A 60,948-nucleotide genomic window follows, 5' to 3' on the forward strand; every position below is an offset into this window, starting at 1 on the left:
GAAATTTCTTTCCTCCTAGATATTCCACCATCACCTGTGAATGGTAATATTGTAAAATGGAAGAGTTTAGGATCCACAGCAACTCAGCCATGAAGTTGAGACTATGAAAAACAGTGCGGGTTCACTGAGTGCTGAGGAGCATAGTGCATAAAAGTCACCAACGCTCTAATGACTCCACATCTGCAGAGTCCAAACCTCTTCTAGTATTAACATTAGCACAAAAATTGTGCACCAGGAGCTTCATGACATGGGTTTCCATGGCTGAGCAGCTGCATGCAAGCCTTAAATCACCAAGCACAACATCAGATGGAGTGGTGTAAAGCATGTTGCCTGATGGTATAATACTTTTGTCCATATTTTGAATCTCTTCCAGCTTCCTAAAATTTCACACATATCACAATAAACTCCTCCGCATTTACTAAAGTCTTACATATCCAATGTCTCAGGATAACCTGTGATCCCGCATGATTCAAACCACATGTTCAAGCCCTTATTACCTCCTACCACCTCCACCTTAAAAGCAATTCTCAAATCTTAAATTCTTCAACCTGAAGTCAACAAATATGCTTGTACAGTATGCACCCTCATAATAGACTGCCGAGACTACTGCAACATCTCCCACTGTTGCCTCTCCTCCACCAATCTGTCCTCAACTCCGCTGCTGGTTTAAAGGGGTTGTGCAAATATGAGGGGGTTTCGGCAAACCCTCCCACTTGGCCAGACCTGTAAAGAGAAGCTTACTTACCTGCTTCCTGGCGCTAACTTCCTGCTAATTATTTTCCAGGCCTCCAATTCTCCATTGCGCTCCCTAGCTGAAAACATCCAGTTTGACATTGCCGCAGCCAATCACTGGCTGCGGCAAAGACCAGAAGCCCTTATGTCATGTGACAATTTGTCATGACGTAAGGGGATCCGGTCACCGCTGTGGCCAGTGATTGGCTACAGGCGATGTCAAATTGGATGTTTTCAGTGAGGGAGCTCAGAGGAGCATCACAGGCCTGGAGAAGGAGCGGGCATCCAGCACTTCTCCATCATTCCTCTTAACACCTCTACCCTCTGCCACTCCTTTCACTTGCTCCCCATTGCCCAGAGAATACATTTGAAAATACTGACAAACATAACGTCGACATACAAGACCATCCACAACCTCTCTCCCCCATACATCTCTACACCTTTAAGAACAACTTCAGTTAAATGAGTGCTTATGAGCTGTTAGAAAAGTAGCGATAAGGGTCACAGACTGAGCTGTCAGAGAAGCTCTGTGACAGATCCACTGAGAAGGAGATGCAACAGTCTGCAAAGGCAGCGAGACCAAAGGCTGTAAGGAAAAACTGTTGAAAATGTTTAATAAAGAACTGTTGAAAAAAAAATATTTAGCCCAAAATAAGGAGAACAGAATAATAAAAATTTTTAAAAAGTTAACTGCATTTTAAAATAAATAATAATCATATATAATAATTTACCTTTCTAGGGTTTTAAACGATTGGATGACATCTTTGGAATGGAACCATAAAAAGTAGACCTAGAATAAAATATATCATGAGTTTTTATTAGTAAGGACAGATAGATATACAGACAGACAGACAGATCAACAGATATAAGATAGATAAAGTGATAAGCATGAGATGGATGGATGGATGAATGGATAGATAGATAGATAATAGATAGATAGATAGATAGATAGATACATAGATAGATATATAGATGCTGTAGATCACGGGTGTCAAACACAAGGCCCGCGGGCCGAATCCGGCCCGCCAGACCTCGTCATGTGGCCCGCGCAGCCACCGCCGATATGCGGTAGGCGAGCGAGCTGGCGGCGGCGGCTGGGCACAGGGAGATGAGCGCTTCCATTGTGGAGGCGCTCATCTCCAGTCATCTGTATCGCCGTCCTCAGGACAGCGATACAGATGCCTGCCTGTGCTGCGGTAGGGGAGGGAGAGGCGTGTCCCTTTCCCTTCCTCTGATAGGCTGCAGGCACTAGGCCGGCAGCCTATCAGAGGCCGGTGCAGGCGACGCGATGACGTCATCGCGCTGCCTGAGCCATACAGCGTGGGACACAGGCCAGAAGAGGCCTGCATCGCATCACTGACATGGAGGTAAGTATGTGTTTTTTTTTTATTATGTACAATACTTTTACTGGCGGGGGCTGTTATTACTGGCAAAGGGGGGGCTGTTTGTTATTACTGGCAAAGGGGGGGCTGTTTGTTATTACTGGCAAAGGGGGGGCTGTTATTACTGGCGGGGGCTGTTATTACTGGCAAAGGGGGGGCTGTTATTACTGGCAAAGGGGGGGCTGTTTGTTATTACTGGCAAAGGGGGGGCTGTTTGTTATTACTGGCAAAGGGGGGGCTGTTATTACTGGCAAAGGGGGGGCTGTTATTACTGGCAAAGGGGGGGCTGTTATTACTGGCAAAGGGGGGCTGTTTGTTATTACTGGCGGGGGCTGTTATTACTGGCAAAGGGGGGGCTGTTATTACTGGCAAAGGGGGCTGTTATTACTGGCAAAGTGGGGGCTGTTATTACTGGCAAAGGGGGCTGTTATTACTGGCGGGGCTGTTATTACTGGCACAGGGGGGCTCTTATTCTTGGGGTCTGTTATTACTGGCACAGAGGGGCTGTTATTACTGGGGGCTGTTATTACTGGCACAGGGGGGCTGCTATTACTGGCAAAGGGGGGGCTGTTATTACTGGCAAAGGGGGCTGTTATTACTGGCGGGGGCTGTTATTACTGGCACAGAGGGGCTGTTATTACTGACACAGAGGGGCTCTTATTACTGGGGGCTGTTATTACTGGCACAGAGGGGCTCCTATTACTGGGGGCTCTTATTACTGGCACAGAGGGGCTGTTATTACTGGGGGCTGTTATTACTGACACAGAGGGGCTGTTATTACTGACACAGAGGGGCTCTTATTACTGGGGGCTGTTATTACTGACACAGAGGGGCTCTTATTACTGGGGGCTGTTATTACTGGCACAGAGGGGCTGTTATTACTGGGGGCTGTTATTACTGACACAGAGGGGCTCTTATTACTGGGGGCTGTTATTACTGACACAGAGGGGCTCTTATTACTGGGGGCTGTTATTACTGGCACAGAGGGGCTGTTATTACTGGGGGCTGTTATTACTGGCACAGAGGGGCTGTTATTACTGGGGGCTGTTATTACTGGGGGCTGCTATTACTGGCACAGGGGGGCTGCTATTACTGGCAAAGGGGGGGCTGTTATTACTGGCAAAGGGGGCTATTACTGGCAAAGGGGGCTGTTATTACTGGCACAGAGGGGCTGTTATTACTGGGGGCTGCTATTATCTCCAAATACTTATTATGAAATCTTTCTCATTAGGATAAAACACCTCATCAGCTCCACCGAGCCCCCGGCCAAAGTGTGGAAGTGGCGTCCGAGATCCCCAAGGGCCAAGCCAAGTAACTGTAAGTTTTCCGGCCCTTTGAGGGTGACCAAACTGCTGATGCGGCCCCCGATGAATTTGAGTTTGACACCCCTGCTGTAGATAGATAGATAGATAGATAGATAGATAGATAGATAGATAGTAGATAGAGACAGACAGACAGACAGAAAAGAAAGAGATTTCTGAAAAAGGGCTAATAAAGAAAGTGACCCAGCATTCTGCTAAGGAGATCTGTCACTAGTTTATGCCGACTTTAGGACACCATAAAACTGGTGAGAGATTCCCTTTAAGCCTAGTCATCAAATTTATCCTCACACAGTTTCTGCTATTTAGTCCACAGGATTGCAAAACAATGACTATATAGTAAATAAGTCAACATTTCAGATAGCTTTTCAGAATAGGCAGTTATGTGTGTATACCTGAGTGATAGCACTATATCTGGCCAATATACGACTTGTATCTGGCATTTTTTAGCAGTTCTTCCCTCTGGACGCTGCATTTCTAAATTTCATCTCTCTCTGAGCTGGTGGGTAGAGACTGGCTGTAATAATGTCTGCCCATTGACTGCACATGGAGACAGCAGATTCTCTCTCTCATTCTGAATCTCTCAGAGACACCATAAAGAACATGTACTGAGCAGTATAGCTGTGAATAAAGCACTTGGGGTGAGATATAACACTTACTAGTCAGTTGCTCCAGCCCTGTCTGTGAGTCTGTTCTTTCTGTCCCACTCTGCTGCTCACTGCTTCCCCGGTTATAAACACGCCACAGTGTTTGGGGTTTTTGAGCATTTCATAGAAACATAGAATGTGTCGGCAGATAAGAACCATTTGGCCCATCTAGTCTGCCCAATATACTGAATACTATGAATAGCCCCTGGCCCTATCTTATATGAAGGATGGCCTTATGCCTATCCCATGCATGCTTAAACTCCTTCACTGTATTTGCAGCTACCACTTCTGCAGGAAGGCTATTCCATGCATCCACTACTCTCTCAGTAAAGTAAAACTTCCTGATATTACTTTTAAACCTTTGCCCCTCTAATTTAAAACTATGCCCACTTGTAGCAGTTTTTCTTCTTTTAAATATTCTCTCCTCTTTTACCTTGTTGATTCCCTTTATGTATTTAAAAGTTTCTATCCTATCCCCTCTGTCTCGTCTTTCTTCCAAGCTATACATGTTAAGGTCCTTTAATCTTTCCTGGTAAGTTTTATCCTGCAATCCATGTACTAGTTTAGTAGCTCTTCTCTGAACTCTCTCCAAAGTATCAATATCCTTCTGGAGATATGGTCTCCAGTACTGAGCACAATACTGCAAATGAGGTCTCACTAGTGCTCTGTAGAGCGACATGAGCACCTCCCTCTTTCTACTGGTAATGCCTCTCCCTATACACCCAAGCATTCTGCTAGCATTTCCTGCTGCTTTATGACATTGTCTGCCTACCTTTAAGTCTTCTGAAATAATGACCCCTAAATCCCTTTCCTCAGATACTGAGGTTAGGACTGTATCACTGATTTTATATTCTGCTCTTGGGTATTTACGCCCCATGTACATTATCTTGCACTTATCAACATTAAATTTTAGTTGCCAGATTTTTGACCATTCCTCTAGTTTTCCTAAATCCTTTTCCATTTGGTGTATCCCTCCAGGAACATCAACCCTGTTACAAATCTTTGTGTCATCAGCAAAAAGACACACCTTACCATCGAGGCCTTCTGCAATTTCGCTGATAAAGATATTAAACAATATGGGTCCCAGAACAGATCCCTGAGGTACCCCACTGGTAACAAGACCTTGGTCTGAATATACTCCATTGACTACCACCCTCTGTTGTCTGTCCCTCAGCCACTGCCTAATCCATTCAACAATATGGGAGTCCAAGTTCAAAGACTGCAATTTATTGATACGCCTTCTATGTGGGACAGTATCAAAAGCCTTACTAAAGTCTAGATAAGCGATGTCTACTGCACCTCCGCCATCTATTATTTTAGTCACCCAATCAAAAAAATTTATAAGATTAGTTTGACATGATCTCCCTGAAGTAAACCCATGCTGTTTTTCATCTTTCAATCCATGGGATTTTAGATGTTCCACAATCCTCTCCTTAAGTATGGTTTCCATTAGTTTCCCCACTATTGATGTCAGGCTTACTGGCCTATAGTTGCCCGATTCCTCCTTACTACCTTTTTTGTGGATGGGCACAACATTTGCTAATTTCCAATCTTCTGGGACGACTCCTGTTACCAGTGATTGGTTAAAGGGATTCTGTCACCTGCTTTAACCATTTTAAGCTGGCACCATCGCTATGTGGACTAAAGTACCTTATTTCCAGCAGTCTTCTTTTTACTTTATTTTGTTTTGTAGTTTTGATATAAAAGCGCTTTTTCTGTTATGCTACTTAGGGTCCAAGGTGCCCAGAGGGGCGTTTTTTTCACACTCCGGAGCCCAGTGACGCCCCCCTGCAGTGCCCAGCCTTAATTTGAATTCCACGAACGCCTCCTGATCATCAAATAACCTCCCACAGCCCCGGCAAACGGTTCCGCCCCCTCCCCACGTCATAGTCTACCTTATAGAAATGCCTCGTCCTTCTTCCTGTCTGCGGCCAGAAAACTCGCGCAGGCACAGTACTGCCAGCGGCCTGCGCCTGCGCGATCATCAACGTCCTGAGGGCAACAGCCTCAAAAGTCTCACTGGGCATGCGCCGAGCCCAGTGATAAGACCTGAGCGCTGTTGCCCTCAGGACGTTGATGATCGCGCAAACGCAGGCCGTTGGCAGTACTGCGCCTGCGTGAGTTTTCTGGCCGCAGACAGGAAGAAGGATGGGGCATTTCTATAAGGTAGACTATGACGTGGGGAGGGAGTGGAACCGTTTGCCGGGGCTGTGGGAGGTTATTTGATGATCAGGAGGCGTTCGTGGAATTCAAATTAAGGCGGGCTGGGCACTGCAGGGGGGCGTCACTGGGCTCCGGAGAGTGAAAAAAACGCCCCTCTGGGCACCTTGGACCCTAATTAGCATAACAGAAAAAGCGCTTTTATATCAAAACTACAAAACGAAATAAAGTAAAAAGAAGACTGCTGGAAATAAGGTACTTTAGTCCACATAGCGATGGTGCCAGCTTAAAATGGTAAAAGCAGGTGACAGAATCCCTTTAAATAAATCTGTTAATGGTTTTGCTAGTACACAGCTAAGCTCTTTTAATAGCTTTGGGTGTATCCCATCAGGCCCCTGTGATTTATTTGTATTAATTTTAGACAGCTGACTTAGAACCTCTTCCTCTGTAAAGACACCTGCATCAAAAGATTCATTAGTCTTCTTTCCTAATTGAGGTCCTTTTCCTTCATTTTCCTTTGTAAAAACTGAACAGAAGTATTCATTGAGGCAGTCAGCTAGTTCTTTATCTTCTTCCATATACCTTCCTTCTTTTGTTTTTAATTTGGTAATTCCTTGTTTTAGTTTCCTTTTTTCATTTATGTATCTGAAGAATGTCTTATCGTCTTTTTTCACTGACTGAGCTAATTTCTCTTCTGCCTGTGCTTTAGAAGCTCTTATAACTTGCCTGGCCTCTCTCTGCCTAATCTTATAAATTTCCCTGTCATCCTCGCTTATATTTTTTTTATAATTACTAAATGCTATCTTTTTGTTTTTAATGATTTTGGCCACTTCTGCTGAGTACCACAGTGGTCTCTTCCTTTTTTGCTTTTACTGACAAGCCTAATGCAATTATCTGTTGCCTCCAATTGTGCCACTTTTAAGTAGTCCCATTTCTCCTGGACTCCATTGAAACTGTTCCAATCTGATAGGGACTCGTATACCACTAATCTAATTTTAGAAAAGTCAGTTTTTCTAAAATCTAAAACTTTCGTTTTTGTGTGGTGTGACTCAGTCACTGTACTTATAGTAAACCACACTGACTGGGGATCACTAGATCCCAAGCTTTCCCCTACAGTAATATCAGATACCAAATTCCCATTTGTGGATACTAAATCTAAAATGGCCTCCTTCCGGGTTGGCTCCTGCACTACTTGCTGTAGAGATAATCCCAGTAGAGAATTTAGAATATCTGTACTCCTGGCAGAACTAGCTATTTTGGTTTTCCAGTTTACATCAGGTAGATTAAAGTCTCCCATAATGATAACTTCCCCTTTCAATGTCATTTTAGCTAATGAGTTATGTATTTTTATATTTGCATCCACACATTATCCCATCTTGTGTAGGATGTTTTTGTGGTGCATGTGGTCCGCTGCCGACATCCAACATTGTATGCATTTTTGCTGGGGATTGCCGTTAGCAATGGATCACATGCGGAGGGTTTGCTCCCCCGGTTATAAACACGCCACAGTGTTTGGGGTTTTTGAGCAGTTCCTCCCATTTAGGCCACTTTATTTCAGTCATTTTTCACTCCTCCCCCACCCCATAAACCACTATGGAATGAGTGAATGTTAGTTTAGGAAAGGGGGAGCTGATAACTGGAGAACAAGGCATTTTTCTCTGGCAAGATATACCTTATATGGACAAAAGTAATGGGACACCTACACAATACGCCTATGACGTTCCACTCTAAATCCATAGGCATTAATATGGAGTTGTTGTTTTTTTTTTTTTTTAACTAAAACAGCTTCAACTCTTCTGGGAAGGCTTTCTACAAGTTCTTGGGGTGTGTCTGTGTGAATTTTATTCATTCCAAAGAGCATTTGTGAGGTCGGACACTGATGTTAGACCAGACAGCCTGGCTCCAATCTCTGTCCGCGTTCATCCCAAAGGTGTTCGATGGGGTTGAGGGCTCTGTGAAGGCCAGTCAAGTTCTTCCACACCAAACTCACCCAACCATACTTTTACGTATGTTGCTTTGTGAACTGGGGCACAGTCATGCTGGAACAGAAAAGAGCCTTCCCCAAACTGTTTCCACAAAGTTGGAAGCAGACAATTGTCCAAAATTGTCTTGTTAAGAAGGTAAGAATTAAGATTTTCCTTCACTGGAGCGAAGGGTCCTAGGCCGATCCCTGACAAACATCCCCATAGCATTATTCCTCCTCCACCAACTTTACAGCTGGCAAAATGCAATCAGGCAGGTAACGTTCTCCTGGCATTCCCCAATCAGACTACCAGATAGGAAGGCGTGAATCGTCACTGTCACAACCCACACTGATTACCCTGCTCTGCTGGGTCTTCCATTACTGCAAGGAGGACATACCTTATTCCTGAGATTTGCACATGTCTGTTGCAAGACTGTCTTACTTTGACCTTCTTATCTGAACCTCACCTCATTCTGGCAATATTACAAGAGTGAAAACATTCTTTGGTTCTTTGTTCTGCGGCAAGGCTGTTTCTATTGTGATAATCAGTGTCAGTTATATATACCATGCTGTTTGCCATATTTTCTTCGAAGTGTCGATTTTCTTTTCTCTGTTCCTGATGGCAGCCTGACTGGTCTTCTGCCACTCTGCCAAGCCAGGTTGGTTCCTGATCAAGTCTGTTTCTGATGCCAGCCAGCCTGTCTGCTACGTCTGTTCCTGGTCAAGTTTGCTCAACTACTTTCAGCTCTCCTTCTTCGCCGTACATCTACAGCTCAGCATTGTATAGCTCCAAGCCACAGTTCAACTGCTCCAGGTGTGTTTCAGCTCTAGTTAATCACTGGATGGCCAAATCTCAACATTGTACAGCACCACTACATATCAGCTACCCCTGGGGTGTTTGAACTCTGCTTCATCGATGTACAGCCACGGCTCTTCATTATATAGCAATACCCCTTTTTAGCTATTTTAAGCCAAATCAAGTCTTGTTTAGTTTGGTGCAGTTTTTGATGCCAGCCTGCCACTACAAGTCAATCCAGTTGTGTTGCAAGTATGCCTCTGTATTCCATGTGTCAATTCTGTTTTTCTATTGCAAAGTCATCTCAACTATAGACACTGGTCACCTGGGCCTGCTTGTTTTCTCTGGACCCTGTCCCTGTGCCAAGCTGGCTATCGTATGTTGTCATTTCAAAGTCATGTCAACTATACTGACACTGCTCACCAGAATCTGCATGATTCCTCTGGACTCTGTCCTATGGACTGTATTCATACCTGCTTGTTGTTCTTCATCCACATTCATATCTTGTGTTACTCTATGCTAAATCTGAAGTGTTGCTTACATCTGTACCATCCGTTTTCAATAAAGTAACGTTGAACCATGACAGTCACTTTATAGAACAGGTTTTCACTGCTCCGGACTCCAGTAGCGGCGTGCTTTACACAGCTCCATCTGAAGCTTGGCATTGTGCTTGGTGAAGTAAGGCTTGCATGCAGCTGCTCGACCATGGAAACCCATGCCATGAAGTTTCTGGTGCACAGTTTTTGTGCTGATGTTAATGACAGAGCAGGTTTGGACTCTGCAGTTATGGAGTCAGTAGTTCATTGACGACTTTTATGCACTATGCTCCTCTGCACTCGCTGACCCTGCTCTGTAACTTTACATGGTCTCCACTTTGTGGCTGAGTTGTTGTGGTTCCTAAATGCTTCCATTTTGTAATAATACCACTCACAGGTGATGGGGGAATATCTAGGAGGGAAGACATTTCATGAACTGACTTGCAGCCATGACATCCTATTAAAGGACCACGATGGAATTCAGTGAGATCTTTACAATTCTTTTACAAATGTCTGTAAAGGCAGACTGCATGGCGAGGGGCTGGATTTTATACACCTGTGGCAATGGGACTGAATGAAACACCTGAATCCAATGATTAAGGCGAGCTCCATTACTTTTCTCCATACTTGGTGCCCAGCGCTGCCTTCCTGAATCCAGTGCCATCTCTAATATAATATATTCAAGAGCCGGCGCGCTGACGTATACCCTGAGCCTGTTTTAAATCCCGCATGTGCGCACTACACACTGTAGTCGTGCGGACTACAGGTAATGGCATCGTCGAGCGAAGTGCGCATGCGCCGGCTCTTGAATATATTATATTAGAGGCGGCGCTGGACTCAGGAAGGAGGCGCTGGGCACGGGACCGAGGGGTGCGGCTGGGCACCAAGTTAGAAAAGGACATCCCCTTGGGCACCTTATGTAAGTCATTAGCATATCACTAAAATCGATTTTATAAAGAAATAAATCAAGACTATTAGTTAATAAGGGCATCATTTAATACAGCTCAGGGAGACCTACAAGTAGCTATGTTTTACTGTAGGGGGTAAAATGTGGTGACAGAATCCCTTTAATAATATTAAAATCAATCACAACAGCAGCATACATATACAGAAAAAAGGAAGTTACATTGGTCATGTAATAAGTGGTTTAATACATCATAATAAAGCGCTCAAACCTATCATCTAATCACATAAGGTACATATAAGCAAGTAAAGTGCATAGTGCAAACCAAAAAGCTAGTATAAGTAACGGATATAGATGATAGGTTTGGGGCGCTTTATTATGATGTATTAAACCCATGTGATATATGAAACCACTTATTACATGACCAATGTAACTTCCTTTTTTCTGTATATGTATGCCGCTGTTGTGATTGATTTTAATATTAACATTATTGATATGTACTAATAAAGGTCTTTGATTATTCCTATTGATTATTCAGTGTGGTGTTTTTTGGTTCTATTGGTGTGTATACTTCATATGAAACCACACACGACCTAAATAGCAGTAGGTAGCTAGTGGGGGGGGGGGTTAATCTCATAACTGCTAGAAAGCTGCAGAGATTACGTTAAATCCGGGTTCTGCTATTTTAAGCTTTTTACACATTTACATACGTAGCAAAATTGCAAAAAAGCACAGGTAAAACTATAAATGTTTCAATGATGGCCTTTTCAAGGGCATGTTTAGAAATTGTGAAATGTGGATCTATATTTTACACACCCAAAATCCACAGCAGGTTTACAATGTACAATGCTTGTGAGTCAGGTTTTTACAAAACCTCATTCACACATAGCAGATTTTTTTTCCCTCTGGATTAGATTTGTCACCAAGCTTTTCAAGAACCCTGAAACTCTTCCGAGAAATAGAGGTTTCCAAGACATGGAAAAGGCTGAACCAATGAGGCTGGCTGGCATCTGTTTCCAACTTTTTATTTTTTTCAACCAGTAACTGACGATGGATCTTATACCAACTCAATGGGATCCAGACCAGTATTAAACTCTGTTTGGTGTCAATGTTTGCCATGTAATTCTGCTGTAGAGGTAATGCGTGTAGGGTGAAATACTACCGCTAATAATATATTAGTACATTGATTATAGTGCTGCTCCCAGCACATTTGTAAAAGTTAATATAAAGTGGCCAACCCCTTTAGAACAGAAGCTTTGATGGTGATGTGAACAAAGTCTTAACAAAACATACTGCAAGACATTCTAGATTAATCTTCTTGGCTGTCTTATACATTCATAATCCAAACCCAAACCATTACTCCTACACTTGAAACTTTGGAAAGCACAAAGCAAAATCATACAAAATTAAGACAAGAAATGACCCATTAAGAGTAACAACGACATAGTAATAACATGTCTTGTAATGAAAGGACAATGTCATAAGAATATTCACTACCCAACAATTAAGGTTCATCAGATGGAACAATAGACAATTCAGTCAGTAGACTGGAAACAAGCAACCATAGTACTTAATGAAAGATTAAAAGGATGCATAGGAATCCCTCCAGCCTCCTACCTGCAGAAGAGTATGGATGGTGTGAGTAACAGGGAAGATCCCCTCCGTAATCGATAAACATTCCGAATATCCAATGTAATAACCAATTTTGAAAGAATCCAAAATGAGAGTGATGACTGCAAATAGGGTGATTCCACCTTTAAGAGAAATATTGAAATTATTATTAAGGATTTTCATATTATAGGATATTCAATATTACAACCCATATAAATAAAAATCACTGATTTCTCCTGTTGTTTGCTATCCTTTATAACTGTCCTTTAGTGATTGTTTCATGCTATGTTCCTCCAGAGGATCCCACTGTTGCATTACAGTTTATTCACTAAAAACTCTCTCTTTAACCTAATGCCAGAATAACTTGGCCTCTTGATTTCAAAATGTCATGACATGTCCCCCCAACCTTGATGGCTATCCCTGCCATGGAGGCAGGTGGTCTGCTTTATTCTCACAGAAGACACACTAACCAACACATTGCATGAGCTACTCTCATGAGAGAGAAGTTACATAGTCCTTTTTTCCTACCTATACATATACATACATATTTCTGGATCAATCATGTGTTGATGTCTACTTCCCTATTGCCAGACTGGGCTCTTACAAGACACATCCCATGCCCCTAGTTGGACCATGATCTGGTTTTATCAACTTTACATTTTGGTCCACCAAAACCCGTCATTTCACCATGGTGGTTGAATGAATTACTGCTCTCTGATTTTATATTGTCAACGCTTCTGTCAGAGAATTGTTATCTCAGAATATTTCCAAAAACTATGACCCCCCCTTCCCAATTGGCCCATAAGACATGCATTAGAGGACACTTTAATAGATTAACATCAGAGAAAAAGAAAGAAAAGCCAGGAAAGGAATGGACCTTCGAACAATAGCTGAAGATTTTGGAGATCTCTAACCAACAACACCCCAACCTGCCCACTACTAAGCTTATAAGGGACATGAAACTCCAGTTGGATGCAATTCTCATGCCCAAAGCAGGATGTCCATGCATTTGAAATTGCAACCAAAACTGACAAACACTTGCTCTTCTAATCTTAAATGTATTCAATCCTCTAAAACATATTTTCTCCTTGAACATATTCAAGCTATCTTCCACAACGTCAACCAAAAACTATATATCAAGTATCTCAGAATTTCTGGGTACTATAGACTTTGATTGTCCCCAAAGAAAATTTCCAAAAATACCTCAAATTAATGTCAATCTTACCCACTATAATAAGAGATTGGGGGGGGGGGGGCTATCTGTTTCCCATCTTTAAGTTATCAAGTCATTTCATGGCACAAATTGCTGAGCTAACAGTGACAACTGGAATTCATGTCCTGTTATGGGTTTTGCTGGTGGTGGCCTTAGATAGCCCTTTGTACCTTGTGATGTGAACAGAGGACCATGCTTAGCAACTTATTCTCTCCATGGCCCCTTTTCCCTCATATTGCTCATGTATGCCAATTCTTACATAGCCCAAACTTAGCCCTCTGACAAGAAGATAAACATTTTGGGATTTCATAATGGACTTACACATTTAACTTAACTGCTTTAGTTTTTCAACTCAAGTTTTATCTAGTCAACAAATCCTAGATAAATACGATCCTCCACAAAAATATTTTTTTCGGCCAGGTTCCTTAAGACCACTATTGGGACCCCAATATTATTTGCTTCTGTAAATTGCCTTTTATGTGTAAGAGGGAAGAGGATCTCCAGATCTAATAGTCACTTCTTAGAAGCCATCATTACTGTTCGACAGAGTCAAAGGGAACCCATCGGGTGTCTGTAGCGAAAACTGGCAAAAATAAATAAATGTTGCCCTGTACTTATCTGGTTCCCTAGTGGGTTCATCATATCTTCGCATCAAGCAATTCATTATACTTCAGAGGATGTTCCTATATTGGCTCACACCCTTATATTTGGTGGACCTCTCCAGTAGTCTTGATTTTCTGGTATATTAGATCTCCCTTTGAAAGTTGTTGGGGCCATTATCCCAATTTCACCTTTGGTGTTTCATTTGGAAAACTAATTTCTAGGTGTGCGTAACTAAATTCATTTTATCCTGGTGGCTGCCAGGAGGCATATAGAATCCCAGTGGAAGTACACTTCCCCATTCCTCCTGGTGGTGATTAAAGTTTCCTTTAGGATGCTTTTTGAGATAATCTCCTGTGTGCCATGAGAACAAATTTGATAGACCAGTTTATTCTCACCTGACATTCCTATATATTTCACAAATGGATTCCCCTGGTCTTCTGCACAGTATAATCACCTACTGTCTTCAACCTTCATACTGCTCTCCATTACTCTGGAGGGTAACGCCCTTGTTATCATCATTATTGGAAAATTATGCATTCTGTTTATGGTCTAGCATTTGTCCCCTGCGTGGGATTATTATATGATAAACTCCCAATAATGGAATTTTGACAAGAACCGACCCAGTTGTCTAAGACTTTTCAAACATTTACAATTTGAAGTGTAATTGTTGTGTCAGTTTATTTTTAATATTGTGTAAGGACAGGGATGTTAAACATTTTTGTAATATACTTTATTTGGGAAATATGTTTCTTCATACTAGAAAACTTCTTAGCAAAGATCTAACTCAGGGTTACTATGGAGAATCTGTCTGCATTCTGCTGACCACTGAAGACGTCTGTGTGTAACAAGTCAGATAGGCAGGGTGATACCCGGTGATCGTTAGGGTACATGTACATACAGTATTCAGGGACTGGGGTAGTGACAAGAGGCATGCAGGAAGCTTCTGTATGTTATACACAGGTGTCTTCGGCTCTCAGTAGAACTGACGGCTGAAGACAGACTATCCTTAGCAACACTCAATTAGATCTTTTGCTAAGAAGACTCTTTACACCCCGTACAAAGAAACATCTTTCCCTAATAAAGTATATTACAAAAATGTTTAATGTAACGAGTGAGAGTGAATCTGGACCGCACATCCTCAATACTATGCTTTTGATATAACAACTGTTTTTCAGCATAATAAAACATGGCTTTTCAGCACAATATTAATAAATATAACCTTATGCTATGCACTAAAAGGAGGCATTAGTATACAGTTTGATCAAAGAGCATAGGCCCACTTACCGCGACAAGGTTGCCTCTTCAAGTAGGGACCTACTCTAACTTTAGCGCGGCACTGCGCAGCGACCACCGCCACCTCCACACTGCACCAGTAGGCGACGGGACCCAGTAGCCACACAGCACCCTCACTGTGCAGCAAAGCCACCTTGGCCCATCGCTCCACCAGCACAGCACAAAAGCAGCAATGGCCACCGCTCAGCACCGAATAATGTGAACAAGTGCAAAGAGTGCAAGGTTATATTTATTAATATTGTACTGAAAAGCCATGTTTTATTATGCTGAAAAACAGTTGTTATATCAAAAGCATAGTATTGAGGATGTGCGGTCCAGATTCACTCTCACCCGTTACATTTATTGACTTATTCTCTTTTTCCCCAATTCTGGATCAGCACTCCTCCCCATTTGGCCCAGGTGTTTTTAATCGGCAGGAGTCTGCTAAGGGTCTATAAATTCCTACCATCTCTCAGTTGGAGTCCCTGAGAGTTTGTGAACAGGTTAGCTCTTTGCACCTGTTCACTTTATGCGGTGCTGAGCGGTGGCCATTGCTGCATTTGTGCTGTGCTGGTGGAGCGATGGGACCCAGGGCCAAGGTGGCTTTGCCGCACAGTGAGGGTGCTGTGTGGTTACTGGGTCCCGTCGCCTACTGGCGCAGTGTGGAGGTGGCGGTGGTCGCTGCGCAGTGCCGCGCTAAAGTTAGAGTAGGTCCCCACTTGAAGAGGCAACCTTGTCACGGTAAATGGGCCTATGCTCTTTGATCAAACTGTATACCAATGCCTCCTTTTAGTGCATAGCATAAGGTTATATTTATTAATATTGTGCTGAAAAGCCATGTTTTATTATGCTGAAAAACAGTTGTTATATCAAAAGCATAGTATTGAGGATGTGTGGTCCAGATTCACTCTCGCTCGTTACAAAAATGTTTAACATCCCTGTCCCTGCACTGAATTAAAATGGACTGAAACAAAAGTTGCACTTTAAAAAAAAACATTCTTCAGGTGTTCAAAAATCTTTTGAACTATGGATATGAATTATAACAACACAAGATCCTGTGTGATTCTTTGAGATCTCTTGTAAATTATTCTATCCATCTATGCCCATTTTTTCTATCTATCTATCTATCTAGCCATCTATCTATCTATCTATCTATCTATCTATCTATCTATCATCTAGCCATCATCTATCTATCTATCTATCTATCTATCTATCCATCCATCATCTATATCATCTGTCTATACAAGTGGTAAACATGGGAAACAGCCCACTGCATCACAGCGGAAGTGATGACCGGCCCATAGTCGAGCCCGGATACCTGGTAAAGGACATGACGTTGCAGGAAGCTGGATTTTCAGAAGAGAAGCAACCCGTGATCAGGCCCCGCAACTTCAGAATGCTAGTATATTACAAACTTTCTCCTACAGGTGTGTTAAAGAGAACCTGTCAAGTGAAACAGGGTTTCTGAGCTGAAGGCACCAGGTTATAGAGCAGGAGGAGCTGAGCAGATTGATGTATAGTTTTATGGAAAAATATTCAGTATACCTTATAATTTATACATTTATATTTCTGCTCATTCTGGGCTTTGTAGTCCAGGAGGCGGTCCTATCAGTGATTGACAGCCTTCCCTCTATGACTGTGTATACAGAGAGCTGTCAATCACTGATAGGACCGCCTCCTGGACTTCAAAGCCCAGAATGAGCAGAAATATAAATGTATAAATTATGAGGTATACTGAATATTTTTCCATAAATCTATATATCAAGCTGCTCAGCTCCTCCTGCTCTATAATAGCTGCCTGCAGATTATTTTGCATTTTCATGGTGACAGGTTCCCTTTAACTGTAAGTACGGTGGTTTGAGAAGTCTCACATGCCCCTATAAGTGTCTAGCCCTTAGTTATTTTCCCCAATGAGAAATATATTTTAGCTGAACAAGCTTTGGCCAACAGCTATCCTATGTACATGGCAAGTATATGAAATGGGAAAGATTCTATATGCCTTAGGGCCCATTGAGACGGCCGTGTGCTGTCCGCATCCGTGGTTCCGTTCCGCGGCTCCGAGGAAAGGATAGATTATGTCCTATTCTTTTCCACAATTGAGTACAAGAATAGGCATTTTCTATTATGGTTGCGGCAATGTGAGGTCCGCAAATTGCAGAACATAATCCGCAAAACATTGCGGCCGTCTGAATGATGCCTAATTAAATTGTTTAAAAAAAAAAAAGATATATGTCCCGGCCACCTTACGACCTTGCAGTGGTGGTCGTAACCATGGATACGACCAGTGTATAACCTGATGGAAAATCCAGCCAGTAAAGGAGGCAATATGGACAATCACAATACATTAGTAGGCGCCTTTATATTAACTTTCTCGACATGATAAATGCCATCAGCAGGATCAACTCGCCTAAGCTAGGCATACTGCCTGGTGGGGCTGGTCCTGCTAATTAAAAAAATAGAGAATAGGTTGTGGCATTCCTGAGAAAAATACTTCCCTTCTTTACACAAATTAGGGTTGCAGTGTACCGGGGGGCGGTGCCTAGCCCTTCAGTGCACCGCAGCCCCTTAGCTTTCCAGTGCGGGCCCCACCCATCGGTGCACTGCATCTTATGTGCATAAAGATCAAAAGCCTTTTTTTTCCTGGGGAACTCTGCAACCGATTTTTCACAAGACAGAGATCATTTCAACCACCGTGGTCAACCCTAACAGGCTACTTGTCTGGTTTAATAGGGTTGATCCTGCTGGCAGGTGTTCTTTAACACAACTCAAGGTTAAACATACCTGTAAATACTATAATCTCACAAAAATACACAAGCTCCAATTGAGGCATGGGTACAAAATATAATCATTATGGTTAAAGCTAAGAAATACCTCGGAAATATGATTGAGATATCTATGGAAAAACTCCATTCAGTTTTTTTTCATCTGTGACACCAAACAGGAGCATGAAGACATGCAGGAGTTACAGCTCTGTACACATTGTACAGTCTACATCCACTAAACTCAACTGATCTGGCGCCGATACATCTTGGACATATGGAAACTGCAGATGAAAGTGCATAGCACTTAGGACATCATCTCATGCTGGTGATCTTCTGGGGGTCATCACGTGGCCCCTCTGATGTAATATTCTGACATGTCTCTATGGCTTTCATTATGAATTTAACTTAACCCAAGAATGCGAACTCTGCAACTTTATATAGTACAGATTGGGACAGTGCTGTCTACACATTTACGCTGAATATTAAATATAAATATGGCGCACGCTAGTAACAAGTTACCGTACATCATGACCCCAAGACCAAAGATTGGCAGCTACTGGTTACAAAGAGTGTCTCTGGCTCTGGAGGACCTGACATGTCCTGCATTACACAGACAATCCACTGACGTGAATCAGTGGCGGATCCAGAGCCTGGTCTCGGGAGGGGCACTTCCTTGGACAATAGGAGATTATGGGGCCCCTGTGTCCCCGCCCACCCTCAAGCCACACCCACACACAGCCACACCCATATATCACACCCATACCTCTTGCATCCAGTGACGTCTCCTTTGATGTAGATGTTCTATTTCTTCATCTTCTCCATTCAGACCAGACCGCCATGATGATTTCTTTCAGCCATCTCTCATCTCTGCAGAGTTTGACAGACAGACAGACATCTTAGTCTCCTACTTTTCCTCCCACCTTCTTAACATCCCATCATGCACCTCCAATACTGAGACACTGTGCCCCCCAAAACTATACTGTAGAAACAGATAAACCCCCTGAAGATACTAGTTACACACAGATAGCGCCCCCTTCAATAATTATTGGAACACAATGCTCTAAAAAAATAACTGCTCCCAGTAAATAGTGCCCCTGACACTAATAGTGTAACCATAATGTCCCCCAAAAATAACTGTGCTAAGCTGATACTGTGCCCCCACAGTAATAGTGCTCCCCAAAATCCTAACAATAGTAATAATTCTGTGCCAGAGTGCACTTAGTAGTAATAGTGCTCCTACAGTGCCCCCAACAGTAATTGTGTCCCAAAAGTAATAATGCTCCCATAGTCCCCCAGTTGTAATAAAGCCCCCTTATAATGTGCGCCAGTACAAAAAATGCCCTGTTGTGTGGCAGTAAAAAATAAAATAAAAAATCCTCTTAGTTCCCCCAGTAGAGTCAATGTCCCCAGAGTGCCCTCATGTGATCCAACGACCCATACTGTGTGCCACTACAAAAACACTTAGTTCCCCCAGTTAAGCTAAGGTGCCCATAGTGCCCCTATAATTTGTGCCAGTATAAAATACTCCTATATAGTGTCCCCAGAAGATGCCCCCATAGTGCTCCTCCCCCGCCCCCATAGTGCCCTTCATAATGTGGCAGTATAAAATGCCCCTATAGACTGCCCCACATAGATGCCCCCATAATGCTGCTCCCCCCCCTTCCCCATAGTGGCACCAAAATGGGTGCCAGTATTAAATGCCCCTATATAATGCGCCCATAGTGCTCTTTTTTCCCCCTTCTCCATAGTGCCCCCCCATAATGTGCCAGTATATAGGGCCCCCATAGTGCTCCTTCCCCCCTTCTCCATAGTGCTCCCCCCATAATGTGCCAGTATATAGAGCCCCATCCCCCTTCTTGCCATACTGTACTAAAAATAATTAAAACAATAAACACTTACTTACTTACCTCTATGACACTGCGATGCGATTCAGGCCTCTTCCGGCCTGTGTCCCGCTTTGTACGGCTCAGGCGGCGCAATTACATCATCACGCCGCCTGCAGCGGCCTCTGATAGGCTGCAAGCCTAGTGCCTGTAGCCTATCAGAGGAACGGGCAAGGGAGACGCCTCTCCACTGCCCCGAACCGTCGGCTTTCATCAATGCGCTCATCTCTCCCTGCCGCTGTCACCACCGCCAGAATGGTCAGTCCGCCCCGGGCCTGGCTCTCACTATATTCTCGGGGGGAGGGGGCAATTGCCCCGTTGCCCCACCCCTGGATCCGCCAATGACGTGAATGGACACAATGTAACACTTTATTTCCCTTGTGGTGGCACTGCAGATAAACTGAATACTTATTGGTGGGTTTCCCCACAGTTTACAGCTTTTCACTGGAGGTCCCAGCAGGGGGAAACTTTGTGAACTGTGTATTGTCAAGGGATTATCCAAAGAAATGAACCCCTTTAAAGGGTAACGGTCATGTTTTCATAAAAAAATCTATTTTAGCATATGTTACTGCTGCTGCTTATGCATAAAGCAATCTTTAGTTTCTTCACTTACCACTGTTTTCCTTAAGTTTTTCCCTTAGTTACGGCTGTTTTGAACCCTATATTATGAGGATCCTCTCAAGATGGCTCCTCTGCCAGTTCTCTGAGGCCAAAACTGCATTTCCTCAGGTCACATACACACTTGCTTTAGCCAGCAGCTTCTTGCCTGCCAATCAGATTTGATTACTGAGAGACACGCCTCCTCACTCTGAAGCCTATGTCACGTGACGGAGGCCCAAGGCAGACCTCCTGGACATCAAGCAAACAGGACACAGGCAGATAACAGACCGGGGACCAACAGAGAACTTTATTACAAGTGTAATAAAAGCACATGACAGTAAAGACATGCAGGTAGGCAATAGTGGTAGAAGTACCACAGAACCAAGTGCACCGGCAGACCAGAGGCAAAACCCAGAGAGCGGAGAGCCAGTGAACCCCGTTCTTCACAGAGCCCCTGGTGGTGGGGATGAACTGGGCTGAGGGCTCACTGGTCGCACCTCCAGGAAGGTCCCGGTACACTAGGCCCCTACCTGCAGAGAACCATGCCCGTGCAAGCACCAGCGGAACAGACGATGGAACTGGAACCCAAGCAAACACAGGATATGGAGCAGACAACAAGACAAATGGGAACCAGCACAGAAGCAGATGCCAAGACCCCAAGCGGAAGGAAGCATGGCGGTCTCAGGCAGAGCTGCACACAGACTAGAGATCCTCCCTCCGGATAACCCAGGGACCCTTTCACGAAGGCAGGACAAACACGGGACAGGAACAGAAGCAGAAAGGAACTACAGGCAGACAAGAACAGAAAAGGATCAGAAGCAGTAGGCACTGCCAGGCAGGACATGGGACAGGACTACAATGAGAAGCAGTTTAGCACTGCCAGGCTATTAGATGCAGTAGGGCACTGCTAGGCTATCCAGGAACGGACAAGGATAACAAAAAGATCATACAGGACAGGTACAGATCAGACAAGGACATAACATCAACCACCATCACAGAACATCTACCAACAACATCAGACATAGCAGCAACAATGCATTACCAGGTGACACAACAAACAAGGGCAGATAGGGGAAAAACTGGGTCAGCAGCAAGGGGCTACACCCAGTAAGGCACTGGACAGAAGATAGACTGACCTCCTGGGTGAGCAGCGAGGTGCTACACCCAGCAAGACACAAGAAAGACTGACCACAAGCCCCACAGATCACAGGTAGAAATAGCTGCTTAATGAGGGCACCTGATAAGCCACAACCAGCCACAGATCAGGGAAAGTTAACCCCATCAGAACCAAACAGGGAGGGGAGCCTGCATGACCAGGGAAGTGAACACACAGGCTGCAGTACTGGACGTTGCCCCTGGCAACCAGCATACACGGAGTCCACCGCAGCCAGTACGCCAGAGCACAAACAACCCGTGACACAACAGACATGCATCCATATTCAGACCCCGTTCACACACAAGGCAGTATCCAGCACGCAGTCCCAAGCAAACAGCATACACAGGAGTCAGCCTGCAGCCAGTACGCAAGAGAGCTTGCACGGCACAGTGATAAGAACTGCACAGAGAAGCAGACACGGGGAGATCACACATTCACGGGCAAGACACCGCAGCCAGCGCGCAGCCCCAAGCAGCCAGCATAAACAGGTTTCGGCCTACAGCCAGTACGCAAGAGAGCATGCAGCCAGCCTACACGGCCAAAACTGTCACAGTAAACCGCACCGTGACAGCCTAATGCAGACATGCAGTGTGGAGGACCGCCCCTCTGTCTTTTGTTTATACTAAAGGGAAGACAGACAAGCCCTAGCAATGGTCTTTTCAGGTACCAGTGGAAAGGGACAGAGGACATTAATGAAAGCTGTTATTATAAGGTAATTACAGATGTTTTGACAATCATTGACAGACTAACTCGGGTATACATGCCTAGCTCTAATAAACTAACAAATAAAAAATATAACAGTTAGACTTTAATAACCAATATTTTAATTAAAATCTCATTCAGACAACTGCGCCCCCCTGGAATCTATGGACTAAAGACACATTACAGCACTTACATCTCAGCCACCGTGCTCCAGCATCAGTATCTTTCTCTTTAATGCTTCTCCTTTGAGTGTAACTCCCGAAAATGTACCAAAGCATCCACACCAACTGAATGAGCATCAGCGTGATGAGGTAGGAGAGAAGGTCTCTGTCCGAAATCCCAACAGCATGAATGGCCCAGGCGAACATCAGCAGCAGCCCAGCCAGGAAGATGTTGAAGCCATACTGGCTGCTGAGAATCTCCGCATTTTTCTGGGGATAGTTGCGAACTAAATTCAAATGGAATTTCTTCTCTGGTGGTTTTTGGGGCGATTCCGGCGATGGCAACGTATCTAATTTGTTTTCGTCGGCCATATTTTCTTTTCTGGAATTCAGTAAGAAAGAATATTGTTTGAAAGGCAAAATCATGTGACTGATCAAAAGAGGAAAAAACAAAGTATAAAAAAAGTCTATATACAGAATAAGATTCCCTCACATGGGGGAGAATTGCATGAATGTGTCCAATCAGATGAAATCCGGTCTTATACAGAGAATTACTGATGTATTTCAGGTCCCATTTCATGGTGATAAATCGGGTTTGCTATGGCTCGCAAGCACATATATATACATATATACTGTACATATTGCTATATAATAAATACAATACATATGCAATGATCTCACAAACAGTTGTTTTTTTCTCCAGAACTACAATCAGTTTAGGAAGGACAAGATCTTTCTTCCTAAATTGAATGCGAGAAGGTAGATGTAGGTAAGGTGTTTGTCATGCAAATGTAGCATCCCTGGCTGCTGGCAATAGTCCATGGCTTATCTCAAAGACCATTCATGGTTTACTGTAAAGCTGACCACACACTTTATATAGATGTCGGCCAAACAGGCCATTTCTGCTGGTTCCCTGTGCACATCTTGGATCGGTAATGCATGCCTACGTTTTCAATGTGGTGAGGGGGTGTAAGCTGCCATCTCTGATGTCTCCCATGAGAATGAAGGATGAGACGTTCAAATCCAACATGCTTGATCCGTCGGTGGGGAGCTGACTCAAGTCCATACACATAAGGGTATATTCACCTAAGCCACAAAGTATTTTTTCTTCCATCTAAAATAACGGACCTCAGATAGAAATGGCTAAAATGGATGCAAAATAGGATGCTCAAAAGATCCTTTTTTTCTGTTCTTCTGACAGATCAGTAGAACGGAAAGCTAAACGGAGATGGTTGGCCAGTCTATCCAAAATCCTAAAGGTTCGGCTAATTTACTGTTATGTGTATGGACACCTTTCATAGTAGTGTTCACCTTTGACAAATGTTGAAACACAAGCGACCATCAATCTAACTTTTCCTCAGCATTTCAGAAGAAGAGTCCTCAGCTCGGTGGTCACCACAAAATCTACAGTATGTTAACCAATTCACACGAGAGGTTAGTCTTAAAATGTGGAATATCTTGTTGTCAACCAATGACAGTAGACATTGTACACACGTAAGCAATGGAGGGAAAATGGTGTAGGAAGGAAAGAGAGGAGCGCTGAGGGACTGGATGAATGGAGGCAGGAACATTCTGGGTAGTTATCTACTATACTTCCAGCCATAATTGGATTAAACACAAATGATGAAAGTCTGAATAAGGGGACATTCACACAACTGCAAGCGTTTTGTGTTTCACAAATTGCGGATCCAAAAAAACACATCTACGGGCATTTTGCAGATCAGCACGTCCTGCACTTTGTTTCTTGTCTGCAAAACAGACACGAATAGGACATGTTCTATCTTTTATGTGGAGCTGTGAAAGGGACATACGGATGCAGACAGCACACGGTGTGCTGTCCGCATCTTCCGCGGCCGCATTGAAGTGAATGGGTCCGCAAAAAATTAAGATTGGACTGAAAATATAGTGGTGCAAATGGTCCCAAAAGCCATCATCTCTGGAGGAGAACCACAGTTATCTGCCCTGATTTTGTTCCAGGCAGTGGTAAAGTTGGATGCATACTATAGTTTATAACTATAAATGATATATGGTCATAACATTTAAGTGACACGCTTAGCACTGATACAACCACAAAGGCATTCAAATAGCTTTAAAATTAACCATTTCCTAAACCCTTGGAAGAGCGTTCCATAGTAGTATAAGATAAAGAAAAAGATTGAGATTCCTCAGTGGTTTATACTAGGGATGAGCGAATCGACTTCGGATGAAACATTCGAAGTCGATTCGCATAAAACTTTGTTCTAATACTGTACGGAGCAGGAGCTCCGTACAGTATTAGAATGTATTGGCTCTGATGAGCCGAAGTTATTGCTTTGCGAAGTCTCGAGAGACTTCGCTCAATAACTTCATAAATTTATTTGTACTGTAAAAAAACATTTCCCGAACTCGGGTTCCGTTTCAAGTGGTACATTAGAACCGAACCCGAGTTCAGGAAATGTTTTTTTACAGTATAAATCAATTTCTGAAGTTATTCTGCGAAGTGTCGCGAGACGTCGCAAAAGTAATAACTTCGGCTCATCGGAGCCAATACATTCTAATACTGTACGGAGCGCTCGCTCCGTACAGTATTGAAACGAAGTTTTATGCGAGTCGACTGTTTCATCCGAAGTCAATTCGCTCATCCCTAGTTGATTCCATTGTAGTATAGTATAAAAAAGAATAAAATGGTGTAAAATAGTATAATAAAACTTTATAGGAATCTTTAGGTGTAAAGTGAAATAGAAAAAAAAATATTAATATTCCTTAATTTCACATTACCTATAGAAGTAATATCAAGATATTGTCATTCAATGTGATGACAGAATTATTTGTGCAGGGTGACAACTCTCTGAGATAACTCGCTGTAGTTCTATGTAAAAAAAAATAATAATACAGATAGCACTAAGAAATATCACAGGGAGTATGCAAAGGACTCAGCTCTGCTACATCTTGAAACAGTATATATAACACAGAATATAGATAGAGCCATGCACAACATCAAATCTTTCTTTTTCTAGTTAGAGATAGTTTCCCAAGTCACAAAAGTGAATTGATCGCTGCCTTACCACATCCACAGGTTCCCTGTGAAGAGCAACCGATCTCAACAGGACGCTGGAGTAAAGTGACTAAGTCTTCTCAGATGGGATTTTGTCCCAAGCCCCGGCTTTGATCCCTCTTATAGGGACGGTTTTGCAGTAGGCGTCAGAAGGAACCAGCCTGCAGGTGGATAGAATTTCAAGACAATACACCTAGGTGTAGTGCAATGAGAGGAGGCAGTGTCCTGTCCCCTCCAGGACCTCACAGAAAGCCACTGTTCCAGGACATGCTGCTCACTGTCAGAAGTGGCTGGATGACAGAAGATGCAAATGATGGGAAGAAAGGGGGGTGTAGGCAAGATATTCTCAATATCCTTAAATGTGGTATTAAAAGTAGTAAACTAACAGAATGCTTTATGATAAATGGCACCAACATACTCCAGAGAACTGTACAGAGAATGCCATCACTCACATCAGTCCCAGAATCTACCTGAAAACACACACTTTGGCCAGAATACCCTTAGAAAAGCCAATCAGGCACATACAACATACAGTATATCACAAAAGTGAGTCCACCCCTCCCATTTTTGTAAATATTTTATTATATCTTTTCATGGGACAACACTGAAAATATGACACTTGATACAATGTAGAGTAAGGGATCAGAAGTGTTATAAGAAGTTGACAAATAATCCATTGGTGAACTGTTGAGAATCCTACAAAAAGCCTGTGATGAAGGTGTGATCTCTTCAAAGGAACTAAAGTGCTTATGGGTTGAAAATCCGACCATAGCGACTTTCTATATGCTGCCAAAAGTCCACAAAAATTAAATAAAATCCACCTGGACGCCCCATTATATCAGGTACAAACAATTTTTGTGAGCCGATTTGTAAAGTGATTATGTCCTGAGACCATTTGTTGAACTCCTCCCCTCGTATTTGAAGGACACAGGTGATGTCCTACAGAAGGCTGAAGGGTTACAACTGGAGGAAGATATGGTCATCGTAATGTGCGATGTGGAATCGTTATATACTTCAATACGACATGAGGATGGCCTACAGGCTACCACCTATTTCATCAGAACGTCCAACATCGATAGTGAGTATGGGACTTTTATACTTAAAATGTTGGATTTCGCTCTGCGCTATAATTTTTTCTCTTTTAAGAACTCCTTTTACTGCAGCTCCAGGGAAAAGCTATGGGGGCGGCGTGTGCGCCGGCTTACGCCAATCTGCTCCTGGGGCTGTGGGAGAGGAGGATCTTTCTCACTGAGCCATGTAATCATGTCGAGAAGGTACATATGTGGAGCCGGTACATCGACGACGTTCTGATGATATGGCAGGGGACGATGGACGAGCTGGGCCACTTCATGGAATTATTAAATAACAATGATATGAGCATCAAATTGACCTACAAAGTAGGTAGGAATAACATGGATTTCTTGGACATCCTCTTACAGGTTGACAAAATAGGTTTCATATATACTGACATCTTCCGGAAATCAACGGCGGTAAACAGCCGTCTCCATGCAAGTTCTTCACACTCCAAAAAACTCATTGAGGGTATTCCAACTGGCCAATTCCTCAGATTGCGAAGAATGTGCTCTCGTGAGGATACCTTTGAGGTACGTGCAAGGGAGTTAAGTGACCGCTTCCGGGCCAAAGGGTATAACAATGCATCTCTAAGAAAGGGTTACATGCGGGCCACAAATTCCAAAATGGATGCACTGTTACAATATTACCCACTTAGGAACAGAAGGGAAGGGAATTTGGTAAGATTTATCACTACCTTCAATTCATCTCATAGGGAAGTGGCGAGTATCCTACAGAAACATTGAATTATATTGCTAATGGATAGAACTCTGAAGAACCACTTACCTCCCCGTCCATCTTTTACCTATAGAAGAGAGAGGAATTTGCAAGACATTCTGGTACGCAGCCATTATGAGGGTATTGGCACGAATAGAGCATTTGGATCGAAGGGTCCCAAATGGGGCTGTCGCCCCTGTGGGGACTGTGTCGCGTGCCCCAACATCGAGAGAGCAACGTTGTTTACTGATAGAACTGGCAGCGTAACATATCAAATTACACACACAATTTCGTGTAACACATTTGGGGTTATTTATGTGGCCAGTTGCCAGTGTAAGTTGTTATATGTTGGTTTAACCTCTAGAGAAGTGAAGAGACGGGTAAGGGAACAGGTCCTAGTAATTGAAGCAGCAAAAGAAGAAAAGGACCTTACGAAACTGAAGACTATTCCTCGCCACTTTAAATCCCACCATGAGAGTAACGGATCCCTCTTAAAGGTAAGGGGTATAGACAGGGTTTTGATGGGGAAGAGAGGTGGCAACTGGAAATGGTTGTTGGCACAGAGGGAAGTAAGGTGATTTTTCAAGTTGGACACAGTTACTCCGTATGGCTTTAATGAGAACTTACGTTTTTTACCTTTTTTGTAATTTGTCCTTTTTATATGACATATATGTAGTGGAGGTATCTTTACCTCTTATTAAGTTATGATCATTAGTTTTTCTAAGGCCTCATGCACACGACCGTTGTTGTGTTCCGTGTCCGTTGTACCGTTTTCCGTGATTTTCTGCGGACCCATTGACTTTGTCATCCGCGTCCGTGATCCGAGTTTCCAGTCCGTCAAAAAAATATGACCTGTTCTATTTTTTACACGGACAACGGTTCGCGGACCCATCCAAGTCAATGGGTCCGTGAAAAAACACGGAGGCACACAAGATTGTCATCTGCGTCCGCGCGTCCGCGCCCGTTTTTTTCCTATCATTTGCAAGGAAAACTTGACTTAGATTTTTTTTTCACTTTTCATGTCTGGTGATCCTCCAAAAATCAAGGAAGACACACGGAAACAAAAACGGAAACGGATCACGGAACAGCTTTTGTCGTGTGCATGAGGCCTTAGGCTATTGTTTTTAGTGTGCTTGGTTTTATATATTAAATAATAACAGGTAAAATATGTTTCATTAATTTTAATGGGATGTTAGTCCCGCTATGTATTTGCTGTGGTTTACTAGCTGAAGGAGCCGGCTTCGCTCGGGTATATTTAATCTATTTCATTTAATGTTTGTGTGTTTCGTTAAAAGATATCAACACTATCCACTATAACAGTGACATCTACAGCACCCCACCCCCAAAATAGTGACCTCCACAGCCCCCCACCCCCGCAGTGCCCCGTCTTGTCATTTCCGTCGCCTGATTCCCTTCAAGTCGTACCACGTTCCTCTGCCCAATACGCTCGGGTCGTTTGTGTTTTTGTCCACCTGATACGTTCAGGTCGTCTTGTGGTCTACTGCCTGGCACGCTCATGTCACGTCGTCTCGTCCACCTGTCCCTCGGTCCAGTCTATGTTTTCCGCCTGTTCCATTCAACTCAATCCACTACTCCAGGTACGCCTTCTGTCCACTCATCACGTCACCTAGGGCACTATGTGACTTGTCTCCCCAGCACCTTCCCCTCGTCTCTCTTTTCAGCACCAACCCAGGCGCGTCCCTATTCTCCAAGCCCGATCATTCTGCACGGTCTAAACTTGTCGTAAATTGCCTGACACGCTCAGGTTGTCGTTTCTTTTCTCCTCGTTCAGGTTTTTCATCTCTCCCTGATCGTCACTCACGTAAGTCTCCCTATCGGAATGTTCGGGGCGCATTCTTTCACGCAGGTTCCAGTTAAGCCTTCTTCCTCACTTACAAATCTCAGGTTCACGGGGTGTGAGAAGTTTTCACCCTCTTCGCGGCCTACCCGGGCTGTTCAACTGCTGGCAGTGATTTTTCTAAAAGTTCCGTTCTAATCCATCCTTGGATCCAGGTAAGTAAAAAAAAAAAAAGTTTTTGTGCAGAGGGGTTTGTTATTTCACTTCGGGTGCCCAAACTCACAGCGGTACCATGTCCCACGTTTCCGACATAGAAGATTAAATGTCTATTCCAGAATCAGCAATCTCCGAACCAGCCAGCCGCTCATCATACAGAAATTGGACTATCCCCAAGTTGATTACAGAACTAAAAAAAAAAGGGGATCCGCCACTCTGCTTCAGCGCGAAAAGCCGAGCTATATCGGTTGCTTTTTCCTGAACCACCCATGGGCTCCGATGAGCAGGTGTCCATGTCCACCATCCAATTATCCCTGACCCAACTCCACGCCACCATCAATAATCTAGCTTCATCAATTTCCGACATTGATACCAGGCTTCAGGGCATCGAAAACAAGGATTCCAAGTCTCCTCCTCCCCCAGAACCCGAAGCTGTTCCTTCCACTTCACGGTCCACCTAGGGCCGTCTTTACCAAGGGGCAAAAGGGGCAGCTGCCCCGGGCCCAGTTGCTCCTGGGGGGCCCAAGGCAGCTGCCGTTTGAGCCCTGATAGCTACTGCCCCGGGTGTCAAGCTGTCAGCTACACAGGGGGTGCTGCCATGCCTGCCTGCACTGAGTCCAGGCATCATGATGGTACTGTGTTAAAGTTGTGATCAGGACCTTAATGACATCATCACCATGTGACCAGTAACCTAGCAATTACTGGTCACATGGCTATGAGGTCATCACAGGTCCTACCAGGAGTGTTGCAGAAGTTAACTGAGGAGCTTTTTTGTGTGAAGATTACATCAGAAAAAGGTGACAGGGGCTGTTATGTTAATATACTGTAAACTACTGTATAGTGGGGTGCTGTATACTGTGTGGGGGCCTGTATACTGTGGGGGGCTGTATACTGTGTGGTGGGCTGTATACTGTGTGGTGGGCTGTATACTGTGTGGGGGCCTGTATACTGTGTGGGGGCCTGTATACTGTGGGGGGGGGGCTGTATACTGTGTGGGACTGTATACTGTGTGGGGGCCTGTATACTGTGGGGGGGCCTGTATACTGTGGGGGGGCTGTATACTGTGTGGTGGGCTGTATATTGTGTGGGGGCCTGTATACTGTGGGGGGGGCTGTATATTGTGTGGTGGGCTGTATACTGTGGGGGGGCCTGTATAGCGTGGGGGGGGGGCCTGTATAGTGTGGGGGGGCCTGTATAGTGGGGGGGGCCTGTATAGTGTGGGGGCTATACTGCTGTACTGTATACTGTGGGGGTCTGTATACTGTATACTGTGGGTGCGGTATAGTGTGGAGTGCTATACTGCTGTACTGTATAGTGTGGGGGGCTGTATCGTGTATAGTTTGGGGTGCTGTATACAGTGAGGTGTTGTATACTGTGAGGTGCTGTATACTGTGGGCTGCTATACTGCTCTACTATATACTGTGGGGTACTGTATAGTGTGGGGGCTATACTGCTCTACTATATACTGTGGGGTACTGTATAGTGTGGGATACTGTATAGTGTGGGGTGCTATACTGCTCTACTATATACTGTGGAGTACTGTATAGTGTGGGGTGCTAAACTGCATACTGTGTGGTGCTGTATACTATAGGGTGCTATACTGCATACTGTGGGGTGCTGGGGTGCACTGTAACACTAGGGTGAGCCGAGCCCTGGTCTCCTTCCTGGAGAGCGGTGCCCACCTCCAGCCTGAGCCCAGCTGCCCCGAGCACTGATCCTGAGCCGCTGGAGTCTTCAGAACTGGAAGTATTTACAGTCATTCACTGTACTCTACCAGATGTGTGGATTTTTTGTGTGTGTGTTGTGGTGGAGGGCGTGATTGCCTAAGGTGTGGGAAGGCGGGATCCAGGGGGCCCAAGTAAATTTTTGCCCAGGGTCCAATCAATATTAAAGACGGCCCTGGGTCCACCGCCCCAGGTACAGGTCTCAGCACTCCCGACATCGCCCCCGCCTTCTTCGTGCCAGAAAATATCAGGAGAGATATTTTGGCAGGGAAGGACATCAATCTGGCTGCTATCCTTATTTCTACCCACGACACAATTGAGAATAAGACGATTGCCTGCGGTGATGTATCTGTCGTGCTTAGGTCTAAGGACGCCCGCCTCAATAGGAAACTCTCCATCCCTGAATTCATGCTAACCTTTAGCCTATACCGGGATATCGTGTGCTCCGCGCACCCCCACAGAAGGGAAGAGTTAGACATATACATGTATAGAATTACTGAGTTAGGTTACAAATATGGCGGTTTTGCTTTTTATGATTATCACCGGTCATTTTCAGCAAAGGCAGCAGTGGCCTTTCTCCAGTATCAGCACGTCACAAATTGGGCGGTCCTTGATATGGAGCTCTTTTGCAGGCATTTTGCCGGCCAGAAAGCCCCAGCATGTTCTAACTGCCAGTCAGTCCTTCATTCATCCGACTGGTGCCCCCACGTCACCAACCCCCCCCCCCCCCTTCCCGGCCAAAGACCAACACCGGAGCGCAAAAACCCAACCCATTCACGGATAAACTTGGGCGTCCCATCACCTTCCTAGGCAAAAACCAAATTTGCAATAATTTCAATTTAGGCTTCTGCAGTTACGATAAATGCAAAGCGCTACATATTTGCTCCGTCTGGTTCAGGGCCCACCCCCAGTCCTCCTGTTCTCAGCGAACGGCCAAACGCTCCTGACTAGCCGACATCAACATCGACCTATTACTCTCCCTTCTCCAAGACCACCATGACCCCGATTTTGTCCTGTTCCTTAAGAATGTTTTTTCCGAGGGTTTCCACACAGGGTTAGTCACCCTTCCACGGGTCACTTGGGAATGCCCCAACCTCCTATCATCCTTGGCAGACCCTGTGGCGGTTGACGAACTGTTGGATGCAGAGTTACAGAAAGGCTTCATGATTGGCCCATTTTCTGAGTCTCTCTTCCTCGTGCACCGTGTTAGTCCCATAGGCTTAGTATCAAAAAAATCTTCAAATAAAAAAAGACTAATTTACGATTTGTCTGCTCCTCATGCATCCAGCACCCCTAGTCTCAATTCTCTGGTCCCGTCAGAAGAGTACTCCATGCAGTACTCTTCTTTGGACGAAGCCATACAGCTAATCCTACAGGTCGGGTCAGAAGCTTGGTTGTCAAAGGCAGACATTTCGGACGCCTTTAAGCTGCTGCTAATCCTGCCACACCTGTGGAAGTTTTATGGTATTAAATGGAAAGAACGGTATTATTTTGCCACCCGCTTGACGTTCGGATCAAAGAGCAGCCCCTGGCTCTTTGATCAGTTCGCCCAAGCACTTCACTGGATCCTAGTAAATCATGCCCATTGTCCGAGGGTAATCTATTATTTGGACGATTTTTTGCTCATCGAGCAGGCTAATCACGTTCCAGACAGGTTGGATAGCCTACTCAGCCTGTTCAGCTACCTGAACGTCCCAGTAGCCCCCTCAAAGGCTGAGGGTCCTTCCAAGGTCATCACCTTCTTAGGTATCACCCTAGATACCATCAAAATGGAGGCCAGGCTTCCCCTGGACAAATGAATCAGGCTCAAGGACTCAGTAGCCAGGTTCGTGGGTACTCGAACAGTGTCCAAGCTGGAACTCCAATCTTTGTTGGGGTCTTTCAACTTTGCCGCCAGGATTATGCCGCAGGGAAGATCATTCATCTCCGGGCTACTTAGACTCCTTCCAACGGCCTCAGACCAGCATTCCCTCATTCATCTAGAACGCGATGCATTGGTAGATCTGGCCATGTGGTCAGTCTTCTTGTCCAGCTGGAACGGCATCTCACTTTTTGTCCCTCACTGGAATGACGCCTCCCCCCTGGTGTTTTCTTATGCTGCCGCATCCCTCGGGTTTGGAGCCATTTGCGGGGACCAGTGGTTTGCTGGTCCTTGGTCTTCGCAAATCTCTTCGGACCAGGAGGCTGCCAAATCCTCTCCCCTGCTCGAAGTTTACCCCATCGTAGCGGCCGCTCATATCTGGGGTCAGTCATGGAAAAACATGCCAGTATGCTTCATGACGGATAATCAAGCGGTAGTCGACATCCTCGCCAGAGGTAGGTCCAGTTCCCCCAAGGTCATGCGTCTAGTTCGAAAACTTACCTGGTTTTCTTTGCAGCTAAATTTCCACATCATCTGTAGGCACGTACAGGGTAAGAAGAACACTGCAGCCGATGCCCTTTCCCGGTTAAATTTAAATTTATTTTTTCAGATCATGCCAGAAGCTCGGAGAATCGGAATCAACCCTCCAGGGTTCGAAGCCCTGATCATGGATTAAATACTTACATTTCAGTAGCCCACGGTCTCATCCGCAAGTCACTCTCGGCCAACTCAGCTAGGAACTATCAAACTGGGTGGAATACTTTCAAACAATTCTCACGCCTTCATCCTAGGGGGGACAAGGACAAAGTCTCGTTCATCCTGGCTTTCTTGGCGTACTGCCATAAAGAGCTCAGATTGTCTCACAACACCATCAGACTTTATCTAGCGGGCATCCAGCATCACTACATGATCAACCATCCCAGTCACATCTCCTTCTTTTCTTCCCAGGCTGTCAAGGCAGTCTTGAGAGGCATTCAGAAGCTCTCCTCTCCGTCCACTCCCACCAGACAACCAGTCACAGGGGAATTATTTCAAAAGATTTCTGCTGCCCTAGATGGTAATCCTTTCGGGCCATTTAAAAGCTTGATCCTTAAGGCTGCCCTCTACCTCAGCTTTTATGGGTTCCTCAGACCAGGGGAGTTCTCCTGCACCTCAGCTCAACGTCTAGGCCCAGCAGTCAGCTCCACCATAGACTTGATCAGTTCATTTTCCTCCTACCCACTTCTAAAACCTCCCAGGTCGGTCCACCGGTTCAGGTCGAGTATTTTAAAACCTTCAATCCCTGGTGCCCAGTGGCAGTGCTAAACCGACTTCTCTCCTCTCTCAGTGATAGAAATCCCGACAGTCCCCTGCTGCCATTTCCCGTGCTCTCGCTCTCTTCTGCACAGTTCATCAAACATATCCGCTCTCTAACTTCAGGTCTAGGGTTCCACGCTGCCTCCATATCCATCCACTCCTTCTGGATCGGGGCCGCATCCGCGGCATCCAAACACGGCGTCCCAGCTCATATTATACGTAAAATGGGACGATGGCAGTCTTCATGTTTTTCCCGCTACATTCCACATCCGCAGGTCGAGATCGCCAAAGCTTTTTCAAACTTGGTCCTGTAAATTTCTTGTTCAATAAACTGCCTAAATTCATGTTTTGCCCCCTTTTCTTGGCTTACCCGCGTACATGGATAAAGGCACACCACTAGCCAATTTAGGTTCAATAGTATTTAGTTCTCTCACCTTCGTCCAGTGCTCCTCCCGGAGCCTTGACCACAAGTACAGCAGGCTGGATCCCAGCCTGCATTTGTGGGAGGGGCATAGGGTATTTACCTGCCGAACGGTCTCACCAGGCTCGTCGGCATTCGCGGTGCCCCACCCTACCCTCCCTCATTTACAATCCCACTCCCAAGCTCAGACTCCTCAGGGTTTGCCCCCTTTTCTTGGCTTACCCGCATACATGGCTAAAGGCACACCACTAGCCAATTTAGGTTCAATAGTAATTAGTTCTCTCTCCAGTGCTCCTTGACCACAAATTATATATATTTCACGTTTAATGTGTATTAATTGTGACTTACTATAATGGGGATATAACTTTATTCAATTTGCATTGTATTTCAATAGTATTATTCTCATATTATATTTTTTTTGTTAGGTATGATTAATTATTCTGATTATTAAAGAACTTTTTCTCACATTTGGCACTTGCACTTTGCTTGCTTTCACCTTTTGACTTGACTATTGATTTTATTACTAATTATTTATAATACAGTGGGTTTTTACACATTATTGTTATTCATTCATTTATCTTATATAATTGTTTGTAGCTATTTAATTATTCATTTGTATAATTGCAATTATCTTTATGTCCGTCCGTCCCCCCCCTTTGGGCTTGTCATCTTCAGTCAGCTGCCCAGTATAGACCGCTATTATATGTCCGGGCATGCGCCGAGCGTTTCACGCTGGAGCGCTTCTCTGGGCTCCCTCGCGTAACCACATTGAGGAGGCGGCCCTTCTTCCTTTGCTTCTCCGTGATGCGTCTGGGCAGATGAGCGCGTGCCGGATGTTCCGTCATGCGTTCCACAGTGGAAAGCATAGCGGGGATGCCTTGTAAATTTTAACAATATGTACTCAGCTTTTCTCTGCCATGTGCAGAGTGTGTTTATGGCAAACTATGAAATATCATTTAAGATAAATGTATTATATTTAGGAAAATATGGACAGTGAGGTTGGGATGTTCCCATGTGAAAGGAAGTGATGTCATGCGTTCCAGCGTGGAACGCACGCTATGGAACAGGATTTGGCCATGTTTTTGACTCCTGATAGAAACATTCACCTGTTCTTGATTATACTGAGTATTAAGGTATAAATATGTGAGGTGTTTATTTGCACACTATCCCCTGAAGAAGCAAGATGCGAAACGCGCGCCGGGGTATATGATCACACTGGTCGGTATTAATGTTATGTTACCTTACACTGGATTAGCAGAACCAATACAAATGAACCACCAATGATAATAGAATATGTGTGACACTAAATCAATAAATACCAAAAACAAGACACACATATAATATAATGACATATTTTATTACAAAAATTTACAACACACATCAAATAAATATAAAAGTTAGCAGCAATGTTAGAGGTGTTATTACACTGTATGTTCCCCCCCGAACCCACAGGGTCCGAAATGACACAAGAAAATGGACATATAAGTCACAAATTACTGGTACAAGGTAAACTATCTACAGGGTGGGCCATTTATATGGATACACCTTAATAAAATGGGAATGGTTGGCGATATTAACTTCCTGTTTGTGGCACATTAGTATATGTGAGGGGGGAAACTTTTCAAGATGGGTGGTGACCATGGTGGCCATTTTGAAGTTGGCCATTTTGAATCCAACTTTTGTTTTTTCAATAGGAAGAGGGTCATGTGACACATCAAACTTATTGGGAATTTCACAAGAAAAACAATGGTGTGCTTGGTTTTAACGTAACTTTATTCTTTCATGAGTTATTTACAAGTTTCTGACCACTTATAAAATGTGTTCAATTTGCTGCCCATTGTGTTGGATTGTCAATGCAACCCTCTTTTCCCACTCTTCACACACCGATAGCAACACCGCAGGAGAAATGCTAGCACAGGCTTCCAGTATCCGTAGTTTCAGGTGCTGCACATCTCGTATCTTCACAGCATAGACGATTGCCTTCAGATGATACGAGATGTGCAGCACCTGAAACTACAGATACTGGAAGCCTGTGCTAGCATTTCTCCTGCGGTGTTGCTATCAGTGTGTGAAGAGTGGGAGAAAAGGGTTGCATTGACAATCCAACACAATGGGCAGCACATTGAACACATTTTGTAAGTGGTCAGAAACTTGTAAATAACTCATGAAAGAATAAAGTTACGTTAAAACCAAGCACACCATTGTTTTTCTTGTGAAATTCCCAATAAGTTTGATATGTCAAATGACCCTCCTCCTATTGAAAAAACAAAAGTTGGATTCAAAATGGCCGACTTCAAAATGGCCGCCATGGTCACCACACATCTTGAAAAGTTTCCCCCCTCACATATACTAATGTGCCACAAACAGGAAGTTAATATCACCAACCATTCCCATTTTATTAAGGTGTATCCATATAAATGGCCCACCCTGTAGTAAACGACACAATGTCCTGACCCAGCTATTGCACAGTAATAGTATAGGTGCCCAAATGGTTAATCCAAGCGGATCCGAGTCCACAAAGAGACCACATCTTTAACATACAATAATCAAATATCAATATTACATACTGGCGGAGTGTCATACAGACCGGGAGCACATGGCTAATGTCAGCCAGGTTAATACCCATTTTTCTGATGATAGAAACCCTTTAATGACTGTGTGTTGAGTTATTTTGAGGGCACAACAAATTTACAGTTATACAAGCTGTACACTGATCGTACGCGCTGTAAAACGCTCAGGTGTGAACCGGCTGTAAACTTAAAGGAATTTTCCAGGCTCCTGATATTGATGACCTATCCTCAGGATAGGTCATTAATATCCAACCGATGGAAGTCTGAAACCCTGTACTCCCACCAATCAGCTGCAGCCTCCGGCACTGGAACTAGTAGTCTGATTGGAACAGGAACCACAGCTCCGTTCAAAGTGCAGTGGTAGTGCCTGGTTACTGCAACTGTGCTCACATTCACTTCAATGGTAACTGAGCTGCAGTACCCAAAACGGCCACTACACTTTGAACAAAGCTGTCTGCTTCCTGCTCCATCCAAGAGCTAGTTCCAGCATTGGAAGCAGCAGGTAACAGCTGATAAGTGGGGTAAGGGGTGTCAGACCCCCACCAATTGGATATTACTGAACTATTCGGAGGATAGGTGATCATTATCAGGAAGTTGGAAACCCTCTTTAATAGTGTTTTTCTAAACTATTCACATGCTTGAAGATATTCTTTGTTGGCTAGGTTAGCAAAGACTAACACATTTCTGAAGATCTAGACTGGTCTTGCCTTTCCACACTTTGATACCCACTCTGTGTAGGCTCATGGACCATGTGAGTGATAAATTTATCTGCTTTATTTCTGTTTTGCTCCTCGAACTTCGAGGTGGAACAATAGGAGCACATTCAGACTTGAAGGCGCCACGCCTTTAAGTATATACTACAGACCAAAAAAAATTTAAAAAGATATAACAAAAATATATAATGCACAATGTGATAAAGAAAAAACACTGAAAATAATGCACTAACACAATGGATGCAACTATTATACAGAGTGGCCCATGAAAAAGTAGCCCGCCTCCAGCAATAGTATGACAAGATGAACGAGCAAGTGGATTGTTTTTTTTTTTTTTATTATCCCCAAGTCACAAAAGATGCTGAAGGTGGTCCCCGTTCAGGTCTCTGCATCTTTGGGCACGTCGGATTATGTTGGCTGATACGGCTTGTGATGCTGGGGATAGTATTTGACATGTTTTCCTGGAGTTCATCCAGGGGATGTGGATTGTTAGCGGACACTTTCTGGTTTAAATTTCCCCACAGATAAAAATCTCATGTGGACAAGTCTGGGAATTGTGGCGGCCATAACCCCTTGCTCACAGTTCGCTCCTCCGTAAACAGTTCATGAACCCGTCCAGTGAGATCCGTGAGGTGCGGCATGTTGCCCCATCTTGTTGGAAAAAGCAGTAAATTTTTTCTTCTCCAGCATCAGAAGCATCTTGTCATGCTATCACTGGAGACGGGCTACTTTTTAGTGGGCCATCCTGTTTATAGACTAAGCCCTCATTCTGATATGATAAAATCTGAGACTCTTAGCCAATATATTTTGATCAAAACACATCTGTGCCCGCCTACCAGCGCCAAGGTGATCTCAGGCAGGCAGGACCTACCCTAAACTGTACATAGCTTTCAGCTAAACAGGCCATTCCTGCTAGTTCCCATGCACACTTCGTTTGGCCATGCATGTCTGTTTTAAATGTCGTGAGGGGAAAAAGCCGCCATCTCTGGTATCTCCTATGAGAACAAAAGATCAGGTATTCAAAGCCAACATGCTCCATCGTTTGGGGGAGAACCAGTCCACCAAAATCGGTAGGTTCGCCTGACTTACTCTTATGTGTATGGAGACCTTTCATGCTACTATTTGGCTTTGACAAATGTTCAAACATGAGCATCCACCGATCTGACTTTTCCTCAGTATCTGGAACCCTCCTCCAAACCCTTTGGTCAATTGACTTCCACTCACTACCATCTACATCAGGCATCCTCAAACTGCGGCCCTCCAGCTGTTGTAAAACTACAACTCCCACAATGCCCTGCTGTAGGCCGATACCTGTAGGCTGTTCGGGCATGCTGGGAGTTGTAGTTTTGCAACAGCTGGAGGGCTGCAGTTTGAGGATGCTTGATCTACATGGTCCATCCACTGTCCTTTTTCCTAATAGGAAGGCTACTCCACAGCTTCCAAAGCTACCATATTCTTCTCCTCATGTTCCATACATATTACGTATGTGCCTGTGCCCTACTCTGTGTTTCTGTCATGCAACTTGTTAGTAGAGGTTTCACTACCTTGTCTCAGGCCAAATGCTAAAGGGGTTCTCCAAGACCACAAGAATATGGCTGCTTTCCTCCAAAAAAAACAGTGCCACACCTGTTCATGGATTGTGTCTTTTATTGCAGCTAAACACCATTGCAGTGAATGGGGCTAAGTTTGAATACCACACACAACCTGTGGACATACGTGGTGCTGTTTTTGGAAGAAAGCAGCAATTTTTTTGTAGTCCTGCAGTGCCCCTTTAAGGACCTACAGTTAGGTCCATAAATATTGCAACATCAACACAATTCTAACATTTTTGGCTCTATACACCACCACAACGGATTTAAAATGAAACGAATAAGATGTGCTTTAACTGCAGACTGTCCGCTTTAATTTGAGGGTATTTACATCCAAATCAGGTGAACGGTGTAGGAATTACAACAGTTTGAATATGTGCCTCCCACTTGTTAAGGGACCAAAAGTAATAGGACAGAATAATAATCATAAATCAAACTTTCACTTTTTAATACTTGGTTACAAATCCTTTGCAGTCAATTACAGCCTGAAGTCTGGAACGCATAGACATCACCAGACGTTGGGTTTCATCCCTGGTGATGCTCTGCCAGGCCTCTACTGCAACTGTCTTCAGTTCCTGCTTGTTCTTGGGGAATTTTCCCTTCAGTTTTGTCTTCAGCAAGTGAAATGCATGCTCAATCGGATTCAGGTCAGGTGATTGACTTGGCCATTGCATAACATTCCACTTCTTTCCCTTAAAAAACCCTTTGGTTGCTTTTGCAGTATGCTTTGGGTCATTGTCCATCTGCACTGTGAAGCGCCGTCCAATGAGTTCTGAAGCATTTGGCTGAATATGAGCAGATAATATTGCCCGAAACACTTCAGAATTCATCCTGCTGCTTTTGTCAGCAGTCACATCATCAATAAATACAAGAGAACCAGTTCCATTGGCAGCCATACATGCCCACGCCATGACACTACCACCACCATGCTTCACTGATGAGGTGGTATGCTTAGGATCATGAGCAGTTCCTTTCCTTCTCCATACTCTGGTACAAGTTGATCTTGGTCTCATCTGTCTATAGGATGTTGTTCCAGAACTGTGAAGGCTTTTTTAGATGTCGTTTGGCAAACTCTAATCTGGCCTTCCTGTTTTTGAGGCTCACCAATGGTTTACATCTTGTGGTGAACCCTTTGTATTCACTCTGGTGAAGTCTTCTCTTGATTGTTGACTTTGACACACATACACCTACCTCCTGGAGAGTGTTCTTGATCTGGCCAACTGTTGTGAAGGGTGTTTTCTTCACCAGGGAAAGAATTCTTTGGTCATCCACCACAGTTGTTTTCCGTAGTCTTCCAGGTCTTTTGGTGTTGCTGAGCTCACCGATGCATTCCTTCTTTTTGAGAATGTTCAAAACAGTTGTTTTGGCCAGGCCTAATGTTTTTGCTATCTCTCTGATGGGTTTGTTTTGTTTTTTTTAGCCTAGTGATGACGTGCTTCACTGATAGTGACAGCTCTTTGGATCTCATCTTTAGAGTTGACAGCAACAGAATCCAAATGCAAATAGCACACTTGAAATGAACTCTGGACCTTTTATCTGCTCATTGTAATTGGGATAATGAGGGAATAACACACACCTGGCCATGGAACAGCTGAGAAGCCAATTGTCCCATTACTTTTGGTCCCTTAACAAGTGGGAGGCACATATGAAAACTGTTGTAATTCCTACACCGTTCACCTGATTTGGGTGTAAATACCCTCAAATTAAAGCTGACAGTCTGCAGTTAAAGCACATCTTGTTCATTTCATTTCAAATCCATTGTGGTGGTGTATAGAGCCAAAAATGTTAGAATTGTGGCGGTGTCCCAATATTTATGGACCTGACTGTACTTTCAACTAGGACAATTTTGTTCTACTTTTTCAATTGTGTGTAAGTCTCTTGCCCCCTATTAAATTTCCAATAAAGAAAAATATTTAAATTCTAAATGGTTTCGTTAATATCCTGCCATGTTGTAAGCACTTTTGTATAAGATAATGAAAATTATTTAACCCTTTTACTGCCAAGGACATAATACAGCTTAACTTTAAAGGTTATGAACACCTTCAGGAGCCTTTTTTTTTTTGGCATTGCATTTTACTCATTTTTTCAATTTGTATTTATTTAATATTTTCATCAGTTTTTGTTCTACAATCTTCCAGTTTATCTGCAGAACATTTCTTTATGCTTCACATGGAATCTATCAAAGAGCTGCTTCGACAGCTCGATCTGTAGCCCTGACAGCTCATCAACTGATTAAACAGATAAGAATACGCACACAACTGTAGCTGTTTTTGTGGATCCGCAAAACACGGATATCGGCTGAGAGCCTGCCACCATTTTTCTTCACTCCATCAGAAATGTCTAATCCTGGTCCGCCAAACGGACAAGAATAGGATATGTTTAATTTTTTTTTGCGGGGCATTAATGTAAATGGATCAGCAAAAAAAATGCAGATTGGATGCGGACCAAAACCACTGTTGTGTGCATGAGCCCTTAAGTGTTTATGAGCTATCACAAATTCAGAGATAAGGGCTACAAGATCAACTCCCTCATGGATTCACTGTAAAGTATAAATAAATGCTCTACAGATACACTGAAATTAAAGCCTGTAGAACAAAAACAGTTTAAAACTTTTAAAGGGGTTATCTGGGAATTTGATATTGGTGGCCTATCCACAGGATAGGTCATCAATATCAGATCGATAGGAGTCTGACTACTGGGACCCCGGCCCATCAGCTGTTCGAAGAGTGTTTAGGTCTCTTCCTAGACCAGTGATGTCACCATACAGCGGGCATGTGGCCTAGGTAAAGTTCAGACCCATTTATTAGAGCTTCAGTGAGCACAGCAGCCTCCTCAAACAGCTGATCGTCGGAGGTTCAGCGAGTCGGACCTCTGCCGATCTGACCTATACTGAGGATAGGCCATCAATATCAAATTCCTGGAAAACCCCTTTACAAAAGACCCACTAAAACTCAACGATAACAAAAACTGCCCCTGGAAGATGTCCATAGCCTTTAAGTGTTTGCCACAACTAGAAAAGAAGAGCTATAGCTTAGATCTTGGTACCAGAAATGTAGCCTTCAAGTAATACCAGCCTGTAATGGTCTTCTCTCCCCCTGTACAACCTCCAGTGACTAAAGGTGGTATACAGAATCTTTTATTTAGGTTATCACCCATCTTACCAATCACAGCCCATTAGGGTGCACTAACCTGTATGGGGCTTTCCACCCCATTCAAATAAATGGAACATATTTTCACTGACGTAAATTTATGCAACAAAATCTGCAGCGCATGAGTGCACCCTTATTGTCCTCTCTCCCCCTGTGCAGCCTCCAGTGATACAGGAACTTTTCTTCACACCATCACCCCTCCTTCCAATGATAGAAGGTATGTACTGCTCAGTGTATTTTTACCATTAGGGATGACAAGGTGAGCAGTTGCATATCTAATCACCCGCTGCACCTAATCAGGACACTTACCGACTATGTGACAAGGATGTATACAACATTTGGATTACGGAGAGTTTGGTCTATTTAGTTCTGGTGAACTGGTAAGAGTAAGTGCATATAACCGCAAATGAGACTTTTAGCCACAAATCTGAATGTTAATGACTTTTTTTTGTTACTTTAATGCCAGACTGCATAAAAACACTCATGAATATAAAGCAGTGGGTGGCATTTTCAGCCATCTGCCAGGTCTCTACTTTCAGAAAATAAATGGATATGCGGGTACTGTAAGATTATTCTACAAATCAGGTTTTATTAATGTTCGTCAAAACAGAAAAGAAAGGATTAACGATTCTAAAAAAGAAGCCATATAAAAATAAGAATAAAGATCCTGAGGGGATTAAATACAAACCGCTAACCTTTCAAAACCAAATAAAAAAAACATTGAAATAAAGGAACAATGTAGTATTAAATAGGTTGTTTTTTCACGTAATGTTATACTTGTTTGTATCGTTAAACCTCATAGGAACACATGAACACTTGCTTGATTGATCTTAGAACTCCTACAGACGTGAATGGAGCATGCTGGGAGTTGCAGTCACATAAGAACTGAAGTGCCAAAGGTTGGTGACCCCCTGATATAAAATGTAGTTGTAAAGGTACAAAAGAATCAAAAACTACATGAACATATATTATAAATCATCAATACAGTAAGTGGAGTAAAGAAACCTCACTGTATTCTAAAGCAATAAACTAATTATCTCCGACATGAAATATCCACAGTCTGAGGCCTCATGCGCACGAACGTATTTTGTTTCCGTGTCCGATCCGTTTTTTTGCGGATTGGATGAGGACCCATTCATTTCAATGTGCTGTCCATATTCATATGTGCAAAAAATATACAGTATGTCCTATAGAATGGTTACAATGGATCCGCAAAAAACGGATATCACATGGACGTCATCCTTATTTTTGGGGATTGCAAAATACATACGGTCGTGTGCATGTAGCCTGACAGAGTGAATATTATATTATTCCCTTAGAGAAAACAGAAAATACGAGTTTTCGATTATATATTAAATAAATTAAAGCAGGCCATAAACTAGAGACTTTGGACAGCCGAAAAAGAAGAATGAAACCAATGTCTGGCGACCATCCGCACCTTTAATGGCACAAATGAGCATGACGGATGATGACCGATGGCAGAAATCTGTTGAAAAGTTGATCTGATACGTTAGATTTTTTGGTCTTTGTCAGGTCCTCTACCTGGAAAGTCATCCATCCCAATAACAGATCTACATCCTATCAATGGAAGCCCAGACTACACACATTACAGCAGAGTTTAACCTGTGATTTCTCAGTTTTAACTGATGGCGTTAACTTCACAGACCAAGCATGGAAGTCATAAAAAAAAAAAATGGACGTCTGAAACTCCTAATGTACGGCCAGCATAAGGCACGTTGCGATGAACTTACAGAGGAAACCCTAGCTTAGTACTAACCATCCTTAGGCCTCATACACACGACCATATTTTGTATCCGTGTTCAATCTGCATTTTTTGTGGATGGCACAGAGACCCATTTATTTCTATGGGGGTGCAAAAAACAGACAGCAAACTGATGCTATCCGTGTGCTGCCCGCATCCGTATGTCCATCCTGCAAATTATAGAACAAGTCGTATTCTTGTCTGTATTAAGGACAAGAATAGTCATTTCTAGTAATGGATACAGTCGAGTGCATGAAGCCTTATTAACAATAGTTAGGAAATTGTTCGCCATGTATACAAATTGATACTTAGAACATTATCTTTTTGATTCATTTTCAAATTAGCTGATTTTAAAAGAGGACTGTCACCTCTCCTGACTTGTCTGTTTCAGTAAAAAATTGTATTCCATATGAAATGACCATTCTATGTTGAGCCACTCCTCTATTATTCCTACTAGAAGTGCGTCCCTGCACAGTGGAGCACGCTCTAATCAGTGATGCCGGGTAACTGTATGTTGTGAAATGGGAGAAAACACAGTTGTAAGAAGAGATGCTCCAGATTTTATTACTGCACTGGGGTTGCAAATCACTCCTACAGCTGACATGTTAGGAGAGGCGACAGCTCCTGTTTAAAGGGGTAGTCTGAGTGTTTAATACTGATGACCTATCCTCAGGATAGGTCATCAATATCGGACTGGTGGGGGTTTGACTCCCGGCACCCATGCCGATATGCTGTTGGAAGAGACTGCGGAATTCAATGAGCACTGAGGCCTCTTCCTAGGCCACGTTCATTGGTTGCTTGGCTAACGCAGCTCAGTCTCATTCAAGTGAATGGGGCAGAGCTGCAATACCAAGCACAGGCACTGTACAATGTATGGCGCTGTGCTAAGTAAGCTGCGAGGAGGACGCGGCACTCACCGGAGCTCGGCAGCCTCGGCGGGGGTGTCAGAAGTCGGATCCCCTCCTGAGGATAGGTCATCAGTATTAAACACTCGGACAATCCCTTTACTATCTAATATCTAAGGTACGTAGCAAATACATTTCTAAAGGAAGAATCTTCTCTGAATAAAAATAAAATAAAAAATAAATTGTCTGTGGCTGCCTGCAGCTCTTCACCTTCATGTAGTCCAGCTGCTGATCTTCACTTCAGGGTCTTCTCTAGATCTAGTAGAAAATGAACAAGGAAAAGGACATTATTTGTTATTGAGTCATGTCAGAGGATAAGTGGCAGAAAATAATTTAACAATGAAGAATACACCCCCAATGCACTTGGACCGACTGCTCCCACAGCTGATCTACACCCTCTCAGACTGCGTTCACATGCCGCGGCTTTTGTGCGTTTGCCTGCGGCATCCTGTATCTCTCCTGTTCTTGCGACTCTTTCCCAGCCTAAGGTATCAATCACTTGCTTTCATTGTGCCAGCCTATATGATACTATATGAAAATCAAAGACTGGAGAAAGTGTGGGCAGAAAGCCTTACCTCCACGAGCTCACCCAAAGAGCGACACCAGCATTACAAATCCCATGAACTGCGTAAATAATATCACCGGAGTGAAAAATGACCAAACTGGCCACAAGGAAACATTGAAGCTGAAAAGAAGAAGCAAAAAGACATGAAATAACATTATATCACCATTAAAAGAAGGAAATGGTACGCGGCACTCACCAGACAGCAGCTACTAGAAACGTTACCACAGCCACCGGTACGAGCCCTGGATACTCTGCGTCGTAGTCACAGATCCCGCATTTCCACTCTAGATACACTATGCAGAAAAGTGCTATGGACAGACTGACAACCAATGACACCGCACCAACCAGGAGCCAGGCACTGGGGGGGGGGGGGGAAGGAGAGAAAACATTTTTTGCTGAAATTTTTTCCCCAAAAAATTTACAAGACCCCCCCCCCCCCCCCCCAAACGTAGATCTATGGCATCAGCACAATCATAATGACGTGCAAAAAAAAAATATTATAAGCATTTAAAATAAAAGGTATTCCACTTAGGCCTCATGCACACGACCGCATACGTTTTGCAGTCCGCAAACTGCAGATCCACAAAATATGGAGGCGATCTGTAAGCTGTCCACATTTTATGTGTGACCCCGTTGTTTTCATGGGTCTGTGTCCCGCGGACATAGTCTATCATAGTCTAGCATAGGGGACGATCTGTGTGCTGTCCGCATCTGTATGTCCATTCCACAAAAGGATAGAACATGTCCTATAAGTCAAAGGGTCCGCAAAAAAAATTAGGATGCAACACTGACTGCAAAACACATACGGTCGTGTGCGAGGGCCCTAGGTGCCTACCATGATGCGCGGGTTAAAGGGGTTTTCCAGGAGACTTCGCGAAGCAATAAGTTCGGCTCATCGGATCCAATACATTCTAATACTGTACGGAGCTCCTGCTCCATACAGCATTAGAATGAAGTTTTATGCGAATCGACTTCAGTTGTTCCATCCGAAGTCTATTCGCTCATCCCTATTGATGACCTATGCTCAGAATGGGACGGCTTCTTGTAATTACACCTGCTCTCCGCTGCAATGTCGACGGCAAGCAGGTAAACAATGAAAGGAAGGCAGCGATCGCGGCTTCCCTTCAACCTGCAGATTGGCGGCGGTGTGGGACTCCTCGCTGATCTGATATTGATGACGTATCCTGAGGATAAGTCATCAATATAAAAATCCTGGAAAACTCCTTTAACGGTCCATTTACACATCCGCGTGTGTTTTGCGGATCCGCAAAAGACCAGCAATGTGCGTTCTGCATTTTGTGGACCGCACATCGCCGGCACTTAATAGAAAATGCCTAATCTTGTCCGGAATTGCGGACAAGAATAGGACATGTTCTATTTTTTTTCCGGATCGGAAGTGCGGATCCGCAATTCCGGTTCCAGGCAGCACATCGTGCGGCCCCATAGAAATGAATGAGTCCGCAATTCAGTTCTGCAAAATGCGAAACAGAATTGCGGACGTGTGAATGGAGCCTAATGGATACATCTCCAGAAAAGCCGTATAGAAATCCCAATAATTGCTCCCACAAAAGCAGTTATACACAAAAGCAATATACAAAAAGGCCAAACAGGAGCTGTGTCTGTGTAATAATGTTCAGGTGGTGACCTCACAGGTGGCAGTGCGGCGATATGACGGATCACAGTGACTTACCAGCCTTCCTGGAGGTTTAATTGGAGAACTGGAAAGAAGTCGACATAATAAGTCACCGCCACTGCTGCCAAGATCCACAAGACAGAATGGCAGTTCAGTCTGCGAAGAGGCTTCTCCTTCTTCTTCTTCTCATCATCTACACAGGAAATACGGAAATGTTACCGAACAACCACCACCACCAGCATTTCCCGGGATCCCAGGCGCACAGATTGTCTAGTGGCTGGGACCAGTATTGCAGCTCAGCAGCATTCACCGTAGGAGAGTTCACATGGCCGTTATTCTTCCGTTCTTCTGATCCGTCAGAAGAACAGAAAAAAAAAAGAATCCTGTAAAAAAATAAAAAAAAAAAAACGGATCCTATGCATCAGTTATGCACATTTTGCATCCGTTTTAGCCATTTCCATCCATTATCCTTAGCCTTCCGTCCATTTTTGTTTTACAGGATGTTTTTTTTTTCTGTTCTTCTGACGGATCAGATAAATATGTTTTATTATATGCAAATGAGCCTCTAGGAGCAACGGGGGCGTTACCATTACACCTAGAGGCTCAGCTCTCTCTGCAACTGTCACACCCTCTGCACTTTGAATAACAGGGTCAGGCATAATGATATTTTTTTACTGCCTGGTCCTGTCAAAGTGTAGAGGGTGCGGCAGTTGCAGAGAGAGCTGACCCTCTAGGTGTAATGGAAACGCCCCCGTTGCTCCTAAAGACTAATTTGCATCTATAATAAAATGTGATTTTTCTCAGCAACGCGGACACATATGAACATGGGACCCAGATGCCTTCAGCTGCCAAGTGCACATGTAACAGGTCAGCCAGTATCATAGGTACAAAACTGCTGACAGATGCCCTTTAAAGGATTTATCCCATACTAAAAACTGCCCCCATATGCCGGGCCCCTTACAGGGAAAATACCTACGCCACTCCTGGTCTCCGCACCGCCGCTGCCTGTACACGGATGAAAACATCTGGTGTTGGGTGGAGCAGCCAATTGCAGGGGCCTCCCTAGCGTCACCCGAGATACTAGGGAGGCTCGCCCCCGCCATTGACTGCCCCCCCCCCCGAATGTTTTCATCCACGCACGGGGAGAAGTGGCAGTGCGGGGACCAAGATAGGTATATTCCCTGTGAGGGGCCCAGCATATGGGGGGCAGTTTTTAGTATTGGATAACCCCTTTAATGGAGCAGAAGAGCAGTAAGCTGCAGTACCAGAGGCGGCCACTACAAAGTGTCTGCAGCACCTGACCACTTCAATCAGCTGATCAGTGAGGGTGTTGTACTCCAACCCAGGCGATATTGATGGCCTGTCCTAAGGGGGGGTCTTATAAAACCCCTTCATAAACACCGGGTGCCTCCGATTCTGCTTAGTCAAAGCAGATGTTCACATATCCCTTTATCGAGGACTCATAACGTCACGTCAGGTTCCCACAAGCCACAGTCTATTACCTCCGATCTAACCACCCATCCCAGCAGCATCGCAGGGCTCTGGATAATCCGTAGCCTAAAATCATTCTATCCATACACTGACTCCCAGGGTGTGAGTGAGCAGAGCTGCAGTGTAAAGCATCAGACAGGAGGCGTGACAGACTAGCAGCAGAACCCATGCAAACAATGAAACTGAAGTAACTGCTGTAAAGGAGCAGACATATCACCCAGATGATGGATATAAAGCTGGAGGTAGAACGTATTACTCGGGTGGTCTAATTGTGGGGTCCTAACCCTCTAAACGACAATCAAATAAAATAACCCCAGGCTCTCCTGGAGATTTGTATTGTGTAGACTTTTATTTGGTTTTCATACTCAAGGCTACTTTTTCGTGTACATGTGACGTTTCGGTCCCAGTTGGACCTTCTTCAAACACCATAGGAAGAGATAGAGAAGATTAGAGGAAGGTGGAGTAGAATTCTCTCTCTAGTGTTTGAAGAAGGTCCAACTGGGACCGAAACGTCCCATGTACACGAAAATATGAAAACCAAATAAAAGTCTACACAATAAAAAACACATCTCCAGGAGAGCCTGAGGTGATTTTATTTGATTGTTGGATATAAAGCTGGGAGAGGGAGCACAACGTGATCAATTCAAACCCGCCATCGATAAATACTGCATAGGAACTCCAGGTACAGAACATGCTGAGGTACATGAAGGGTCTAGGCTCCCGTACACACCGGCGTCTGCGTCTTCCCTCAGTAAGTCCTCCGCCTGCTGCTGGAAGCGCTGCCTTATTCCCTGCAAGTCTCTATCTTCTAACAGCGCCGCCATCTTAGGACGTCAACTGACCGGAAATGACGAGGCAGCGCACCAGGCGGCCGTGCCGTTACCCTGGTAACCGTCCGGGGCGGCACTTGTGCAGAAGAAGATAGGGTGACTGTCCTGGGGCAGGGCAGTGCAGACGTGTTATCTTCTGGATAGCTTTACATTACAGTTAGGTTATTAAGTATGCCGTATGTGCTGAAATCCTGGCCACACAGTCACACTGACTGCCAGGGAGAGCACCCCCCATAAACAGTGTCTGCTAGAGTGCCCCTCTTATACATTGCCAGAAAACTGTACACGTCTAACTAGAGAGATCCCCATAAACAGTGCCAACCAGCAACCTTACCGAATAGTGCCCCCGAAAGAGAATGCCCCCCTCCCCCAATCAGATCGCTAGCCAAATAGTGCAACCCATAAACAGTGCCCTCACATAAAAAGGCCCAGCTAAAGATAGCCCCCCAGAAACAGTGCCAAGCAGAATGTGCCCCCAGAAACAGCACTAATGAGTGACCCCAAAAACTACACAAGCAGAGCGTGCCCCCCAGAAACAGTGCCAAGCAGAATGTGCCCCCATAAACAGCACTAATGAGTGACCCCAAAAACTACACAAGCAGAGCGTGCCCCCCAGAAACAGTGCCAAGCAGAATGTGCCCCCATAAACAGCACTAATGAGTGACCCCAAAAACTACACAAGACAGAGAGTGCCCCCATAAACAGTGTCAAGCAAAGCGTGCCTCCATAAACAGCACTAGTGATTTAGTGGCCCCCAAAACTGCCAAGCCAGTGAGTGCCCCCCAAAAACAGCACTAATGAGTGACCCCAGAAACTAAACAAGCCAGAGAGTACCCCCTAAAAAATTGTGCCAGACATAGAGTGCCCCCATTACCAGTGCCTGCCATAAACAGCACTAATCAGAGTGCCCCCATAAACACTGCTACTAACAAGAGTTCTTGCATAAACAGCGCCAGCCAGAGAGTGCCACCATACTGTATGAGAGACAGCACCTCTCCTGCCTAAAGGCGGGGTGTGGTACTGCAGTTCAGCCCCATTCAAATAAATAGGGCTGTAGAAATTTAGTAGGAAAAACGGAAACCTGCGTCCTTTTTTCCTCAGCTTTGGACAGGCTAAGGGTGGAGCTGGTAAAGAGGCGCATAGGGGTCATTTATTATACTGAAATACGCCTATAGTAGGCGTATTTCAGGCGCAGACTAACTGTTGCGCCACTATCTGCGACTTTTTCCTGCTCACGCCAGGTCTAAAATTGTTGGCGGGGAAGGGAAGAGGCCGGCAGGCCCATCTCATTTACCATTTTCTATGCCTGTTTTAGGGCTGTAGAAATTTTGTAGGAAAAACAGAAACCTGCGTCCTTATTCCCTCCCATCTCTGTCCGTGTCCATGATGAAATCCATGATTAGATGGTCAGTGGTTCTTCCGTGAAGGATCCGTGTTTGCTCCATGCGTCATTTGTATTCCACGTGAACCTCTAGTCTGAAAATTAATTTCCAGAGCGTCTCCTCTCAGTGGTCCATGAAAATCAATGGCAGAACACGGATGGCATCCGTCATCCTCTTATGATCCACATCATGGACCAAAGTAGAGCATGTCTCTGTGATTTTTTTTCACTGACACATGGTCTGTGGAAAACCACTGCTGTGTGAACAAACACTTTAAAATCAGTCGGTACATGTGGTATCTGTGGAGAACATGGACAGCACACGTCCACGACGTGTGAAAGAGACGTTACATTGGTGGAGAAGCGGGCTGACCCTCAGCCAGACCAGTCTGTGAGAAGGTGGGGGAGAGAAAATGGACGATTTTTGGGCACCTGGAGAAGACTCTTTTTGTAGGACTTGATGGCAGCTTTTGGTTTCCTCCTGTTTTCCTGTAGTGGACCAAGAGGTTGTGTGACCACCGTGTAGTCCTAGCCTGTAATGTAATACCACTGTACGTCCTGTAACCCCATCTACAAATGTTCTTACATCTTCCACGTGGATTGTCTAGAAGGCCACTTTCACACAGTCAGCGTTTGGTCAGTGTTTTCCATCAGGGATTGTGAGACAAAACCAGGTGTGGCTCTAAACACAGAACAGGTGCAGATCTTTCCATTATACCTTATTTCTGTGTAGGACCCACTCCTGGTTTTGGCTGACAATCACTGATGGAAATAACTGATCAAACACTGACTGTGTGAAAGTGGCCTAACATGGTTCTTTTAAAAGGGTTGTCCGGGTTCAGAGCTGAACCCGGACATACCCATATGTTCACCCAGGCAGCCCCCCTGACAAGAGCATCGGAGCATTTCATGCTCCGATGCTCTCTCTTGTCCTGTGCAGGATCGCACAGAGCAAGGGCTTTTTTATTTACCATAACACACTGCCGGGCGGAGGCTTCCGCCCAGCAGTGTGTTCAGTGACGTCACTGGCTTTGGTGGGCGGGCTTTAGCGCTGCTCTAGCTGCTTAACAGGCTAGGGCAGCGCTAAAGCCCGCCCATCAGTGCCGGTGACATCACTGGGCTCACTGCTGAGCGGAAGCCTCCGCCTAGCAGTCCTAAGGAGAGCCCAGTACATCACCGGATCTCCTGAAAATACCTTTTCCCTGCGCGATTCGGTTCATGCTCCGATACTCTTGTCAGGGGGGCTGCCTGTGTGAAAATATGGGTATGTCTGGGTTTAGCTCTGAACCCGGACAACCCCTTTAATAACTACTTGCATTTCCCATGCAAAACCAATTCTAGAGCATGTTTTCTTGAGACTATATGTTGTGCCATTCCTCTATTATTCCTGTTAGGGCTCATGCACACGAACGTATTTTCTTTCCACTTCCGTCCCGTTTTTTTTTTTTGCGGACCGTATGCGGAACCATTCACTTCAATGGGGCTGTAGAAAATACAGAAGTTACTCCGTGTGCATTCAATTTCCGTTTGTCCGCTTGGCCGTTCCGCAAAAAAGTAGTGCATGTCCTATTATTGTCCACCAATCATGGTCCAAGGCCCCATTCAAGTCAATGGGTCCGACAAAAATACGGAACGCACACGGAACACATCCGTATGTCATCCGTATTTTGCGGATCCATACTGTAGAAATGCTATGCCCAGCCCACATTGCTCATGTGTTTGGTGATTAATAAGTTACTGTTTCTGTATACAATCCACAAAAAACGGATCAAATACGGAAACCATACGGATATGTTTTGCGCAATAACGAGAAAAAGAGAAAAAAAACAAAGATACTGAACAATGGATCAGTGAAATACTGACCGCAAAACAACAACGGTCGTGTGCATGAGCCCTTAGGCCAGGTTCACATCACAGTTTCATTTTTCATTCTTTTGATCCGTCAAAAGAACAGAAAGAAAAAAACGTATCCTGTGCATCCATTATGCACATATTGCATCCGTTTTAGCCATTTCCGTCTGGAAAAAAAAACGGATGTCAGATGGAAATGGCTAAAATGGATGAAAAATGTGCATTATAGTTGTTTTTTTTTTCTGTTCTTCTGACGGATCAAAAGAACGGAAAAAGCCGAATCTGCCTGAGAATGTCGGTTTCAGCCAACACACTGATGTGCGTGGGGAGCTCCTGACTCTCACGATCCTTTTGTTCTCCCGGGAGATAAGCAGCCAAAAGAAGTGTCTGGCAGCAGCTTTCCCTGCTCTCCCATAGAATACACATAAACATTCAGCCATGCTGAACATGTATGGGGAAGCCGGGAAGCCAGGAGGCAGTCGGAAGAGTTGGGAAGCCGGGTGGTAGAGATGAGAGAATCTTCCAATTCGCCGAATTTTTCAAAAAGTTCAGTTCTTTTGATTCTGGTTCGATTCGGTGCCTAAAAAAAAAAATCGGAGATTCAGAATGAATCTGCGAATAGATTCGATCATCTCTACCGGGAGTCAGTCATTCAGCCAGCAGCTATTGAATGTGTATGGGCAGCTTAAAACATAAACTTCAAGAAGTGACTGTGTCATCGGTGTCATTGTCACAGGATAGTCAATGTTCTTCAGGTCACTGATCAGCGTATTCAGGGTGATTGCAGTGAAATACTAATTTCCCGTATATCTGCGCTGTTACGACTGCTCTCCTCAGCCACAATGTAACCGGATCTCGCTATTGAAGAAAATAATGTGACGGCTTCCGTTGCCTTAAGAAACAAAGAGAAAGATCATTTACAAACAACAAAGGGCCACGCAAAGGCCAAGAAGCACATGAATGCAGATACATGACTTTTCCTGACTCTTAGGCCCCCTTCACACGGGCGTCGCGGGTGAGGGCCGGATGCGTTCAGGATGCATTGCGGGAAACCTGCGCGAGTAGGCTCGCAATTGCAGTCAGTTTTGTCTGCAATTGCATTCCGATGTTCAGTTTTTTACGCACGAGTGCAATGCGTTTTTCACGCGCATGAGAAAAAACGGAATGTGGTACCCAGACCCGAACCTGAACTTCTTCACTGAAGTTCAGGTTTGGTGTTGTGTAGATGTTATTATTTTCCATGATAACATGGTTATAATGGAAAATAATAGCATTCTTTAATACAGAATGCTAAGTATAATGTCAATTGAGGGTTAAAAAATAATAAAAACATAACTCACCTCATTCTGTTGTTTGCGCAGCCGGCTTAGTCTTCTTTCTTCTTATTTCAGGACCTGCAAAAAGAACCTTTGATGACACGCTCACCACGTGGTGAGCGCAATGACGTCGGCGCAGGTCCTGCTGAATGAAGATAGAAGTCCCATAGAAATGAATGGAGGGCGTCCGCACATACGCGGTGCATTCTCGTTTACTTTAGGGGCTCCATTCTAGAGATTGGTGGCATATCCTAGTGATATTCCCCACAATGGGGGAGGTGAGACAACTCCTTTAATCCTGCTCCAGATTGTTACATGGTTAAAGGGGGTCTCCCATCTCAGGATGGCTCCCACGCTGGTCTTCTCCTGGTCTATAGATATTTGTTATTCCCAGTAGTGGTTTGCGTGGATATGTCATTAATATTTGAGATAGGAATACCCAGAGGAGCTGGTCAGGTCCCCAGCTGTCTCTGACCCAAGGAGAAGACAAAAGCAGTTTATGACCACTTCTGCCTTCTCTTTCCCTATATACATAGCACTCAGTGTACGCTATACAGTGAATAGAGGTAGACCTGGGAGCTCTGTATATGTAAAGTGCCGCCACGTGGGGGGGTTGTTTTTCACTGTAACTCTGCCCTCGTTTGGATGCCCCAAGTATCAGTAGAACAGTGTAGATGTGGTGCAATGAGGGTGTCACCACTTCTTTTGCTGCACCCTCCCTGGCTCCTTTTCCACTGCCTGGCCCTGTTAATTAGAGCACCCAGGGAGGGGCTGACCACAGAAAGGAGCAGAGCTTGGGTGCAACAAGAGCAAAGGTGACGCCCTCATTGCACCAAAGGCCTAATGTTCATATTAAGAAAAAGTAACTCAGGACCGGAGTTTCAGATAAACAGCATTTTATTCAGGTGAACCACAGCTATGTGTCTGTGCAAACAGTTTAATAGGAAGGTCGCTGGTGAGAGATTCCCTTTAAATATTTAAACTTTGACAGTACATTACATCATATTATTCTGTTAACTTAAATGTGTTGTCTGCTGGTAAATTTTTTTTTAGAAAAGGGTCAAAATGACATAAAAAAATGAAAGAAGTGAGAATACTTTGCTGTTTCCTTTCTTATCCCATTTTGGCCCTTCCCGGGTCCCACTGGACCATACCTCTGTTCTTTTTAGTACAGGAAATGTCTGCTCAGCTAATAACTGGCTGAGACAGGTCACCTCTGCAACCATTGATTGGCTGAGTGGTCATTTCCTGAATGTCCGGAGGGACCCGGAAGAAAAGGCCAGTGGGAACCCAAGATACGCCAGAACAGGCTTGATGGGTGAGCACCACTCCTTTTTTTTTTATTCCAATATAAACCTTTAAAAAAATATACAGTCCTGATCAAAAGTTTAAGACCACTTGAAAAATGGCCAAAAATCATATTTAGCATGGCTGGATCTTAACAAGGTTCCAAGTAGAGCTTCAACATGCAACAAGAAGAAATGGGAGTGAGACAAAACATTTTTTGAGCATTCAATTTAATGAAAACGACGAATAAACTGAAACAGGCTGTTTTTCAGCTGATCAAAAGTTTAGGACCACCCCTCCAAAAAAAAACTAAACCCCCCCCCCCCAAAACAGAAATCCAACTTCCAAACATGAACTCAGTAATGAGTAGCTCTGCCATTATTGTTTATCACTTCCAAAATTCGTTTCAGCATGCTTGATGCAAGCGTTTCCATGAGGTGAGTGGCAACATTTCTCCAAGTGGTGAAAACGGCCGCACAAAGGCCATCTACTGTCTGGAACTGTTGTCCATTTTTGTAAACTTCCCTTGCCATCCATCGTCAAAGGTTCTCAATTGGATTTAGATCAGGGGAACACGCAGGATGGGCCAAAAAAGTGATTTTATTCTCCTGGAAGAAGTCCCTTGTCCTGCGGGCATTGTGTACTGTAGCGTTGTCCTGTTGAAAAACCCAGTCGTTACCACACAGACGAGGGCCGTCAGTCATGAGGAATGCTCTCTGCAACATCTGGACATAGCCAGCGGCTGTTTGACGCCCCTGCACTTCCTGAAGCTCCATTCCACTGAAGGAAAAAGCACCCCAGACCATTATGGCGCCCCCTCCACTGTGGCGCGTAGAAAACATCTCAGGTGGGATCTGCTTGTCATGCCAGTAACGTTGGAAACCATCAGGACCATCAAGGTTAAATTTTTTCTCATCAGATAATAAAACTTTCTTCCACCTTTGAATGTCCCATGTTTGGTGCTCTCTTGCAAAGTCCAAACGAGCAGTTCTGGGGCGTTCAAGGAGACGAGGTCTTTGAAGACGTTTTTTGTTTTTGAAGCCCTTCAGTCTCAGATGCCGTCTGATGGTTATGGGGCTGCAGTCAGCACCAGTAAGGGCCTTAATTTGGGTCGAGGATCGTCCAGTGTCTTGACGGACAGCCAATTGGATCCTCCGGCTCAGTGCTGAGGACATTTTTTTGGGTCTTCCACTTGACTTTTTTGTTCCATAACCCTCAGGATCATTTAAGAAATTCCAAATGACTGTCTTACTGCGTCCCACCTCAGCAGCGATGGCGCGCTGTGAGAGAACCTGCTTATGCAGTTCAACAACCCGACCACGTTCAAAAAGGGAGAGTTTTTTTGCCTTTGCCATCACAACGTGTGACTACCTGACAGAAAATGACAATGAATCCACATCTTTGCACAGATTTGGCCTTTTAAAGGCATGTGGTCCTAAAATTTGGATCAGCTGAAAAACAGCCTGTTTCAGTTTAATAGTTATTTTCAATTAATTGAATGCTCAAAAAATGTTTTGTCTCACTCTCATTTCTTCTTGTTGCATGTTGAAGCTCTACTTGGAACCTTGTTAAGATCCAGCCATTCTAAATATGATTTTTGGCCATTTTTCAAGTGGTCTTAAACTTTTCATCAGGACTGTACGTACCGAACAGAGAACCTCCTTAGCCAGGTTGATCCAAGAATGAATATTAGGGGGGGTTAGGTAATAAACAATTTTAATTATTCAGAACTGAACTAGAAAAAAAACTGCTCCAGAAGCCAGGTAAAGAGGGCACAGCCTGAGAGCGGTGCCAAACCCACCTATTCTGGCTTTTGACATGGTGCTTGGCTTGAGAGGCAATCAGTGAGATATGTGCTTCACACAATATACTTACCTTGCTGCCCGGCACCCGCGTCGCTCCTGATCCCTGCACGGCTGCCGCTGCTTTTCCCCGTGTGTAGATGAAAACATCCGGTGATGGGGAGGGAAGGGGGGCAGCCAATGGCAGACGGCGACGAGCCTCCCAAGCATCGTGGGTGACTCTAAGGAGGCTCGACCCCGTCTGCCATTGGCGGCCCCCCCAACACCAGATGTTTTCATCCGCGCACGGTGAGGAGCAGCAGCCGCCGTGCGGGGACCAGGAGCGGCGCGGAGAGCCAGGTAAATATATTCAGTGTGAGGGGTCGGGGCATATAGGGGGCACTTCAGGGGTTGGATAACCCCTTTAAACCCTGTTGTGATATTGCTCAGTGCCAGTTGTACTATACATGGTTCCAACGTCTGCTAGATCTGTGCAGTTTGTGAGTATTCTTGTTTTTGGCCTGGCTTGTTTTCCCAGTTTCTCTTTGCCTTATCTTTGCTTACTAGTGTGTTTGACCCAGGACAGCTTAGTGACCATTCTCCTGCCTTGTGTCTCTGTACTTTTGCCTCTCTTGGTTCTGACTTGGCTCGTCTCTGTTACTGATATTGGATACTGTTTTGGCTTTGACCTCTCTGTTTTTGACCCTGCAGTGAATCCCTGAGGAACCAGTGCAGAGGATGGGAGTGGTAGTGGCCCTGGTCAGGTGTTGCATCACAGTGTAGTCTCTCAGGCTGTTACTCCCAGAGGATCAGTGCAGTGGAAAGGTGGTTTGAATAATCAAGACAGAAGTAAAATTATAAAAGTCTCTCTTTATTTTTTTACTCTGGCTTGGATGTTAGCTAGGTGATGGCTGTCTGAGGTGTAGTCCCTCACCTGCAGCAGTGTCTGTAAAGCTGTAATTTTGCTGATCACTCTGCAGTCTTTGTACACTGAAGTTTCTTGGAAGCAGTGTTCTTGATTCTGATGATGTCTGGAGTGGTGGTCACACTGGAGAATGGAGAAACAAACTCTAAGCGTAGTTGCTCTGGCATGTGCCCTCTTCCTCCACTCTGTCTGAACTGGAACTCCCTCTCCTGGTAGAAAGTAGGACCAACGCACTCTTAAGAGAAGAGGAAAAGGGTGGTTAGCCCCGTTCCTGCCAACCATTGCCAACCATTCCTCCTCCTGGTGGAACAATAAACAAGAAACTATTAACAGACTGGTACAGAGGGTTAGAGGACCCTGTCCGCAAGAGCTTACAATCTATAATATAAAACATGACAATTGCAGATTCCCCCAGGTCTGGGGTACTGCAATCCCAGCTAGTATAACAACCCGTCCTGTCCCATGTACCTGATAGCAGCTACCCAATAAATGCAAGATAAGCTTCCATGCCACCCACAGGGACATCTCAGGATTAACTAGTTAGGTTCCTATCAGGGCAGCTGCAGGGCCCCTGTAGTTATAGGTTTGTTGCAGGTCAGGTTTGCCAGTGCGTACTGAAACAGGTAGCTAGCGTGATATCTGGCAAAGAGCGTGAACTTTGATGGACAGGTTACCTATATCTCTTCCACTGCATGACAACCTGGAATCGGAGAGAAGTGAAGGGGAGTTCAGTATGTGGGGTGCCAAGGAGATTTTCTGGGAGCATTCGAGGCACATTCTGAGACAGTTGGCAAGTATGATGCTCTTGTCTCTCATATCAGGAAGGAAGGGGCACCATTTTTCCCCCAATTCATATTAGAGGAAGGAATTACCCTTGGCTGTGAAGCATCGATATACAGTATAATAATAATGATCACTTGTATATTGCCTGAATTCCTAATCTGCATTATTATGGTAATTGCTTTAATTTCCCCTTACACATTTTATGGGAACAATCTATGTATAGCCAAAATAGCAAATATGATCTCTTGTATAGTGCCTGAATTCTCAATAATAATCTGCATTAATAATTGTTTTAATTTCCCCCTATGTGATGTTAAATAGTTTTGTGTTAAAAATGATTAAAGTATTATAGCAGAGATACCTCTCTACATCAAGATGGTACAATGTTACCTAAAATGCACAAAGGAGGTAATCCAGGAAAATCAATTATTTCTGGTATTGGAATAGTAACTGAGAATATTTCTGGCAGGGTAGAAAACATTCTAAAACTCTTGGTTAAACAAATACCCAGTTACGTCCAGGACACCATGAACATTCTCTGCAAACTCTCAGCCCTAGGTCCACTACCAAAGGGTGCAATATTGGTAACCATGGATGTAGAGTCACTATACTCCAACATCCTCCACGAGGATGGCATGGCCACATGCCAGCACTATCTTCTAAAGAACAACATATCCACAGAACCAACCTTACAAATAATCAGGTGTGTGCTCCACCATAATTACTTTTCATTTGGAAGCAACAATGCATGGGAAGCACCATGGGCAGTAAAAGGTCACCAGAGTATTTATGCCAACCTGTCCAACATGCAGGACTAAACCTGTAGCATACTTCCAGTCCATTGATGACCTGCTACTAGTCTGGACAAGCTCTGAGGATGAGCTGCTGGCCTTCCACAAAAACTTCAGCAATTTCCATCGAACCATCAAACTCACTCTCAGCTACTCAAAATCTCATATACACTTCTTGAATACAAATATATATATATATATATATATATATATATATATATAAAAAAATATATTAAGAACAACACCATATAGGCATCAGGTTGTCCAGCATACCTAAGATGGGACAGCTTACATTCACAACCCACAAAGAAGTCCATCATTTACAGCCAAGCTCTGCGATATATCCAGATCTGCTCAGACACAGAAGACAGAAAACAACATCTAACACTGAGGCATACATTTTTACAAGAAGTATACCATCCCCTGAAGATAAACAGATCCACAGAGCCACAAGGATTCCAAGAAGAAGCCTTTTGAATTCCAAACAAAAAGAGGACAACAACAGGGTGGGTGTTTCCTGTGGTCACATACAACCCCAATGTGAACACCTTGAGGAGAAATGCTGCTGGTCTCCAACCAATATTCCACAAACACAACAGACTGAATTATGTTTTCCAACACCCTCCTCTCCTCAAACAACCACCAAACTCAAGCAATCTTCTAGTCAGAGGTTCCCTCTCATCACCATTAGAGATGGGCACATTCCCCTGTAACAGTAAAAGATGCAAAACCTGTAGCCACATCTTATCAACAGACACCATCCACATACTGTACCCAACACACAACGGGACTTCAAAAATCCCTGGGACTTTCTCATGTGCATCCTTGAAAGTGGTGTACACGATACAATGCACAAAGCGCCCCAATGACGGCATCCATATTGGAGAAACAATGCAGAATCTCTGTTCGAGGACGAATTTACATAGGCACACAATAAAGGAAAAATTGGACACACCTGTGGGGAAACACTTCTCTTGACCAGACCACAGTATCATGGACTATGGCTACTTTCATAGCTGCTTTTGTGCTGTACGGTTTCGAGATCCAGCATGGGATCTTAAAACCACAGCAAAACGCTTCCGTCCT

At 44.3% G+C, this 60,948-nt stretch overlaps 1 protein-coding gene and 1 long non-coding RNA gene across 2 annotated transcripts; both read right to left on the minus strand.

The window, feature by feature from the left end:
- Nucleotides 1–27,130: 27,130 nt before the first annotated feature.
- Nucleotides 27,131–45,120, minus strand: LOC120990350. The gene is made up of 3 exons (XR_005776408.1): nucleotides 43,782–45,120; nucleotides 40,985–40,988; nucleotides 27,131–27,142 (listed from the first exon to the last, which is right to left on the minus strand). It is a non-coding gene; the product is annotated as an uncharacterized LOC120990350 (long non-coding RNA).
- A 97-nt stretch (nucleotides 45,121–45,217) lies between these two features.
- Nucleotides 45,218–49,749, minus strand: TMEM128 (transmembrane protein 128). The gene is made up of 5 exons (XM_040419104.1): nucleotides 49,648–49,749; nucleotides 47,484–47,619; nucleotides 45,990–46,151; nucleotides 45,804–45,913; nucleotides 45,218–45,486 (listed from the first exon to the last, which is right to left on the minus strand). Exons 1-4 carry the CDS (start codon nucleotides 49,739–49,741, stop codon nucleotides 45,814–45,816), a joined length of 492 nt encoding a protein of 163 aa, XP_040275038.1. The 5' UTR covers nucleotides 49,742–49,749; the 3' UTR covers nucleotides 45,218–45,486; nucleotides 45,804–45,813.
- Nucleotides 49,750–60,948: the final 11,199 nt, after the last annotated feature.

The sequence above is a fragment of the Bufo bufo genome, chromosome 2 (assembly GCF_905171765.1).
Source record: "Bufo bufo chromosome 2, aBufBuf1.1, whole genome shotgun sequence".
Lineage (NCBI taxonomy): Eukaryota > Metazoa > Chordata > Amphibia > Anura > Bufonidae > Bufo > Bufo bufo.

What these genes read in the sequence shown, in the direction of transcription:
- TMEM128 (XM_040419104.1), bottom strand. Translation starts at nt 49,741, where the DNA reads ATGGCGGCGCTGTTAGAAGATAGAGACTTGCAGGGAATAAGGCAGCGC. An exon ending in GAGGGAAGACGCAGACGCCG is followed by an intron (nt 47,620 to 49,647) that starts GTGTGTACGGGA and finishes TTTCCTGTGTAG; the next exon opens with ATGATGAGAAGAAGAAGAAG. An exon ending in TTTCTAGTAGCTGCTGTCTG is followed by an intron (nt 45,914 to 45,989) that starts GTGAGTGCCGCG and finishes TCTTCTTTTCAG; the next exon opens with CTTCAATGTTTCCTTGTGGC.